Genomic DNA, 72,089 nt, shown 5'->3' with positions numbered 1-72,089 from the left:
GAAGCCTTCATCCAAGAACAAATAAGAGTCAAGAAGGTGCTTCAAGTGTGGAAGCAAAGATCATCTTATTGCTCAATGCCCATACAATAGCGACAATGATGATGACAACAAGAAGAACAAGAAGAAGGACAAGAAGGAAAGGAAAGAGAAGAAGGACAAGATGGCATTCAAGAAGAAGAAGGGTGGTTCATATGTAGTCACTTAGGATAGTGATGCTTCCTCAAGTGATAATGATGATGATAGTGATGATAACAAGATCACCAAGAAGAAGGTCCTTGCAAGCATTGCTATTAATGAGAAGCCTTCTCTCTTTGAATCTTCATCATGCTTCATGGCTAAGGCCACTAAGGTACAATCTTGTGATGATGAAAGTGATGAAGAACATGATGTTGAAAATGAACATGAAAATGAAAATGATAGTGATAGTGATAATGATGAATCTACTAAAGATGAATTATTTGACATGCTAGAGGATGCTAGAGAACACTTTGACATCAAAAAAAGGGAATGCAAAAGTTTGTGTAAGGAACTAAAAGACCTTAAGCAAGCCTTTGATTAGCTCAATGCATCTCATGAGAGGCTAGAGGAAGCCCATGAGAAGCTTGGCAAAGCTCACAAAAAGCTTGAAAAGGCTCATTCATCTTTGCTTGATGACCAAAATAAAAAGAAGCATGTTGAAACTTACAATGTAGGTTTAACTTGTGATATAATTGATGAATCACTATCTATGCCTATCATTGTTGCTCCCACTAACCCTTCTTGTAGCACTTCCACTTCTACCTCATCTAGTAGTGTTGGTCTCACTTGTGACACCTCACTAGTGGTTGAGAATGAGAACCTCAAGAAGGAGGTCAATAAGCTCACTCACACCTTAGCTAAAGCTTATGGTGGTGAGGACAGCTTGCTTATGTGCTTGGGTAGCCAAAGAGCCTCTCTCTATAAAGAGAGATTGGGCTATATCCCCAAGAAAGGCAAAGCGGCCTTTGCTCCTCACAAGACTAGTTTTGCAAAGAACAATGGTCGGTTTTACAATAGTTGCAAGCAAGTGGGTCATAAAGAGCAAGAATGCAAAAACAAGAGTAAAAATGCTAATGTATCCTCCATTAAGTTTGATTCATACTATATGCTTACTAAGGGTATAAATAGTGTGAAGGCTAAGTTCATTGGTAAACCATAGATGGGCTCAAAGAAGAAAGCCATTTGGGTACCAAAGAGCTTAGTGACTAACCTTCAAGGACCCAAGCAAGTTTGGGTACCTAAAAAGAATTGATTTTCTTTTGTAGGTCAATTACAAAGCCAGAGAAAGGCATTGGGTTCTTGATAGTGGGTGCACTCAACACATGACCGGTGATGCAAGAATGTTCAACTCAATCAACATCAATGGCAATGATGGTTATGATAGTATTACATTTGGTGATAATGGCAAAGGCAAGGTCAAAGGGCTTGGTAAGATCGCAATATCCAATGACATAAGCATATCCAATGTATTGCTAGTTAAGAGCTTGAATTTCAATTTGCTATCCGTGGCTCAATTATGTGATCTTGGATTCAAATGCATATTTGGGGAAGATGATGTAGAAATCATAAGTGTAGATGGCTCTAACTTGATCTTCAAAGGCTTTAGATATGAGAATCTATATTTGGTTGATTTCAATGCTAGTGAAGCTAAATTATCTACATGCTTGTTCACTAAGTCTAGCATGGGTTGGTTATGGCATAGAAGGCTTGGTCATGTTGGAATGAAACAATTGAATAGATTGGTTAAGCATGACTTAGTTAGAGGCTTGAAAGATGTTGTGTTTGAAAAAGATAAGCTTTGTAGCTCTTGTTAAGCCGACAAACAAGTTGGAAACACCCATCCTAAGAAAAGTATGATGAGCACTAGTAAAGCATTTGAGTTATTGCACATGGATTTGTTCAGGCCAACTCAATACACTAGTATCGGTGGAAATAAATATGGATTTGTGATAGTGGATGACTACACTAGATATACATGGGTATTCTTTCTAGTGGACAAAAGTGATGTATTTGCAACATTCAAATCATTTGTCAAAGGCATTCACAATGAGTTTGAAACAACCATCAAGAGAGTTAGAAGTGACAATGGTAGTGAGTTCAAGAAGACTAGAATTGATGAGTTGTGTGATGAATTTGGAATTAGACATCAATTCTCGGCCAAGTACACTTCTCAATCAAATGGCCTTGTTGAGAGGAAGAATAGAACACTCATTGATATGGCAAGGTCTATGCTTAGTGAGTACAATGTGAGTCAATCCTTTTGGGCCGAAGCTATCAACACGGCTTGCTATTGTAGCAACCGCCTCTATTGTCACCGATTGAAAGAGAAGACACCATATGAGCTCTTGAATGGTAGAAAGCCCAACATTGCATATTTTCGGGTCTTTGGTTGCAAATGCTATATCTTGAAAAAAGGCACAAGATTGGGCAAGTTTGACAAGAAATGTGATGAAGGATTCCTACTTGGCTATTTCACTACAAGCAAAGCATATAGAGTTTGGAATTTGGATAGTGGTACTCTTGAGGAAGTTCATGATGTTGAATTTGATGAAACCAAGGGTTCACAAGTAGACAATGAGAACTTAGAAGATGTTAGAGGCACTCAACTTTCAAATGCCATGAAGAACATAGATATTGGTGAATTGAGGCCTAGGCAAGTGAATGATGATGAAGATGATCAAGTGCAAGTGCTCTCCAACTCAGATGTGCAAGATGATACAAATCAAGTTAGTGCAAGTGGATCTCATGACAATGAACAAGATCAAGTGGCAAGTACATCATCTCAACCCAATGATCAAGCAAGTACAAGCAATCAAGTTCCAATCCTCCAACCAACTAATGTTGCAAGAGATTATCCTTTGGACACTATCATTGGTGATATTTCTAGAGGTGTACAAACAAGATCAAGATTGACATCATTTTGTAAACACTTCTCATTTGTGTCATCCATTGAACCAAAGAAGATAGATGAAGCATTGAAGGATGTTGATTGGGTAAATGCTATGCATGAAGAGTTGAATAACTTCACAAGAAATCAAGTATGGTAGATGGTAGAAAGACCAAAGGGACACAATGTGATTGGAACCAAATGGGTCTTTAGAAACAAGCAAGATCAAGATGGGATAGTAGTAAGGAACAACGCAAAATTGGTAGCACAAGGCTATACACAAGTTGAAGGTCTTGACTTTGGAGAAACATATGCCCCAGTTGCTAGATTGGAAGCAATTAGAATCTTGCTAGCCTATGCTTGTGCCCACAACATCAAGCTCTATCAAATGGATGTCAAGAGTGCATTTCTCAATGGCTACATCAATGAAGAAGTATATGTTGAGCAATCTCCCGGTTTTGAAGATGACAAGAAGCCCAACCATGTGTACAAGTTGAAGAAGGCATTGTATGGCTTGAAGCAAGCACCTAGAGCATGGTGTGAGAGATTGAGGGACTTCCTACTCTCTAAAGGGTTCACAATGGGCAAGGTTGACACCACTCTTTTCATCAAGAAGATTGGAAAAATCTATTTGTATTGCAAATCTATGTTGATGATATCATATTTGGATCAACCAATCAAGACTTTTGTGATGAGTTTGGAAAGATGATGGCTAATGAGTTTGAGATGTCCATGATTGGAGAGTTGAGTTACTTCCTTGGTCTTCAAATCAAGCAATTGAAGAATGGTACATTTGTAAGTCAAGGCAAGTACATCAAGGACATGATCAAGAAGTTTAGAATGATTGATAGCAAAGTCATTAGCACACCAATGGGAACCAATAGCAACTTGGATAGTGATGCAAGTGAAAATATGGTGGATCGAAAATTGTATCGGTCTATGATTGGAAGCCTACTCTATGTGACCGCATCAAGGCCGGATGTCATGTTTAGTGTATGCATGTGTGCAAGATTTCAAGCCTCACCAAGAGAAAGTCATTTGAAGGCTACAAAGAGAATTTTGAGGTACTTGAAGCATACACCAAATGTTGGTTTGTGGTATCCCAAAGGAGCAAAGTTTGAGCTAGTTGGTTACTCCGACTCGAATTATGCAGGATGCAAGGTTGAAAGAAAGAGCACATCAGGCACATGTCAATTGTTGGGAAGATCACTTGTTTCATGGTCTTCAAAGAAGCAAAATAGTGTTGCATTATCAACCGCCGAAGCCAAATACATATCCGCCGGTAGTTGTTGTGCACAAGTACTTTGGATGAAGGCCACTTTGAGTGATTTTGAAATCAAGTTCAAGAAAGTGCCATTGCTATGTGACAATAAGAGTGCAATCAAGCTAACCAACAATCCGGTTCAACATGCAAGAACAAAGCATATAGATGTCCGCCACCATTTCATAAGAGATCACCAACAAAAAGGGGACATTTGCATTAAGAGTGTAGGCACCGAAGATCAACTTGCCGATATATTCACCAAGCCATTGGATGAGAAAAGGTTTTGCAAGCTAAGGAATGAGTTGAACATATTGGAATTCTCAAATATGTGTTGATGCACCCCCACTTATATGACATGCCTCTCCTTTGAGCTATCTAAGGTAAAAGTTGATTGGCATGACATACATCCTTGCTAAGGACATGGTTAGTGCATCTAGTCACATTTTCAATCTCATTAGGACCTTTCAAGTGGTTCTATTTTATTAGGCCCATTCATGAAAATCAAATAAAGTTGATGATTATATGGTACCACTATTGCTTCTATGTTTGACTTGATCTAGTGGTAACATATGACATGTTTGTGAGCTTGTAAACCTAGTGTTTAATCTAGAACATGAGCTATAAATGTTTAACTCAACATGGTACAAGATAACCCTTATTTGGAGGTGTGAAGAAGCTTGTCCTTGGATCAAACCGAGTTAAATATCTTTGGCATATATTCTAGTTTGAACCAAATTTGGAACTTTGATCCTCACCCCATTGATTGACATTGATAATCTTGACCCTACAAGTAATACTATCTATATTTCAAACCTTTGTGGTCATTGATGACAAAGGGGGAAAGAAACAAAGATATAGTGAAAAAGGGGGAGAAATATCATAAAGGGAGAGAAACATAAAAATATACTTGATATATGACATAGGGGGAGAGAAGTGAAAATAGAAAGGGATCAATTAAAATTTTGAGCACACAAGTAGGGAGAGCAAGCTCATGAACTTGGATGATGCATTTGAATGTGCATTTCATATGTTTGCTTGCATGGCATAAGTTTTTAAATTACAAAATCCATGCTTGTGTGATGTATGCTAGTTGGAAGATTGAATGATGAAATGAAATCATTAGATTACTTTCATTTCCAAGTATTTCCAAGTGGTATCTTTTCAAAGCGTGTGTACAAGTAGTAGCAAGCTAACCATGGTGCTAAGGAAGGTATAATGGTGCACTCCGATTGGTATCATGCTTCAAAGGTTCATCTTTTATACCTTAGCATCATTTGGTAGACATTGACTCCTATATTTCCTATCTAATCATATGTGCAAGCTACAATCCAAACTTTTAGCACATATGTAGGGGGAGAAATTGCTACCATATGGAGTTCATGAAACTTGTCCATATCCTTTTACACATGTAAATATGCTTGGACAAGCAACATGGATTCAATTGAATTTTAATTCATATCTTTGTGAAAGGGTTGTCATCAATTACCAAAAAGGGGGAGACTGAAAGCTTTAGTTTGGTTTTGGTGAATTGATGAAACCCTAAGTGCTAATCTAGTTTATCAAGTGATCATGAGATATGTAGCACACTCCAAGTTGCGAAGCAAACAAAGATCATAGCATGATGAAGATGATGCCATGGTGATGATCAAGTGCTTGGACTTGGATAGAAGAAAGAGAAAAACAAAAAGCTCAAGGCAAAGGTATAAACCATAGGAGCTATTTTGTTTTGGTGATCAAGACACTTAGAGAGTGTGATCACATTTAGATTTGATAGTCGTACTATTAAGAGGGGTGAAACTCGTATCGGAATGCAGTTATCAAAGTGCCACTGGATGCTCTAACTCATTGCATATGCATTTAGGATCTCGTGGAGAACTAACACCCTTGAAAATATTTGTAAAAATATGCTAACACATGTGCACAAGGTGATACACTTGGTGGTTGGCACATTTGAGCAAGGGTAAAGAAGTTAGAGGTGAAATAGAGTTGGTCGCAAAGATGCTGGCGTCGGTCAACTGACCGGACACTGGGTCGCTCAGCGACCGGACGCTGAAGAGCTACGTCTGGTTGTGTTGTCGGTCAGCACAGTAAGTAGTCACAGTGTGACCGGACGCTGGCAGGGTCTGGTCTAGCATGACAAGATGCGTCCGGTCAGCAAAAATCAGTTTTGGAACCTTACTGTAAACGACCGGACGCTGGGTGTTCAGCGTCCGGTCAACTCAAGCGCAGTGTCCGGTCAAGACTGATGACCGTTGAAGTTAGGACACATGGCTGACTACGAGCGACCGGACGCTGGGGGCTCAGCATCTGGTCAACTGACCAGAGCGTCCGGTCAGCCCGCGTTATGCCCAGTGAAGGCGTATAACGGCTCTATTTCGTGGAGGCTTCTATTTAAGCCCCATGGCCGGTTGAAGCTCACATCTTTGGCCATTTTCATTGACATAGCAACCTTGTGAGCTTAGCCAAAGTCCTCCCACTCATCTCCATCATTGATTCATCATCTTTGTGAGATTGGGAGAGAATCCAAGTGCATTGCGTGAGTGATTGCATCTAGAGGCACTTGGTGTTCATGTTTCACTGTGGATTTTGCTTGTTACTCTTGGTGGTTGCTGCCACCTAGATGGCTTGGAGCAGCGAGGATCGTCGAGCGGAGAGTCGTGATTGTCTCCGGCTCCAATCATGGTGATTGTGAGGGGTTCTTGACCTTTCTTCGGCGGAGAGCCAAAAGGTACTCTAGTGGATTGCTCGTGGCTTGTGTGATCCTCACCTTGTGTTGGTTGTGCGGCACCCTATTGAGGGTTTGGCGTGTGAAGCCAATTAGCGCATGAACCTCCAAGTGAGTGAATTGCCACAACGAGGACTAGCTTGTCGGCAAGCAAGTGAACCTCGGTAAAAATCATTGTGTTCATCTTTGATTCTGAGGTGATTGGTCTTCATTGTTATTCATCCTTGTGATTGATTGGTTCCTTCATCTACTCGGCGGTATAATCTTCTTGATCACTCTCATTACATTACCGCAAACTAGTTGTTAAGCTCTTTAGTATACCTAGTTGTGAGAGCTTGTTTGCTTGGTTGGTGTGGCTCTTTAGTTAGCTTTTGAGAGCACACTAACATAGAGTAGCATCATAGCTATTGTGTGTGTAGATACCATCCAACCTAGAATTGTGGTAGGTGGCTTGCTTTTTGAGTAGGCTAGCGCAACACTTGCTTCACCTCATAATTGTCTAACTACTTTGTTAAGTGTTGTTGTAGAAATTTTATTAGGCTATTCACCCCCCTCTAGCCATTAGGACCTTTCACCAGCCCAGCAAACCATTGATGGTGAGGGAATTACTTGCTCTATTTGTCCCTTTGCAACAAACATGAATTAAAAATCCTTCCTTGTTATTGCAGACATCAATGCTGGAAGCTCGGAGCCGATTCAACCAGATGTCGTCGGTGCATCATCAGCTGTTCCCCCTCTTCTGATAGAGACTATTATAGAGAAGGTACTATATCTTCTTTGCCATCTGCTTTTTGATAAACTGAGTCACACCTCCTAATCGTGCTTTCCCTTGTACACAGGCACTTAGTCTTCTAGCCCAGAGCCATTCTCTCAATTTTGAGGAATATTTTGATGAGGATGAAATCAGATTGTCGGCTACTTCTTTTAGCGAAGCCCTATCGAAAGAGACCAGAAATCGGCTAAGACACATATTGCCAATGCTTGAGAAGGACGTAGCCGATCTGATCCGAGACACTGACTCAATGCAGAGAGTCTTCTTAGCTATAAAGGGTGATCCATCTCCAACCCTCTCCAGAGTCTTTTTATATTTATCTTCTTTTGAAGATCAAGCTCTGAAGGTGAAAAAGATTCAGAGGAACCTGTCCAATCACGAAGCTTTGATGGCCCAGGATAACTCTAACAAGCAAGAGGCTAAAGAGTTGATGCGGCTGATTGATGATCTAAAAAATTCTTCCCCTAGGACCGATCCAGAGCTTTCCTAGCTAGAAATCAAACGTGCTGAACTTGAGAAGGAACTAGAAAACGTGAAAGCTAGAAATCAAACCGTCGCAAGTTTATTCTGGCCCAAATACCGGATGCCGTCAAATAGAAGAAACAGGAATTGCTGGCCAAAGTGAAAAGAAACAGAGCTATTCGTGGTAGTCTTGAGAACACTCCTGGAATAGCCAAAGAGTACGAGCAAAAGATTGCAGAAGTCAACGTCGTCCGGCTAGAACTATTGAAAATTATCTAGGATGTTTTAAACTTGTAATTCATAGGTTAATACATGTATCTTGCGTAAAACTGACGATGACCATACTTTCCTGTTGTCTCGTTGTATCTTTCATTTTGGCTAAAGAGCCAACTTAAAACAGCCGATCCCAGACTTCTGATCTCAATCCATTAAGTCTGAAAACACAGCTTTTATTAAGAGAACCCTTCGATTTTCTGCCTTCAGTTGCTCGATGTTGTACTTCCATCAGTATTAGTGAAGTGGTGCTTCACCTTCCATTAATTGCGGTTGCCTTTTATACGTCCTGAGGCGTCCGCTTCTCTGCTTCAGGTCTTCAAATACAAACCGGTGGTTTCAGCCTTGAACGCATCTCCACTAGCAACTATTCCTTTGCACTTCTCCGCTTCTAAAACCCTATAGCAGTTTCATTCCCTTCTCGTAGATCCAATCAAATCCATGGCCAGCGAGGATAACTACGGCAAGTGAGCGGCGGAGGAGATCCTGGAGGAGAACATGCCAGTGAGTCAGCGTCTTCGACGTATGAGGTGAGATTGATGGCTTTTACTCATGGTGATGGTCTGCAAATCTTCTATTCACAGCGATGAACTCTTCTACCTTATTCCTAGGTTTGTCGTGAATGACAGCCTTTGTTCTCTTCCCAGGGCCGACGATTCCTCTGATGTTGTGTCTTCTGCTCTGGCTTCGTCATCGGACTCCTCTGACTCGTACAATGGCGACGACACCCGGTGCTTTCTTTGGGAGTGGAGGGCGGCTCAAAACTACTATTCTGAGGTGACTCGAGAGAATGGCCAGCTCGAGATCCGCCTTGGGGTTTCTCAGGCCGCTCTTCATGCAGCCGAGGAGGAGGCCAGCGCCATCCGAGCGCGGCTGGCCAAATTCGATGCCATGGTGGCGGGTAAGATGAACTCCATGGAGGTTTTTCATTCCAACTTCCATTATCTTCATCTTGATAGTATTCTTTTTTTGTGATTATCAGCCCTGACAGCGTAGTTGGAATCTCTCCAACTGGCGGCGAACGCGGCCATAGACGCCGTCAATGCCTAGGGTTCCCCTATCGACGCTCGTCTCCAAGACATCCCGCCCCGCATTCAGGAGATCACCCTCCATGGCGTTCGTCATGGTGCGGTGGTGGCACTGATCGCGGCATAAGTCCAGATTGGGTACGAGCTCCACGCCATGGAGACTGGTTTCCCAATGGGCGATGGCCCTGATGAGCATGAGGACCTGCTCAAAGAATTTGTCATGGCAGCGGAGGCCATAGTAGACATCACATCCGCCCAAGATGTGGTGAACAAGATCTTTGGTTAGATTGTATCTAGGGTCATCCGATGAACAAAGACTCCTATTATTTCTGTGAATGTACCTTAGTACAATGCTCTCGCGTATGACTATTTTTATCTTTTGCTTTTGTTCTATATGCGATACATATCGTATTGGCTTTTACTGTCTTTGAAGATTTTTCATTTTTTGAACTAGAGGCGATACCCTTCTGATACCGGCTATTAGAGCCGAGAACAAATCAGCTATCAAATGTTGATCGGGTGTCAGGATAGCGTACCATAGAACTTTTCATATCAGAAGTTGAACGCTTAATGAACCTAGGTCGAACACCCTATTAAGCGAAATAGATTTTCTTTAAGAAATCCATTAACTCTGAATCGCACTTACACTTTGACTCAGCATTCACATACGTCGGCCTAAGCTTATCTCTAAGACTCAACGCTTATTTTCCTTTTAATCCAATGGCCGACATGAAGCCATGACTTTTCTATTAAAACAAACTCTCAGAGCCAATCGCTTGCATCGGCTGTTGGCTTTCATTGCTGATTTTAATGAAGCCTCCTTCCCATGACTTGCTAGAAAAACATTCAAAGTCTCCTAGTTCCCAAAAGACTGGATCAGTTGTTGCGATGCTCATGGACTCATCAGCGCGAACCAGTTCGACGTCATCTCCATGCCATTGGATCAAACACTGATGCATGGTTGATGGTATGCAGCAATTCACATGAATCCAATCATGACCAAGGAGCAAACTGTAAGACCCTTTCCCATCGATGACGAAGAATGTAGTGAGCAGAGTCTTGCTTCCAATTGTTAGTTCGACGTTTATTGTCCCCCGAGTCTTAGACGTATTACCTCCGAAATCCTTAAGCATCATATCAGTCTCCATCAGATCTTCTGGTCCTTTGCCAAGTTTACAAAAAGTAGTGTAAGGCATAAGGTTGACAGAACCACCTCCATCCACCAACATCTTGTTCATCGGCTTCCCATCGACAAGACCTTTCATATATAACGCCTTTAAGTGCCGATGTTTGACTGGTCTGTCAAATATTGCTTGCTGTACAACCGTCAACTTGGCAACTATCTCATCATACTCTGATTCATCGAAATCCGAATAAACTTCTTGATCTGCTGGAGCTCTGAATTTCGATGGCAATAGAAAAGCCATTTGGATATTAGCCGATGGTTGCTTTCTATCGGCTATTTGCTTGGTGCGCCACACTTGAGTCTTACTGGATGCCAGAGCCCGTTCCATCTCTTTATTCCTTAGGCGTTGCACCCTTTTCTTCTGGCTTCTTATTAAATCCCCTGGGCACCACTGGCCTTCCTGCCACATATATCTTCTTTTAGTGCCTTTCTCTCCATAATCAGCCCAGTCTTGATCAATGCCTCTTTTTCCAAGCCAATCATGAACACTTTTAATTTTTAAGCGCCGATCCATGTTATTATGATGATATGCATCTTGAGCATGGATAGATCGGCGGTTGGTTTGAGATTGCCTATACTCCCGATATTGATTGCTGCATTCTAGATAGTCATGTCTAGTAGGCAACTTCAAACCTTTATTCCAGCAATGTCTGAAGAAGGGACAATTCCAATGTAATTCGGCATGTTCCCTTTCATACCTCTCTCGTTTCAGTTGATGCTGGTATGCTTGATCTTTTAACCAACGCTGATAATCCTTTTCCTTCTGCCGCTGCCATTTATTCAATAGAATCTGAGAGGTGACCCGTGGCTTTGTCATCTCTGCTTCTGACGTCTTCCCCTGCTCGTATCGACTCTTTTGCTCGGCATGACGTCTTATAATCTCTCTGTACTCGTTAGCCGATATTTGCATCTTGGGATCGACTGCCCTAGCTTCTCTTGATTTGGTTGATGTTAGGACCTTAGTTTTTCCTTTGAATAACCCAGCATCAACCATGTTTTGATCTCCTGGGAAAGGATTATCATCGACCTTCATTTTCCAAGGCATATCAAATTTGAGCCTCCTCTACTGAATAGCTCTCTGTATATGCTGCCTGAAGATTCTGCATTCATTAGTAGAATGAGAAGTAGCATTATGGAATTTGCAGAATTTCTTATTCTTCAACTGATCAGGGGGCAACATAACATGACCATCGGGCAACTTGATCTGCCCTTTCTCAAGCAAGAAATCAAAGAGCTTATCTGATTTGGTGACATCGAAGTCATAGCTTTCTTCGACTCCTCTTCCTCAAGGATTTGGCACCATTACTATCTTCTTGCCCCAATTCCATTCAGCCGCAGCAACCTCTTCTTACTCATCTTCATAATCGTCATCAACTGAGTATGGATCATAAGCTTCGGCTACTATGGTACTCTTCTAGAACTGGGTATCTCTACGCATACTCTAAAATTGGCTATTAAGCGCTGCTACTCATTGAGCCAATTGTCCCAAGTTATCAAATTCTTGTCCCAGCAGCTTTTTTCCACATTGACAGCATTCCTTGAATAGCTAAAGCAGCTAGTTGATCATCGGCCAAGTTTAAGGGGAAGCACAAGTTCCTAGTCTCTCAAAACCTCTGAAGAAATTCAGTGCCCAATTCATTGGTCTTTTGTCTTATGGTTGTCAGATCGGTAATCTTCTTTTCTCCAGTCCTAGTATAAAAATATGTATGAAACTTCTTCTCTAGGTCAGCCCAATTGGTGATGGAATTGACTGGCAATGATGAAAAGCAAGTGAAGGCTGACCCTGATAAGGACAGAGAGAAGAAACGAACTCGATAGGCATCCTCAACTGACGCTTCGCCTAATTGTGTAAGATACCGACTAACATGTTCTATCGTGCTTGTACTATCTTGGCCAGTAAACTTAGCGAATTCTGGGAGCCTATAATTTGTTGAAAGAGCGACCAAATCATACAAGTTTGGATATGGGCGTTTATATGAAAAGGTCAGCCCTTTTGGCTTCAGACCAAACTAATTCTTCATCATCTCAGTCACCCTCAGCAACAATTCATGTAACACCCTCGGTGTTACATTACACTGTTTTGCTAAAACATTTCATGAGCATCATAATTATGTGCATATGTGTATAACATGAATTATAAGTCGATGTTCAGCACTTAAAACATTCATACGAAACATGAGACAAAGGTTATGTTTCATATAATATTGTTTAGTATTCCAATCGAATGGTTGTCGAAATAAAAGTGCTATAGAACGTTCGACTAACGGCGATGTAAATTGTGTGGTCGCGGACAAAGATAGCTAGTTAGTACATCAAGTAGGCCAGATTTGGGGTTCGACGCATAACCACTCGGAACGATGCCCGTTCACGTAGACTTGAAAGAAGGTCAACGAAGCTACCTTCGGCCAGTTTTGTAGAACGATCGGCTTAGGAAATAGCGCGATGTCACAACTTCAATTGATAGCTTGATGTACCCTTTTGCACATCGAACAATTGGTTTGGCGTTTAGAGCTACGCGAACAAGCTTTCCACCTGCTTTAAAAAGCGTGCACAACACTTGAGTTGGCGCTGGGCGCGGTCACCACTTGGCCTAGCACGTTGTTGGGCTTGCCAGCGCACTGCCGCGCCGACCGCGTTCCACTGCCACACTGGCCACATTCCAGTGCTATGCCTAGGCATGCGCGCACGCACGGTGCTTATGCTACGAGCCTTGGTCGCCTACCACCGCTGCTGCTCGCCTGCCACCACTGCTGCTCGCCTCCCGCCGTTGCGGGCTCGCTAGCACGCCAGAGCGCACGCCATGTTTTCAGGCCACCGTGGAAGCGACGCGCGCAGGGCATGGTGCTACTGCCTTGGCTGCCTGCTGCCACACGCTGGCGCGTGGGTTGCCTCGCCGTTCCTGCTGCGCTGTGTTCGGACCACCAACCGAGCTCTGCCACACCATACCGCGTACTGTGATGTTTTGGCCGGAGGCGCATGGGTCCCGCGCTACACGCCGCCAGCGGACATGCTGCTCCGCTGACTTCTCTTGGCCACTCGCGTGATGGACGATAGCCTGCTCCCCATCACCTTGGCGTCACATTTCGTTGGGCCCTTCGTCTGGCGTTGCCCGCTGCGACGTCACGCCCGCCTCATCGCCTTGCTGTAGCGGCCGTGCGGATAGCCGTCTGGGGCACATCCCGCATGTCCCACTCTCCCCCGACGTGTTGTGTGTTGGCTCATAGCGTTGATGCCACAGACGGACCGAGACAAGCCAGGCCAGGACTCCCTACCTCCGTTGTCTCCATGGTCACCGAGACGTTGCTTTTCTAATTCACCGTAGTAGCCGTCCATGGTTACAAATTGATCACGTCCTCATCTCCGCTAAGTATTCCGTAGCCCTATCGACCCCACAGCGCTGCCTGTTGCTCTGTACCGTGCTTCAATTTAGAAATGCCATGCTGTCGGGTCCTTAAGTCTAGGGTGCCCTGCGCCGTCGGCTAACCACGCGACCGCAGCATCCCAGTCCAATTCCTTGCTCCCCTAGCCCCTCCTCCAGCTGGTCATCACCGTGCTCACCACAGCCTAAGCCCTACCACCGTGGAGCAGCCCCTAGCACAGCCATGCCATCGCCGTGCACCGCCGCTCTGCATTGCGTGCACATGGCCAGCGCGGTTAGAGCCATCTCCGATCGAGTCGTCGCATCGTTCAGTTCCGTGGTGAGTCGCTGGTGCTCATTTGCTACTTGGTTTGCCCTGGCCTTGCTGACGTTCACCAGAATGGCACCGCCGTGACTGCAGGTTTGCCGCCGTCGTGGTCCGACCTCCCTACTGCGTCCCAGTTCGCGTTTCCTCGGCCAATCGCTTCACATTCGCTCCTAGGTTTGTGTCGACTTGGTTATTGGGGCGGGGAAGGCCTGCTGTGGCCGGCGTAGGTCGCTGGTGCCAGCGCGGCCGCGCTGGTGGCGTGCCTAGCCATAGGGGTGTCGCTGGTGAGAGGATGAGAGTTTCCAAGGGTGCAGGTGTAAAACTGTAGACTAGCGAAATAGTACTATAAAGCTTGTAGCAAATACCAAATAGTGCGGGGACGTTTTTGCATAATGTCGTCGTGTGCGGGCCTTTCTCCCATCATGGGCCGTTGTCCGGCTGGGACGCGCCCCCACGTGGGCTGCGCGGTGTTCTGCTAGCGCACGCGGGTGGGAAGGCGCGATGGGCCGTGCCAGCGTGAGTGGGCCGAACGAGGAGGATTTGGTTTTCATCATTTCCAGTAAATAAGAGAAGTTTATTTGTTTTAGTTATGAAGTGAACTTTGATAAATCATAGTAAATTGCATAGTTGTCCTAAAATAGTGGAACTAATTTTGTTAGTTTCACAAAAATACCGTCTACTGGATAGTACAGTTAGATTGCAGTTAGCTATGCCAAGTATTGGGTCATAAATTCAAAACTAGAGCACTGATATTAGGTAGAATAATACTTGTAGGAATATTCGTGGGTAATTGGGGATAGCTATAGACACAAAAACTTTGCAGTAGGCTTGTTAGGCTATTAAGTACTTGCTGTAAGTTTTGTAGTCTTAGAATGTGTTGTTAAATAAGAGTATATATTGCCCTTGTTTATTTGTATATAGCGTAAATCAGGGTTAGGAGTAAAGAAATACCGGTAGTGACTATAATGAAGATAAATGCTATACTTTATGTTGGTTGTCGATAACAATAACTTAGTAGTTAAATCGATGTACTTCTATTTTAAGAGCTGTTGTTGTTATATTATTAAACATTGCATCATCATTTCATGTAGATCACGAACTGGTAGATTTCGTGCCCGTCGGCGAGCCGGAGTACAACGAGGTGATCGAGGAGTACGAGGAGGAGATCTTCGCACAGGAGGACGCTCAGGAGCCTGTTGGTGCTGACCCTGCTGACCCCGCGCCTGCCCAAGGCAAGCTCCGGTGCATAACCCTATTTTTAAATGATCAATGAATATATATATGATATGCATTTATGTTACAGGCATTTTATGGAAACTACATGCATAAATATATTTACCCATGAGTCCTACTAGTACAGGTCGAGTAGCTGCTATGCTCAGGATATCGGTAGTGTGAGTAACCTGTCGTTACTCACAAATAGGTGATTAAATATGATCACTCATGATAAAATGTTGGAAAGGAAAATGGTGACCGGGCAAGGATATGGATTGGTTACTGGTGGGTGTGAGGGGTTGTGTCCTGCGGCCAACAGGGCATAGCTCGGTTACACTTTTTCCCTGTCTGTGTCAATTAAGGACCGGTCATTGCATATGACTCTAGGCAAGTCATAGATTATTATCCTGAGTGCATACTTGGGTATGGGCGTAGCGAAGGCTTGCTGCTCTCTTGTCGTGGATCCGGCTCTTTTTGGACCGACTGATGGGAAGAGGAGGTGGTGGAGGTCCTTGCGCCACACTGAGTCTGGGACTCAGGGGTGGGGGCTTGGAGTCCAAGTTTGAATGGGGACATAGACACCTGGGACAGGAGAGTGGTGGGTTAGTCCTGCTTATGCCTGGGGTACAAGCGGGACATGTGTTTTCGGGGCACCCAGCTGGGCACATTGATTCACGAATCGCCGGGCAATTCGGTATGGCTTGTATGCGGTTTAGCACCGTAGTAAGAACTGAAAGTGGAAAAGGAGAAGGAACAGAACCGATTGCTCAACCCTTGCTTGAAAGTAGAACATGTGCTTATATAGATTGACTAGATGAAACCTTAATACGGCTGATAATAATAATGCATCAATAAGGACTCACTATTAGTATTGTTTTCTGCTAAAGAAAACCAGCAAACCATAAAGCCTATCATATCCCTTGGAGTCGGAAAAGTATTCCCACTAGTCGGATAAGTCTTGCGAGTACATTGTGTACTCAGTGTTTATTTACCCCTATTGTAGGTAATGTTTGAAGAGTACCGTTGTGTGGAGGATCCTTCTGGTGGGCTCAGACAGAATCCTCACCCCTACCGCTAGATGTTATTTTTAAATTCTATTGTTTATCATTCCAAACTCTGGTATTTGGTATTGTAATAATGTACCTTTTAAGAAACTCTAATGTATGAAATGTACTTGTGTTGTAACTCGTTCTCATTATTGGATCCTTAGGAAAAATGTGGATCTTTCGGGTTCTCCCTCGGGGTGTGCCCGACGAACACCGCTCGCTGTAGCTTGCTCTCGGAGTGCTTAGTGTCTAGTGGAAGACGAGCGCTTTCGTAAGTATGCTACTTCGGGCGGTTCTGCCACAATTTATTAGCTTGCGAATTTGGATTCCTTTGTACCTGCTGACCCATCTGTGGATTGAAATCTCATATGCCTTGATATCCTGGATTTGGCATCATGTGGAGGGTGTTATAATCTATGTCATAGTAATACCCTTGTGGAATCTCAATCTACTGGGTCCTTTGCTGGCTTGCTGCTTGAAATATCTAATTATAGATATAAGGATCTATATCTCTCCGGATCCTTTGAACTGATGGTGCTATTTTTTTGAGCCGATGACGGTATGTGGCCTGATGTGCCAAAATTGGTCACCTAGTTCTGACTTTGCCTCGCCGGCTATTGCACATGCTGTACTGGTGGTCCAGGATGGTACTGTGTTTGATTTGCAGTAATTCCTTGAGTTTGTTCAGATAAACCCTGAACTGTCTGGACATCACCACTACCAGCTGGTGTTGCTTCTTGATGGCCGGTACTGACTTGATTGGTTCCTTAGGTCGACGGATCTGGAATGTTGTAGTAAGTTGGCCCGCCTTGACCAACTGGAAATCTATGAATCGCCTCTTTCAAGGCGTTATGGAATACATCCATGAAAGCTTCGTTATGGCTTGGTATGGCGTCACGAATAGATTTGTCTACAACTTCTTTAAAGAAATGCCTATCTTCAGCTTCAACTGTGTTCGTCTACCCATGTAACAGAACTCTTGGTAGTGGAAACTTTCTGAACAATTGTGTTGTCATGTGTTTTGGTGTAGGACAACAAACATTTGTTCTGAAACTCTTCTATAGCTTTGCTGATGATACCCTTATCTCTATCAGGTATATCTTCATAATGTAGCGTAAGGATATCGTCGTTGTTGTGAACCGCCATGACAACTATGGGGTCCCACCGGGCATGCCAAAAAAGTTTGTTGACATGGAATTTTTGTCTCATGTCGAGGACACACGCAGCAAGCCGAAAGGGTCCGCTCGATGGAGCAGATCCGCCTAGCTTCAGCGTAGGGATGGTCGATCCTGCACGTTCCTCCCGAGGCGTGCTAGTCAATTTGACCCTGCAATTGACAAGGAGAGAAAGTTCATCAGTAATTAAGGGTAGAACTTGCCGGTGTTGCCAGACAGTTCCGAATATGCGGCTATGAAAGCCGATATGAAAGGAGATCGACTAAATAGCTGATTTCAGCATATTTATGAGAATAAATCAGTTAAAGCTCATGGGAGTGTGTAAGAAGAATCGGTTATCATTCAGGATGAATATCGTTATTTGAGTAAATATGAATCAATGGCAATAAGATATCAACAATAATCGGTCCATGTTGAGCCAATGATTACAAATAACCGAACCCCTTTTATATAAAGAAACAATTCAACACCATTTAACCGTTTGATAAAGATAAATCTAATGAACATGTTAGATCTCATATATTGCTATGACTAGTGGGGCATGAGGCAGAATCATGCAGGCCATAGAAATAATAATAAACTTGACGACCCTAACTCATTACTAATATCAGTGGGGCATGAGGCAGAATTATGCAGGCCATAATACAATAATAAGATCATGGGACTAACATATCTTTCAACCTATCTTTACTTCAATGGTCTTGTGATGCGAACTGTTCGTGACAGCGCTCGATATCGGCTAAAACAGCCGATTCAGGCATAACGCACAGTTAAAGTCATGCCTTATCAGGAATAGATCTACCAGATAACGGTCCCCACTCTATGGTGCTAATAGTGGGGTGTGAGGCAGAATCACATAGGTCGTGATAACGGGTCATGAAATGGTTCTCACTAGCCAATAAACCTACTCAAGACGCAACACGCCTTAACCGCACGTTATGCACGATCAGGATTGACATAAAACAGCCGATAAAACATAACTCATCGTTTAAGGTGTAGATTAAATCAATTTGAGGTTAGCAAACGATGGGCTAAACAAGATATAAGGCCAATTTAGATCAATCCCAATCGGGCAGAGTGATATTGTTGTAATTAGATAAACAATAAAAGCAATAAGCAATATCAGTATCTTAATGAATCTACCAAAGACTGCCATTATAAGGTAGAGCCGATAACTTGGCATTGATTTAATTCAAGCAGTGGGATGTGAGGCAGAATCACACATGCCATACTTGAATTAGACATGAGTCGATAACTAGCTTATACTAGAGCCGCAGTGGGGGTCGACCGGATCGATGCAGCCATACGAACATAGGTATAAACTATGACGGTACTTACAACAAGCAGTGGAGGTCGATCGGATCGATGCAGCCGTACTTGCCGAAGAACTCGCTGAGACCTACTCTACTCCTACTCCTAAGGGGCGGCCGGAGCCAAAAAAGTAATTGACTTGTATTTGATTGATTGGTTGTTTTTCTACAATAGTCGGGGTCTGATATTTATATCCGGAGTCTAAACATGAATCCTACTCGAGCACGATTCATTACAATCCTTGGCATAAACGAAAATATTCTTAATTTAAGATAACTTGGACTCTAATCTTTCGCTTTTTGCAGAGTCCGATATGTAGTTCCCTGGCGCCAACCGTAGTTCATGGTCGCTATTTGCTGACGTCATCCCAAGAGACCCGATTCGAGAGTCGTATCTGAATCGGCTGACATCGATCCTTTTTTATTGGCACAATCTTGAAAGCCTACGAGTTCCCGCGTTCTTTCTCCAAAATTTTGGCGTAAACAAGATTAAAACAATATTTCATCACTATAAATAATAAATAAATAAAAGAGAAAGGGGCGTTTTTTTTAGCATCAAAGAGAAAGGGGCGTTTAGCGTGATGATTCCCCCGTCCTATTCTATCCTATCCAACGGTTGTGATCTTCAACCCACCATTGTAGCGCAGATCTCCAGCCCCGCAAAACCCTAGCCCCAACTTCTCCCGACTATAAATGCCTCCACCTCCCGCTTCCGGCCCTTTCCCTCACCATCCGTCCCCTCGCGCCGCCGCCACCGCAACCCTTGCAGCCACAATCCCCCACGGCGACCATGGCCGGCGCGCAGGAGTCCCTCTCCCTGGTGGGCACGATGCGCGGCCACAACGGCGAGGTGACGGCGATCGCCACCCCGATCGACAACTCGCCGTTCATCGTCTCCTCCTCCCGCGACAAGTCCGTGCTGGTGTGGGACCTGCAAAACCCGGTCCACTCCACCCCGGAATCCGGCGCCACCGCCGACTACGGCGTCCCCTTCCGCCGCCTCACCGGCCACTCCCACTTCGTCCAGGACGTCGTCCTCAGCTCCGACGGCCAGTTCGCCCTCTCCGGCTCCTGGGACGGCGAGCTTCGCCTCTGGGACCTCTCCACCGGCGTCACCACCCGCCGCTTCGTCGGCCACGAGAAGGACGTCATCTCCGTTGCCTTCTCCATCGACAACCGCCAGATCGTCTCCGCGTCCCGCGACAAGACCATCAAGCTCTGGAACACCCTCGGTGAGTGCAAGTACACCATCGGCGGCGACCTTGGCGGCGGCGAGGGCCACAACGGGTGGGTCTCCTGCGTCAGGTTCTCCCCCAACACCTTCCAGCCCACCATTGTCTCCGGATCCTGGGACCGCACCGTCAAGGTCTGGAACCTTACCAACTGCAAGCTGCGCTGCACTCTCGATGGCCACGGCGGCTATGTTAACGCCGTCGCCGTGAGCCCCGACGGGTCGCTGTGCGCCTCTGGCGGGAAGGACGGTGTTACTCTGCTGTGGGATTTGGCTGAGGGGAAGAGGCTGTACTCGCTGGACGCGGGCTCCATCATCCACTCCCTCTGCTTCTCGCCCAACCGCTACTGGCTCTGCGCTGCGACGCAGGACTCTGTCAAGATCTGGGACCTTGAGTCGAAGCACGTTGTGCAGGACCTCAAGCCCGACATCCAGATCTCCAAGAACCAGGTTTGTCTCTACCCTTACCTTCGCTTAGCATACTTATCTTTTGATGAGAGAAATCGTGTAGGTTAGGATCTGTAGTTACTTGTACATGAGTTACATTCTGCCTTCTTGATGAGTTAGTCCGTTAATACCACTTGTATATGTTATATCCAACAAATGTCCAGTGCTCTGCAGAATTATTGGTGCGCTGAATCTTTAGTTCTAATGCATATAGAAATATATTTTGGGTAAGATGATGTGTGTGCTGTGGCATAATTTTGTATCACTTCAATTCTGTTCTATCAATTTTCCATTTGTTTTACATGTGCTCTTGTTTTACAATATGTCGCATGAGCTATAGGCCTATAGACTGTAGTCTATTATTTCTACTCAGCATTACACCATGATAAAGCATATCCACTATTACCGAATTTTATATGTCGTCTTCATCCACTCTAATTGTTTGTTATCAGCATTGTACCTCACCTAGTATGTCGTTGCTCTAGATATGCTCGTGCTATATAATGTTGAACTCTGTTAATAGTCATTTTGTTCTATGTAAGACTCTGTGCCAACAGTGCACTAGTGTTGACTAATTTTAAGAGTAGTGTTTATTTTCAATTGTGCATATTTCTGCTATAATGTGTATCATGACCTACTATCATTTATACATGTACAAACGGTTTATATGCTCATGAATCCAGATACCAGCAGTTAGGTGTTACTTGGTGTAAATTGTCTTTCGATGTTGGACTATGAAATTGGTAGAAACTCCTGTTACAGGATGTATTATAGTTCAGTGTAATTATTTTTTTTGGATGGATGATTATCTACTATTTCTCTGATTGATATTTAACTGTTTTCTGGTGTATAGATCCTGTACTGCACAAGCTTGAGCTGGAGCGCAGATGGAAGCACCCTCTACACTGGCTACACCGATGGGTCTATCAGGGTTTGGAAGATCTCTGGGTATGGTTACGCAGGCTAGATGTTGAAAAGCCACTTGAAGGTCTAGGCAGTCTTATTTGGCAAAACATTGTAATGTTGTCAAGTTTTTGAAGTCGTGAGCTATATCGTCTGTTTGGTACTTTCCGGTCGCCCAACTATTTAAGCTTAGCTTTGTTAATGAGCTAATCGGTACTGAAGAATCTATTTTGCACCATGGTTCTGTTTTGCTTCTGCTTTATATTATATTATATATGCTTCAGTCATGCAACCAACTGATGCCTGTTACTGGGTTGATGTGCTGTGCTTTTGCGTTGCTATGTCTCCAGTAATGCGACTGTTGGTAAGAAATAAGCATGCATGCCTCGGTTCAGCATGGATGACCTTGCCCTCCTTAGTTCATCAGGCAGGCTAATCTCTGCCCTAAGTCAGGATGGATGACCTTGCCCACCTCAGTTCTTCAGGCAGGCTCATCTCTCCCCTAAACAAGATTTCATCCATGCTTCATGCTTGGTACTGATTGCTGAGTTGCAGCCGAGAACATGAACTGCTTCTGTAGATTTCATCCATGCTTGATACTGACTGCTGAGTTGCCATCGAGAACATGAACTGTTTCTGTGATGTGCTGAGTTGCAGGCGAGAACATGAATTGCTTCTGTGATGCAAGCATCGAAGCCATCATCCATTTCTGGTACTGACTGCTGAGTTGCAGCCGAGAACATGAACTGCTTCTGTGATGCGTATCGATGCCTGTTGCTGAGCAGTTGATTTGCTATGGGCATGATTGGTTTCTTGCCGAGATGACGCTGCCTTTGGCCCTGTTCGCTCCTGGCTTATTAGTCATGAAAGCGGGAATGGGAAATTCCCATACCGACCCACATCGAATACCGGAATTTCCGACCGGATATCATTTTCTCGGGAAAAAACGGATTCGGGAAGAAATCTGGGAAAATTCGGCGAATCCGGTATCAAAATCGGTTAGAGTGATTTCCCAATTGAATTAGCGGATCCGTATTTGTCCGGGAAACCTCCCGCGGGAAATTTCCCGTTTTTCCCATGGAGCAGCAAGGTTTGGCCAGGAAGAGAGGAGGCAAGGAGCGTGCGGCCCATCATTCCATGCTTGGCTCAGGAATTCACGCATGGAGCACAAGAGTAGCCAGGTTTGGCCCTTTGTTCATTTTTCTTTTCCATTTTCTTTTTTTGGTAGTTCTGTAGTTTTCTTTGCATAAATATTCTGACGAGCTCACTGTTTGCTATTGTTTGCATATGGATTATGCATGGTTGCTATTGTTGCATGGAGCTCACTGTTTCCAGTGGTTACATATATCGATGTTTCCGTTTTGTGTTACCGCTTCCCGATCGTAATCGACGCGTTCCCGTTCAAAATATTCCATTCCCGATATCCCGTAATACCGGATTCGTTTTCCCGTCCTGCCTTTCCGTTCCCGTTTCCGTTCCCGGCCAAAAAATACAGGAGCAGGAATGGTTAAGACATTTTTCCGACCGTTCCCGACCGTTTTCATCCCTAGTGTTTGGTGGTTCTCTTGTCCTGCAGTCATGTGGAGGGCCTAGTTAGTCTGAAACCATCCAATGTAATGCTTCTCCGATGCGTTGATCTGCTATATGCTTCTACGTTGGGTGTGTGATTTCAGTCATGCGACCAGAAAATTTGTTTGTGTTTGGTTTTATTTTCAAATCTGAAGCATTTCTGTGTTCAGGTTGCGTGCTAAATTCTTTCCTGACATGCTTATCCACCTTTTTAAGAATTTTGGACCTATCCTAGATTCCGTAAGCATGGTCCATAAGATGAACGTTGTGGTTTGACAAGGTTCCGCTGGCTTGGGTACCACTACCAATTGGTAGCCCTCGAGTCATTTGCCTGCTGCTCCCTTGTCCCTTGCACGGATCATGCATGGTCTTTGACCACCTCAGCAGTCTATCAGGCAGGCAGGCTCATTTCGATCATACCTTTGCCATTTAGAATTTCATCCATGCTAGTAATGCCTTGGCGTACAACTCTGAGTTGTATTCAAATCGTTGTCATTTGCAATTGTTAATAAATCTTATAATCAACTCGCCTCTGCAGTTTCCCATGCGACAGCTCACGCAACTGCTCCATCGGCCAATCAGAGAGCTCAGGGCCAACGGCCAAGTCCTCTGAACCGGCCAATCAGAGAGCTCAGGGCCAAGTCCTCTGAACCGGCCCAATTATTCAACTCAAATGACCTCATATTCCCAGCTTCGTCGCAACCGTGGCGCGCTGATTTGTTCTCTAAGCACGCGCCATTTCAGATTCATATCACCAGCTAATTGTTCCAATTGCTATCGGGTCAGCCATCGCCATGTCGTCGTTCCTGTACAAGCAGTTGGGCCTTTCTGGAGCCGGCTCCCCGCTCACCGGCCGCCACCTGGCCCTCCTCGTCCTCGGCGCCGTCTTCCTCGCGCTCACCGTCTTCGTCGTGCACCCCAACGAGTTCCGAATCCAATCCTTCTTCGCAGGCAGCAGCAGCTGCGGCGGCCGCCCCGGCACGGACGCACCTGCTGCCGCAGTCGCCAGTCCCCATGGTCACGGTGCCACCACCACGGAGAAGGAGGCCGCCGCAGCACGGGCGCCGGCGCCGGCTCCGGACGACGACGACGTGCGCGTCCTCATCGGCATCCTGACGCTGCCGAGCAAGCGCGCGCGGCGGCACCTGCTGCGGGACGTCTACGCGCTGCAGGCGCAGGAGCACCCGTCGGTCGCCGGCGGCGTGGACGTCCGGTTCGTGTTCTGCAACGTGACGTCCGCCGACGACGCAGTGCTCGTGGCGCTGGAGGCCATCCGCTACGGCGACATCATCGTGCTGGACTGCGCGGAGAACATGGACAACGGCAAGACGTACACCTTCTTCTCCACCGTGTCGCGCTTGTTCAACGGCAGCAGAGACGACCGGCGGCCGAGGAGGTACGACTACGTGATGAAGGCCGACGACGACACGTACCTGCGTCTGCCGGCGCTGGTGGCGTCGTTGCGCGGCGCGGCGAGGGAGGACGCCTACTACGGGCTGCAGATGCCGTGCGACACGGAGAACTTTCTACCCGTTCCCGCCCTTCATGTCCGGGATGGGGTACGCGCTGTCGTGGGACCTGGTGCAGTGGGTGGCGTCCTCGGACCTGGCCCGGCGCGAGCAGGACGGGCCCGAGGACATGTGTACGGGGCATTGGCTCAACCTCGCCGGCAAGGCCAAGAACCGGTACGATAACGCGCCGAGGATGTACAACTACAAGGGCGCGTCGCCGAACAGCTGCTTCCGGCACGGCTTCGTCCCGGACACCATCGCCGTGCACATGCTCAAGGACGACGCAAGGTGGGCCGAGACGCTCGCCTACTTCAACGCCACCGCCGGACTCCCGCGCTCCGGCGGCCTCTACCACCTGCCGGTGCCGGCGGCCAGCCCCTGATGACGAGCTCGCTCAAGTGTCGTTGAACCGTTCGTCAGCTCTCCTTGCCGGTTCGCTCTCGTCGGCCCCGGATGCGTGCGTTGAATATTGTGATCAAGGGTTGGTGGCGCTAGTTAGGTCAGAGGATAGGTAGCAGGTAGGATACGCGTTCGTTCGGAGTGGCCGTGTTGCTGAATAATACGCTGATACAATGACGTAATTGAATTTTTTGTTTTGAGATTTCGAGTCTCGAGTGATACCTAATCGATTTTGATGGTCTTGTTTGATGTCAGCCAAAGCCAAGTGACGCTGTTGCGATAAAAAAGCTGTCATTTCTTTTTTTCCCCCAAAAAAAAACCAACAACTTGACGCTTGATTGATGTGACGAGGGGAAAAAAAAGTAAAGCTAAGCCGGCATACGGCGCCACTGCCGGCTGCCGCTACACGAATCCACTTATCCACGCCACGATAGGGCCTCAGACTCTCAGAGAGCAAATGTGCCGATGGCGAATGAATTTGGGCCGTTAGGCAAATCAGCCATAGCGAGCGAAGGCCACGGGTGGGCTGTTAAGCACGAAGGCGGGCCAGCGAGAGCAGCGGAGCAGAAAGGGCCGAGGAAGATGTCAATCTAGCTAAACGGCCCAACCTGGAACATCCAGCATACAAAAGAAAACAGATAAAACACTTGAAACAAGCATCTAAAACACTTTGCGAAAATATCTAAAAAACACTTGAAACCATTACAAACATATGCAACATCCAGATGAAACACTTGCAAACATATGTATGAAACACCTGAAAACATTTGAAAACATATGCTTGCAACATGCATGTATATACGCAACATCCAGATAAAACTTACAACATTTGCTGCAACAGATGAAACATTTGGAACATACACTTAAAACATACATGTATAACTATTACAACATATGCAGCATCCTAATCTACTTTAGCAACATCCGTATAAAACACTTGAAACATACATCTGAAACAACTGAAACATAGGCTTGCAACATGTCTGAAAACGCCTGAAAACTCTTGAAAAACATAGCAGCATTGTCGGCGGCAACGGCCTACCTGGTGGGGAACTACGATGGCGCAGGCCTTCCCTTCCTGCGGACAACGCAAGGTGGATGGGGGCACAGGCCTCCCCTTCCGCGACATGCGAGGTTGATGGGGGCGCTGCGCTAGATGGTGGTGCGCCTCGGGTGCGCGGAGCAGCGAGGGAAGGGGCGGGTGCCTCGTGGGAAGGAGCAGCGCGGGAATGGCCGGCGACGAGGGAGAGGACGTTGGAGCAGGGGTTGCATGCTGGGGAGGGAGAGGGGAAGAGAGAGCGCCCTAGTGTACGGGACCTTGTGGACGGTGGACTCGGCCGGAGGTGTGGTGCGGTGAGGGGACTGACACCATAGCCCCACTTGGAAAAATTTTCTTTTCTCAGAGGCTGGTCCGCTGCATAGGAGGAAGACAAGATTGGGAGCCGCGCCGTGACCGAGCGTTTCCGAAAAAAAAAAAAGGTAAGCAGCCCAACCTTTGCCTACGAAAGCTAAATCAGCCCACACACTCTATTTTAGTAAAAAAAAAACGCATCAAATTCCCAGTCTACGAAAGCAGCAACACACGACACACCACATTTATTTGCTTTTTTTTTCCTATAAGAAGAAAGGCGCTGACCGCCGATTCCATTCATGCCACACGCGCATCCGCCACAGAAGCCACGCAAGCTATAAAGCAAACGGCAGCACTACACGGTACATGCGCTGCATGGAAGCCAGTCAGCCATACCCATACGCTCCGATCGCCGGCGGCCTGATACAGCCACACGCCCTCGGTACTGGCCCATTCCCTTCACGCGACAGCTACGGTGCGGCGGGCGGAATCCACGCACCCGTGGCCACCCCCTGGCCACGCCGAGCGGATCGGATCAGGACGACGAGGGAGAGCTCGGTCGAGGCACGGCAGACATGAAGGGTCGGCGACGGGGCGGACACGGCGCGGCGTGGCGGCTGCAGCGTCGCCACCTCGCGATGAATGCACAACAGCTGGGTGGGTAGGCCGCCGAGGCCTACTAGCGCCTAGCGCGGAAACCCACTCGGCGGCCTCGTGCAGACGTGCAGCAGACGCTCTCGGCGACCTGAGGATCGCGACGGCGCGCGCTGCGGCCACCGGCGCGAGACGTGGCCGGGCGGGCGGTCGATCGGGCCCGTCCGCGCACGAGGCGTGGGGGGCGCGTACTCATGTGCCGGTGCGCTTGGCCGGTACTGTAGCAACGATTCGTGTTTCTCCTCTCGATGGATGTCGACCCGTGTCGTGTAGCCGTGTAGGTAGCCTGATAATAAAGAGAGAACGTGAAAAGGCGAAACATTCCGTGGCGCTCGTTCTTGCCCATGTGTGGTGCCTGAGAATGAAGTGATCCTTTCGATCCAGTTGCTCTGAGTGGTTCGCACACTCAGGTCAATTGGGGACACAGAGATAGAGTAGGTCAAGGATCGGCATCAAAGAGCGTGTTTAGTTGTCCAAATTTGGGAATTTGGGCTACTGTAATATTTTCGTTTTTATTTGGCAAATAATGTTCAATCGTGGACTAATTAGGCTCAAAACGTTCGTCTCGCAATTTCCAATCAAACTGTGCAATTAGTTTTTTTTCGTCTACATTTAATGCTCCATGTATGTATCGCAAGATTCGATATGATGGTACTGTAGCACTTTTTTGGATTTTGGGTGGAAACCCAAACACCGTAAGGCTTTCAAGTAGTATGGGTAGGGATGTCAACAGATTGGGAAAGGTGTGGGCGAAGTAAAAACTCATGCGCAGGTGTGGCTGCCATCCCCAAGCATGGGTAAGGGACGGTTTCTAAAAGAGGTCACTGAGTGACTGTAGAGTGCTTATCTAAATTTAACTAATACTCCCTCTGCTCCCTCTATCCCTAAAAAATAGTCGCTATGTGAATCGTGCTGGTCAAACTTTCTCAACTTTAACTAGGTTTATAGAAAATACGTGCAAGCATTTATATCTTCAAATAAGTTTATTATGAAAGTATATTCAACGATCTACCTAATGATACTAATTATGTAGTATAAATATTAATAGTTTGTTAAATGTATTCAGGTCAAAGTTAAAAGTTGTTGATTATGTGGTATATATTTTTATGGGTCATATTAACTTTATCCATAAGTCAAATATTACTATATTTGACCGTCCACTTTAAAAAAATCCCTTAGTTTTCACAACATATGAGTTATATATTATGAAATAATTTCTCATAGTAGATCTAAAAATATAAATCTTATGTCACGAACCTATGTATTTTTTTGAAAGATGGTCCAAGATACGAATGTTTGACTCGATATAAAACTAACATGACATGTAAAAAGAGAAATGGAGGAGACAACACGAGATACTCAGAGTTGGAAAACCACTTTGTCGATGAAGATTATTATAAGTAGAAGGAGCTCTGTTAAACATTTAAGTCTGAATCCAAGATTGCAAGCAGGGGTGGATCTATGCAAGGATTAGTGGGTACGGGTGCACCCATGCAAAAAAAAAAAAAATAGTGATTATGACCAAATTTTCGCTATACCGTACCTACATCTTCATTGTAAAAATCTATACACCCATGAGACAAACACAACATCCTCTAGTTTGTTCTAGCTCTACCCCTTGTTGCAAGTTGTGACAGGTGTTTGCTTTACTTAGTTTTGTTTGAAAACTAGATCCCTTGTGAATTTCGAAATACATAAATGCACGTGTTCTACCATAAAGTCTACAGGCTTATAGGCTATTACTAGGAAGATAGTACTACGCGCAGCGGAGCGCGCGCGCGCGGAAGGAAAACAGAAAAAGAAAAGAAAAGGAAAAAAATTGGGAAAAATAAAAAATAAAACAAAAATGCCACGCAGCTACAGTGCCTAATAGTGGCCGAATCACTGAAGGGGAAAAATGGGAAAAAATAAAAAGAAAAGAAAAAAGCCACGTCAGCTACAGTGCTAACAGTGCGGAATCGTTGAGAGCCCTGGATTTCCTAGCGTGTTAAAGAAAGTAATTATGCCGCAACCAAATATTGTCCTTCACAAGACAAGCGTGGAGCCGTCGAGGCAGCTCGATCTGCCGCCCGTTCCACTATACGCGCGGGCAACAGGGGGGGACCCTTCCTAGTTCCCACGTCCGTCCCCTGAGATATTTTCCGTTCGCGATCGGCCGTACGCTCCCCATCCGACGCCTCCGCTGCCGCCACCGCGTCGCCGGCGCCAACCGACGGCTGCCTTTTGAGGACGTGGCCCAGGCCGCTTCGCTTTTCCCTGTTCTTTCCCTCCCTCCGTTCCCCCTCCCATCCCCGTCTCCTGGGCTGGCTGACCAGTGACCACCAGCCCTCTCCCACCTCGCACGCCTGTGGCTGTGGCTGTGGCTGTGGCTCCTGACCTTTCCACCACCGGAGTTAATGCCTCCGCCTCTCCGTCAGCGCCGCCTCGGCTCGCCGTCTCGCTGTGCGCGGCGTGGGTCGTGGTAGCAGTACCAGCGTGTGGTGGTTGGGGCTGGGGCTGGGGATGGGCGGAACTGGCGAGAGGAGGAGGTGTGGAGATTGAGGGGGGAGCTGTTGTGGCGCGTGTCTCCCTGTCGCCCACAGCTTCTTTTTATTCCTCCGCGCCCGGCTCCGTTCCGGGGAATGGATTCTAGGGAGGAGGGATTCTGAACCACGGGGGAGGGAGGGAGGAGACGCGGACGCCGGCGCGGCCGCGGCTGCGGCTGCTTTGATCCCTTGCCGCCTCGGCTCTCGTAGTACGTCCTCGTCGTCGTGGCGCGTGGCGGCGCAATTTGGGTGAGTCCATGCTTACCTGCTCCTGCCATTCCAGCCTTGGATTTTTTGTTTGGCTGTTCCTTCACGCGGTCTACGAGCGAGCGTTGCGAGGGAAACCTTGGCTCCTGGTTGCTCGTTCCTTTTTTTTTCCGTGCTTTTATGTGGTGGTAATTCTCACTTTCTCAGTGTTTGGCAGCGGCGTGCGTGTTCCTTGCCTAGATTGGCGTGATCCAATTCTGGTCCAACTGAGAGGCGTTGAGGTGCGCGCCGCAGAACACGATCGTGCGCTTGGTGCTTGCTAAGGTAACCTTTTGCTTGTTGATGAGTTGCTACTAGATCCATTCGATTGATGCAGTCATTTTTGGGGGGTTCTGTCTGAAAATGGGAAATCGGGTTTGCATCACGCTTCCTCTTTTTCTGAAGAGTTTGTATTGCAAGGTCATGCCATGCGCATGCACCAAGCAGGACTATCAACTCTTTGTGATGGAAAACTTCCTATTAGGTTCCACTCCTACCCATATACACCCCGAAATTTGCTAGTTCTAGTGAAATCTCCAGCGCGATTGATCAGCTAGATTTAAAAGTGCAGTTGTATCTAAACAAACTCTAATGGAGCTTCTGACCCTTTTATGTTTTCCTGATTTACCTGCTTCTGCATCGTTTCTTCTGACAGAACTTAAAAGATCTCGTTGTCTCTGATTATGTTATTGTTTGCGTCCTTGACAGAAGAATCTGCAGCCATATTTCCAGGCTCGCGAGGAAACTCAATTACTTGAATCATGTCGGACTTTGTCGGGAGTAGATATGATAAGCAAGAAGATTTTCAAGTTTTGCTGAGCAAGAAAGATCCTGGAGAACCACCTCAGCACAAGCATTACCTGTGGATGGCACACTGGACCAAAGCAAGCAGCAGTGCAGAACCACGAAACAACAAGGGACACTACTATGAAAGATAGTGAGGCCATGCCATATGAATTCATGAAATCTACAGTTGCTGAAAGGCTCATGGTAGGAGTAAGCCGTGGAAGTGCCTCCATGCAGCATGCTCGAAAGTTCAATTCTAGTATGTGGGGTATGGCACGCCATGTTTCCAATGAATTGGGACCAAAGAATAGTGAACAGGTTGATGAGTCTTTTGAAAAATCTATGAAGGATGCTGTGAACTTGCGAGCTAGGGCAGTTGTGATCAGAAACTTATTCTATTCACAAGCTTTCAGAGTTACCGTTGGATTTTCAGAACCTTGGGAGCTCAGATGATCCAAGTCCAGATTGGAGCCACTTTCCAATGTTCGAAATTAATCGAAAGATTGACAGTATTCTCAACCGTAAACGAAGATCTGCAGCACTTGGTCCAGCACCTCTGAATCTAAATGTGTCTGCATCCCATGTGATGGCCCTATCATCACAAGAATACATGATGCACTCACATCAAATAGCTGACGAGAACATGGATACATGCAAGCCTGCAGAAGGCTTTGCTTCTCGCATAGAAGATCCTGCTGGCCTCAACTCAGATCCTTCAGGGCCAAAGTTAAAAGGACAATTATTGGATACCATGTCATGTTCTTGCAGCAAGGACGACAATAACTCAGCAGATTGTCCAATAGATGAGCAGCATACAAGCCACTATTTTGCAAACTCAAAGCATGAACTACCCTCTGTATCTAACAAAAAGAAGTTTCAAGTTTGCAGGAAACAACCACAATCGAATTGTTGCAAGTGCGGCCCACAATCTGAAGACAAGAAGATCTGCTGTCCATAAACAACAAAGTGCTGCAGAGGCAATGTTCTGTGCACCAGTACTTGGTAGTGAGTTTCAGAATGAACCAATAACTATTTCCAATATCGGCAAGAAGGATGGTGAAAATTTTCATGAGATGTATAGATCTCATGGCAAGGCTGTTTCGTGTTCTTTGTTACCATATGAGCATCATTGTCATCTGAAAACACAGAGAACGGAATCTGCAGGAAATTTGAAAGTCTGCACATTACCTGATCAAACTGCAAATAAATTGACAGAAAAGAGTAATGGTGAGCTTCTGACATACTGGACCAAAGTCAAAGGAAATGTGTACAGATTCTTGTAACCGAAAGAAGGCCCTATTTATTCGAAAAGTTAACGATTCCTTCTAAATCACAAAGTGCACATCCTAAAAATTCTGCGTCTTCAGGAAAATCTAGCAGCTTTGGAGTTTGTATGTACTGGCACCAATATTGGCAGTCGGTTATTCGGAGCACAGAATCAATCTTCTAAGACTGAAACATTGCACAGCGATACTCTTATTGGGTCCAAATCCTCAGCAGGTGAGGTCTAGCATCTATAAAATACAGTATCCGCTAAGAGCGTGTTTTAGTATGGTGATTTGCGTTAAAAGGTGCTTCTTTTTTCCCCTTGAATGCACAGGAGAACTGAACATCTTTATATATTATATAGAGAATAAAAGGTGTAGTTATTCAAAAAACATATATTGCTAACAGAGACAGAGCAGCATCACTGGAATGTTTCATCTAATATATATCTTTTTTCTTTGGTTGCTGATGGTAGCAGTATCACTCTCAGACTCACACCTGTTTTCCTTTTTCTGGATCGTTGTAGGCATTGCTTCATTGCCGGCACAAAAGGTATCAGTGTTCCATAATCCAATAGCAATCTGATCTCCTGTTTTGCGCATGAAGACTGTTCCTGGACTACTTATATTGTTCGATACTATAAAAAACAACATATGGCCTGGAACTGTTTTTGTATTGTTTGGATGATTTCAGAAAAAAAAAACTATCCTGAAAAGGTTTATAAACTTTATTGTCAAAAATGCATTTTGATGTGTCATCAACTTTGTTTTCAGTGTTAGTCGATCTTGCCTGTTTATGCTCTTTAGTTAAAATCCTGGAATTTGAATATATTTAGGTTGGTTTGAATATATGCTCAACTACCTGTTGCTTGTTATTCCACATGATAATTATTTCAAGCTGTGCTCATTCATGGGCCCGTATCAGTTGATAGATCTATGTACTGATTCTTTCATTACCAATAAATGTACTACAGGACTATGGTTGCTCAGACGAAGCAAAAAGTGAGCAGCTGGCAGCTCCGTCCAAGAGAGGAGATTCAGGATACAGTAAAGAAGATGGAACCCATAATGTCAATGAAGGTCATGATGTTTCGTCCAAAGCAACCATTGGTAGTAAGCAATCGTGCATGCCTGGAACAGGAATCACGAACCTAGATCTCATACTTTCCCAAATGAGCAGAATGAGAAATCAAATTTCCAGTGGTATAATTCAACCACCAATAGGTGCCGAGCCAAGTGATAGATGGCTCAAGCGCCTACAGCTTGACATATCAGATCCTGACATGCCTGGTTCCAAGAGGCCAAAAGTTGGAGACAGTCCTCCACTCAGGCAAAGAGATCGTTCTTTTGATATGGCACTTCCTTGCAACAGGACTGACACTGGAGCAATCGATCGTGTTAAGGAGGACCAGAGCTTGGACTGAAGGGAAAAAATTGCAAGAAAAGCAAGAAAGAACCCCAATTCTAGAGAAGAGCGTGAATAGTTGGATAGGAAGATGGTGCCAGGGTGGCACTCCTGTTTACCATGAAGACCCAGGCCAGGGACGGCAAGCAACAAAGCCTGGCCAGGTTATCCGAAGAACTTGAAGGTCAGTTCCCAAGCATTGCAGCGATGGCGATGATGGGGCGAGCGCTAAACAAGCTTCGGCCATGCGAGCATCAGAAGAAGGGGCCGTTTGTGGTGTGGAAGACAGATTGACCTCGTGTATGTTTTTGGGTGTAATATACTGGTTTCTTTCAAAAAAAAAAAAATGTAAAGCAACTGGGAATTTTGCCTGGCAGTGGTTCATGGTTTATTTTTTTCTGAAGTGAAAGTAGCTAGGTGTAGTGGCTACTGATAGTGTAATGGTTTAATATATCAACAGTATAATACTATACTGTCTACTGTTTCGTTATGATGATGATGTGTTGAGGCCTCAGCTGAAGGGCATTGACAAGATGAATATGTGAATTATCTCACGCGCCAACATGTTGTAGAAGTAGAAGTAACTAGAACAACTAATGATGAAGCAAAAAAGAACACATGATGAAATCATAATCCGTGTAATTGGGAGCAATGAACAGCTGAATAGGCGGTTAAGCACTGAACTAGTTTCGGTTGTGGTTCTGTGTTATGGTAGGCACTACTGCACTAGGAGGGTTATCCTGTGATATAGATGGCCATAAGGCCCGTGGCCCATCAGCACGGCCCACGGACAGCTGTTTTGGCCCGGCCCAGGCGCGGCCCGGCACAGAGGAGAAAGGTAGTCAAGACCAGTGTGCTTCCTTCATAGTACTTGAGACCTTCTCATCCGGCGACACACCTGACCCACGCACGCCACACAGCCTCTCGAGCTGCTTCTTCAGGTCTTTGCTCAACACACTTCCCAACCTCTGTCCTCCCGGGATCCTCCCGCATAGGAGCCCCATCACCAATTCCTCCACCCTGGACACACGCCCCGATAGGCCGCCTTCTCCGTCTTCCATACCGGCCCGGGATTACACGATTCACCGCGGGAAGCAGGCTGACCCATGTGGCCTCCGGCGGTCACGTCGACAACCTAGCAACCGCATATCCGGCGCCCTTTCGGCTTGTATATCAACTGTGGAAGAGTGGCGGCCGGCGTTGACCAAGCTGCCGCGGCTGACACGCGGGATTGTGGGCTGAGTCTTTAATCCTGTTCGGATTCCTGAATCTCTGTTCACTATTTGTTCGTTTCGGACTCAGGGTCTGACCGATCTCTCTCTCGATGCCCCCTCTTTATAACAGTTGGGGAAAGGAGAGATTTTTGCATCTTTGGGGTCAATTTACTAATCATCCCGCCTTAACCAACACCTCGCGGACGCCTTTTACGCCGAGATTAGAATTCAGGGGGTGCGTTTTTCTCTTCACTCATACTCAGAAATTTCAGAATATATATTTAGTATCTGTTTACATTACATGGTATCTTAGATTGTCCTGATACCAATCTCGTGTTTATTTCAGTGCAGATTATCTCATAGTTGATCAATTTTGGGTGACATGATGATGGGGAATAAGAGAAGGGCAGTAGCATCTGGCGGTGCACATTTCCTGCCGGAGGAGATGATGACAGAGGTGTTCCTACGGCTGCCCGTCAAATCCATTCTTCGTTTTCGGGCCGTCTGCCGGTCCTGGAATGCAGTGCTTTCGTCCGATGAATTCTGCTGCCTCCACATGGCCAGGGCTGAGGCGTAGCCAGCGCCGCCTAATCTGTTCTTCACTTCACCAACAGCTGGTTTTGACGCCACCGCGGTGTACTTGAGCTCATCATCAGGCCCCGATGACGGCCTGCTGTTCACTCTTGATGATGTATGCGGCGGTGACTTCATCCACATGACACCTGCACCATGCCGTGGCCTCACCCTTCTACACGATCCTTTCGCACCAGCTTACTATGTCTTCAACGCATCCACAAGAGCAGTTACCTGGTTGCCCCCGTGCCAGAATGCGGATTTTGTGACTGCTGGACTTGGGTTTGATGCCCGGACAAAGAAGTACAAGGTGGTGAGGTTATTCTTCGGGGATTATTGTGATGAGCAGTATATCATGTGCGAGATATACACGCTGGGGGGTGATCATGGGGATGTTTGGAGGCCGCCTGCTGCAGGTGTACCCTTCAGATTCTGCAGGGCTGCTGCGGCAGCCATTGACCATGCTAGATGGGATAAACTGCTGCCAGTATTTGCGAATGGGTGTCTGCATTGGCTTCTCTGTCCCTCATTCGTCATTAAACGGCCACGAGCTGCCATCCTATCCTTTTCTGTCACAGATGAGACCTTTGCATGGGTCCGGTCGCCACCATTTGAGGCATCAGGTGTGCACTTGGTGGAGCTTGCTGGCCACCTGTGCATGGTCCGGGACCTTCGTCACGTCGGCATGCTAGAGATTTGGAAGCTGAATGACTGTAGCTTCTGATGGTTGGTCACTGGAACATCGCATTGATCTGTTGCAGCATGTTGGCAGAGATGATTTAATTGAACCTGAGATTGTTAGAGTTATTGGTTCTGTTGGCAGTTGTGGGTCCAAGAAGAGGATAGTCATTGCTGCATCCAAACGCAAGGTGGTTGTCTATGATCCCGTGTTTCAGACCCTAGAAGAAACTCTTATTGCAATCAGAGAGACCCATTTGTCTTACCAAGCCGAAAATCTTGCTCTTAGGCTTAGCTGCGTCTCCCTGTTTCAAGAGAGCCTGGTTCCAGTGCGTCAGACAAATGAAGAGAGGGCGCTGTCAGCTCCCCTGGCTAAAGCGACTAGGGAGATCTTGCTCCGACTCCCAGGTGATTGTACCATGCGATTCAAACTTGTCTGCAAGCAGTGGCTTAGCTTGATTGAGGGTAACAGCTTCATGCGCTCTTATCAGTCGCATAACAACATGGGCAAGAGGCCCAAGATCATGCTTGTGGGCAAGGGCATCACTAGGGATCGCATCACTAGAGGATCTGGCTTAAGTTTTACTCCCTGCTCAAAGTTGCTCCAACATGCTCGTGTTAGCATCGTTGTGAGTGTACCTCTGTGTAATCGTAGATCCGGATAGACCTCTCCTTTAGGGTTTCTCTTTTCGTCCTTAGACAGTAGCACCGTAGCAGCGTAGGACGCCGGTACCGCGGCGTTGTAGGCGTCGTGGTGGCGATGCCGCGAAGTCCAGTGGCGACCGTGCAGAGGCGACGGCGGTGGTGGGGCATCCCGTCGCTGGCAGCACGCTTTAGATCGGTTTAGGTTTACTGTAGGTGGGATGGCGGCTGCTCCGTTGAACCTCGTAGTGTGAGCCGTGATCCCCACCTCTCTTTTATATGTGCTGTGCGACAGGGGCCCACCAACCATATTAGGGTTGGGCTCCCCCGATCAGGGAGCAGAGATAAGGGCCCAATAGCCGTTGGGCCTATTGGTGGAGATCAACTAACATTCTCCCCTTGATCTCACTACCATCTTTCAATTTTATTTACTTTTGTTCATTCCATTACAGATTAGCGCATAGAGCATGTCTCATCGTCACGGTCCATTGCCGATAGACTTAACAGCTACAACACACTACTCTGTTTTGAAATAGATACTTATCTTTGGGTCTTCTTTTGTCCTGAATTTTAGGCTTTCCCTTAAACCCATACTAGCTACATGTTCTCTGAACACTATGTTCTCTGAACACATTGGGTAGTAAGTCTTTTGTAAGTGGATCCGCGAGTATCTTTTCTGTACTTATATGCTCAAGACTTATGACTTGATCCCAGACTTTATCTATCACAACATAATACTCTATGTCAATGTGTTTAGGCAGCACCACTTGACTTATGTTATGAGCATACTGTACTGCTAGATTATAATCGCAGTATAACTTAAGTGGTCTATAGATGTCGTCAACCACCTTCAAACCGGGTATGAACTTCTTTAGTCAGTTCACCTGCCCCGTTGTCTCATATCACGCTACAAACTGTCATACATTGTGGACGATGTAGTGACGGTTTGCATTTGAGCTTTTCCATGAAATAGCTCCCCTTTTCGAGCGTGAATACTATTTCCGTCGTGGATTTTCTATCATCTTTCGCATAATCAAAATCTGAATTTTCCACTATGTGGAGTGAATCAGATCTTCTATACGTCATCATGAGGCCTTTCGTTCCTTGCAAATAATGCAAGACTTTTTTTACTAATTTCATTGCTCTGTTTCAGAATTGCTCTGGAATCTACAAGTAACCTGGTAACAAATGTCAAGTCAGGGCGCGTACATACTTGAGCATATTATAAGCTTCCGACAGCTGAAGCATATGGAAACCACTTTCATTTGATTGAGCTCATATTGATTCCTGGGGCATTGAAAATCCCCATATCTGTCGCCCTTGACTATAGGAGCAGGTGAGGGACTACATTTGTGCATACTGAATTTCTTTAAATTCTTTCTATGTATGCCTTTTGTGACAGTCCTAATACCCCTTTCCTTCCATCTTGGTGAATCTCGATCCCTAGAACGAACGAGACTTCACCAAGATCTTTCATATCAAATTTTGAGGACAAAAACTTCTTTGTCTCCTATAGTAGACTGACATCACTACTAGCAAGTAAGATATCATCCACATACAGGACAAGGAAGATAAACTTCCCATTCTTAAACTTTGTATAGACACAATTGTCCTCTACATTCTCTTTAAAACCCAAAATTCTTTATTGTCTGATCAAACTTTAAGTACCACTGTCTTGAAGCCTTGTTTTAATCCATAAATGGATTTCTTTAGGCGGCATCCTATTCGTTCTTTTCCTTCCATGACAAGACCTTTCGGTTGTGCCACATAAACATTTTACTCCAAGTTTTCGTTGAGAAAATGCCGTCTTTACATCCATCTGATGTAATTCTAAATCGTAACGATGCCATTAATGCCATTATGATTCTGAAGGAAACTTTATATGAGACTGGAGAAAAGGTCTCATTGTAATCAACCCCTTCTCTTTGCATAAAGCATTTTACCACAAGTCATGCTTTATATCTCTCTATATTCCCTTGAGAGTCAAGTTTTGTTTTGTAGACCCATTTACAGTCTACTGTTTTGGCTTCTTTAGGAATTATATCCAAATCTCAAACTTTATTGGCATTCATTGATTTCATTTCATCTTCCATGGCCTCAAGCCACTTTGATGAATGATCACTACTCATGGCTTCTTCAAACGAGGTGGGATCATCCTCTATTTGAAATTCCTTAGTGTTGTACACTTCATAATCAGCAGGAATAGCTGATTTTCTAACTCTTTGAGACCTTCTAGGGGCCTTCATATTTGACACATCTTCTGTTTGAGGCTGCTGTTGCTCCCCCTCATGTGTAGCAATAGGTTCTATATGATCCTAAATAACAGGTTTCTCATCGTCATTCATTGTTGCCACAGGTGGGATAACAACAGGTGCTGACACCATAGTATCTTGCACCATCGGTGCAGCGACAGCTTGTAGCGAGAAAATTGGCTTATGAATCACTGGAGTGGGCGCATACACCCGCTTCACTTTAAGGTCAATTTCTTGAGCTACCATGCTCCCCCTCATCTTTTCATCCTTTAGTAAAACAGTGTGTCTTGTTTCCACAAACTTTGTATGTCTCTCTGGACAGTAGAAACAAAAACCTTTTGACTTTTCTGGGTAGCCAATGAAATGGCAACTTACTATTTAGGGATCTAGCTTCCCAATGTTTGGGTTAAATACTTTAGCCTCAGTAGGGCTCCCCCACACACACGCAAGTGGTTTAGTGAGGGTACTCTTCATGTCCACAACTCATACGGTGTTTTTGGCACCGACTTTCTTGATCCTCTATTGAGAATATGAATGATGGTTTTAACGCCTCCATTCATAGGCTTAACTGTAAGGTGGAGTAACTTATCATACTGCGCATCATATTCATTTATTTTATGATTACGTCTTTCAGCTACTCCATTCTGCTGAGGTTCGCCCGGTATAGAATACTGGGCTACTTTGCCATTCTCCTGTAAGAACCCTGCATAAGGTCCAGAAACTTGGCCATATGGGGTATGCCGACTGTAGTACTTCCCCACGGTCAGACCTGACTATCTTTATCTTTAAATTGCGTTGGATTTCAACTTTTGCCTTAAATATCTACATTTATCCAATGCTTCTGTTCTTTCTTTGATTGGATAAATGTAGACATAACGGGAGTAATCATCTGTGAATGTTATGAACAAATCATTACCATCCACACTCTTTACAGGAAACTGACCACAGATGTTTGTGTGAATAATCTATAAAATTCTTGCGCTTCATTTGTCATCTTTCTTACTTTTTTTATACACTTTTCTTTTATGCATTCTCTGCATTGTTTAAAATCTGAGAGCTCTAATGGAGGAAGAATATCATTCTTAACTTGTCTTTCTATTCTCCCCCTCGAAATATGGCCTAAACGACAGTGCCATAATTTCGACGACGCATCGTGAGCTCTCTTATGCCACCATTTCCAAAGTGACTCTCTATCACCAGCTGCTTTATCAGCTAGGTAGCAATGTCTTTGAAGAGCCAGTGAACTGACTCTTTATTCTATCTAGGTATTCGGTGACTGTGTCACACACTGGGATTTAGCCCACAATTACAGGCTCAATCATGTTCTTTATCACAGTCAAACATTTCTTGTTGACAGTGACCCACTTCCTATGCTCAAAGTCATAGGACATCTTTTGGGATTCAAAATCCCTTTCTTTAGTTGCCTAATCGGCATCATTCTATTTTGTCTCCCTCATCGGTGCCACAGAATCAATGGGACACGGTGAGGTGACTACCCAGTCCATCTTAGCCAAGATGAAAACCAGGTTAAACCTTTTCTTAACATATAAATAACACCATTTGCATGCCTTGATTCCAACATTGGTCAAAATCAAAACATACAACTATTCTTATACACTAATTCTACATCACCGTTGAGCAGAAATAGAATTAACGCATAAATCTTTAACTTTCACAACTTTCTTACACACTAATTCTACATCACCGTTGGGCAGAAATAGAATTAACGCATAAATCTTTAACTTTCACAACTTTCTTACACACTAATTCTACATCACCGTTGGGCAGAAATAGAATTAATGCATAAATCATTAAAATTTACAACTGTTCTTATACAATAATTTTACATCACCGTTGGGCAGAAGTAGAATTAATGCATAAACCATTAAAATTATGATATTGTTATTAACAACGTTGGTCAGAAAATAACATCATAATTATGCCAAAACACATTTTTCTCCAATTAAATATCACATTGGTTCAAAATAACTGGAGAATAAACAACTTCTTTAGCAACGGAAAAACTTTCTTTTTCTCCAATTAAATACCACGTTGGTACAAATTAACCGGAGAATAAACAACTTCTTTAGCAGCGGAAAAACTTTCACTCAATTTCTTGAATTTTACCCACTATGGAAAAATTACTTTTTCTATTTTCTTTGAGCTATTTATTCATTTTCCACGAAATAAAATCTTTACTGGAAAATGAAAAAACAAAAAAACATATTCAAAAATTCATTGTTCTTTGATCTTGGGCTGGAACTGGTACAGTGGCCCGGCCCATCTCTCCGTGCGCGCGCAGGCCGCACCCAGGCCGCAACCTGGGCCTAGGCCGGCAAAGTTGCGCTGCCGCGCGTGCCCGCCTGGGCCAACCGGCGGTCCAGTCGCGCTCCGCCGTCAGATCGAATCGGACGGCCGAGCGTTCGTTTCGGCCGATCAAAACCATCGCCGCGGCCGGTGCCCCGGAACCCTAGCTCATTCGCCCCCTGCCCTTTCTCTCTCTTCGCTCTCTCTTCTCAGCCGCAGCGATGACAGCAGCCACCGAGCACCCGCGAGCGAGGACGGCAGAGCGGGCAGCCATGGCGCCGTCGCTGGCCCCCTCGCCGACGCTCGTGCTCCCCAACAAGTGAGCACGCCGCCGTCGAGCGACCTGGCCGCGGCGCCCCCTTGGCCGAGCCCGGCGACCAGCTACCCCCGGCTCAGCCCTTCTTCTCCCGCGCCGGCGAAGGGCCATCCCGACGCACGGCGAGGTAGGTTTCTTCTCCCTTCCCTTTCTCCTTCCCCTAGTTCTTTTCGATTTGGATTGATCTTCTCTTTTCCGAACCGACTGTGGGGAATTAGGGTTTGTTCTAGGGTTCAATCCGAATGGGAATCTAGGGTTCCTTTTCTTCTTCCCCTTCGTATTTTCTTTTGTATCTTCTTTCTTTTTTTTCGCTTGTTCACCCGAAAAGGGGATCTAGGGTTAGGGTTCGGTTGAACCCGATTCGTGTTTTCTTTTGGTTTGATTCGAGATCTTTGAGATTATCCCCTTCCCCTCTTCCCCTTCTTTTCTTTTGAATCTGCGTCTTTCTACGGATTCAACCGATTGGGGTACTAGGGTTAGGGTTTCGTGATTTGCACTTTTCTTTTGATTTCTTTTCTTTTAGGATTTAGGGTTCGACTCTATTCATCTTAAGGCCGAAACCTTTTCTTTTCCTCCTTTCTTTAACCCTTCCTATTCTTTTTCCCCGAGTTGTTTGCGCGGGTTAGGTTCTTGAGATCATTTCCCCTTTCTCTTCTCTGATCCGAATACGGATGTTCTTCTCTTATTTTCTTGCCGCGCGCCGGTGAGGACGGCGGTGTGGCACTTTTCCCCTGCGCGGTGGCGGTGGTTACCGGTAGACAGTGACGTCCGCCACCCCGGTCTCTCTTTCTCTTTGCTTTTGCCCGGTTAGGGTTAGGGTTACACAGTGGCAACCTGGCTCTGGTACCAATGTTAGCATCGTTGTGAGTGTACCTCTGTGTAACCGTAGATCCGGGTAGACCTCTCCTTTAGGGTTTCTCTTCTCGCCCTTGAACAGTAGCACCGCAGCAGCGTAGGACGCCGGTACCGCGGTGTTGTAGGCGTCGTGGTGGCGATGCCGCGAAGTCCAGTGGCGACCGTGGTGACCCTGCAGAGGCGACGGCGGTGGTGGGGCATCCCGTCGCTGGCAGCACGCTTTAGATCGGTTTAGGTTTACTGTAGGTGGGATGGTGGCTGCTCCGTTGAACCTCGTAGTGCGAGCCGTGATCCCCACCTCTCTTTTATATGTGCTGTGCGACAGGGGCCCACCAACCATATTAGGGTTGGGCTCTCCCGATCAGGGAGCAGAGATAAGGGCCCAATAGGCTGGTGGAGATCAACTAACAGCTCGTAGACATGATATATGGCTTGACACAAAGGTGGTTTGCTCCAAGCCTTGCCATGGCATGAACCTGCTAAGCACTGAGCTGAAGGATTATCTCTACAACCCGTGTACAGGTTTCTGTCGTGTGTATCACACTCGAGGGATGGCATCCGTCCACGTACCCTGGAACATTCCTAGCTATGGTTGTATACCAGAATGCCTGCATGCTTTTGCAGTCGGCCGCAAGAATGTTGGCCTGGGGTTCAATCTGTCGACGCAGGATCACGTGATTGTTGAAATGTTTTACCACGTGAAGGACTTCGAATCCCGTCGATATTTCTTGACATGCATAGCGTCCGAGTGTAGAAGGGGCTCTGTGAGAGACTGCTTCCCGCCACCTCTGCCTGTGAGTGACATGCCGCCGGCGTATCTTGCAGGAGTGCTCTACTGGATGACTGATCCAAGGTTGGGCGAAAGTGACGCGAGGGCCGTTGTGTCGTTTGACATAACAAGAAGTGAATTTGGTGTCATCCCCTGTCCGCCAGGTATTGCTAGGTGGAACTACGGAAGTGCTTCCAGTGCTTTTGTGGTTGAGCTTGAGGGGACATTATGTGCTGTTCTTGCAGACCCTGATGCAGAAGAGCTAAGTATTTGGAAGCGAGAGAATGGTCAGTGGCATAGCGCATACACGGTGTATTTGGAAGGTTGGCCAGAGGCTATTCCCTTGGAGCAAATGTTGTGGTGCCATGGACTATCGATCCCAAGGACGGGAAGATCTTGCTAAACACGGGGAGGAAATTGGGATTCTATGATCCAGCAAGGCGTTTTATTGAGAATCTGTATGATCTTGAAGAGGTGCTGCATGTCAGGAGTACAGAGCAATACTCTCATATTGGAGTCCCTGAAAATCTTCGCATTGCCAAATGCAAACATGATGTTGAGAAGTTCTGTTCACAGAAATCACTTTTGGTGCAGCGCGAGGTTTCAGAGGATCCTTCGCCTGCTTTATCTGGAAATAGTTCTGCATGCTCCAGCGTAGAGCAATGTTTGGAGAGAAGAAATTCATTTGAAATAATGCCCTTGGTCCCTATATTATACGAGGAGAGCCTGGCAAGTTATCCCCGAAAGCGCAAATCAAGAGTTTTATTAGATATCGTGGCATCACAATTTATATAATACTAGTCCATCAATTTATGCTCTTGCATGGACTAGAATTTTATTTAGGAGATACAAGGATATGGACAGGGTGAACAAGTTCCTACGTTAGTATTATTAGGCTTGGTTTGTATTTATTCTTGCTTAATGTTTAGTGATACATGAATTTCATTGCTCAGTACACCTGTTGCCCATGGAATTGGCAAAATTATGAGCTACTTTGTCTTGTGTTCCTGGAATTGGCTGCTTATAAACCTTATACATTGATTCAAAATACTGGAAAATAGGAAAATCTAGACCAATTAATGTGTTCTTGTGCAAGCAGTAAAATGCGTTTGCAATGCATTCTTTCCTTAATGCTTGATGCTCTCTTCGGATCTTGATGTGTTTCCTGGACCAACAGATATTAGAAAATATTTGCGCTTTTTTCGTTTAGGTTGACAGTTGGAACAAGAAATGTCTGAAGAGATGGGCCTTGCCAGAAAAACAGGAACAAGACCAAGCAATATTTCAGGTACAGTTGGTATCTGCATTCTTCAATATGCCAGAAAAGGAATCTGGTTAATGGTCCTGATATGTAGAACAAGAAATGAAAATTGCAGAGGAAATTCACATATCAGCCGAGCAGGATACTACACTACTGCTCAAAGATACGATGTGGAATTTCCATTATCTATAAGAAAAAAAAAAAGATACGTTGCGCATATTCTACAGGCTGAGCAATGATTTAATCATATTTTTTTAACACCAGTTTTACTGTTTTGTATGCATATAAGCTATTTTCTTCTAAGCTAGGCCTGTTACACAGTGTAGCAATAGCAAAAGATATCTTTTATAGTGTTTCTAAGATATAAACATAGATTTATCATATGTGCATTGTGCTCTTAACCATACCATCCAATTTCCTGAGTTGCTGCTAGATCCATTTGTTTGATGTAGTCATTTTTGGGGTTCTGTCTGAAAATGGGAAATCGGGTTAGCATCACGCTTCCTGTTTTCCGAAGAGTTTGTATCGCAAGGTCATGCCATGCGCATGCACCAAGCAGAAGCAGGAGTATCAACTCTTTGTGATGGAAAACTGCATATGACAGAAGGGGCCGCGGCCCCTGCTGGCCCCCCTGGTTCCGCCACTGCATGGAGCAAGCCATTGAGGGGTTTTAGTGATCTCCACGGTTCATATGACAGAACGAGCGTTGCCGCAAGCTGTCACCTTTGTCAAGGATGTTGTTCCAATGGACGATGCATCTGATTATGAGGAAGTTGTCTCAAACAGTGCCGGAACCAGCAAATTAATTAGGCGGGGGGGGGGGGGGGGGGGGGTGATATAAATATTTATGTAATCTTTTTTTTTTTTGCTGTGACAGCACAAAAATAACTCTTTTTGAAAAGAGGACAAGAAAACTTAGTTTCTTCATTTGTGCCTCATTTTACGCATTTCATACCATATAAACCATTATTTCCTACCTGAGTTAACATATACAAGCCGAATTAAAAATTTGCATAGCAAATTATCAATTAAAAAAATTAGGAACCGATTGCACCTGCATACTTTGCTTCTGTTGTTGATCGTCCTATGGCATACTGCATCGACGACGCCAGCCGCACGATGGCGCGGCCTGACGGGACGGCGCGATGCCACGAGCCCTCGACCCTCGTCTCGCCCGCTTGTTGCCTCAGCCCTCCGCCGCTGACCACGCAGAGAACTAGAGAAGCCGTCCCTAAGGCCGTCTGTAGTGTGGGAGCGGTGCCCCAAAATAAATGGGCCCGTTGTACAGTAATAGGCACCGCTGCCCACTCAGCTGTAGTGTGGAAAATTTTTGGGAGCGATGCCGTCTGCTACGGTTGGGACCCAGTTCCAATAAAATACTCTCGTTGCCTTCTTCGTTCGCGCGATGGAAAATTCCCCTTTCTGACAGTGCTACAGTGAACAATTATTGTTTATGTTTTGGCACCGGGTGAATGAAGATTCACCGCTTCCAACTTTTCTGGCCCCAATCAAAACAAGCACCACTTGTTGCAGTGTTGGGAGTGATGCCCAAACACTCTCTCTCCTCTTTTGGGCATCACTCTCTGACCACACTGCAGAAGGCCTAAGGCCGTCTGTAGTGTGGGAGCGGTGCCCCAAAATAAATGGGCCCGTTGTACAGTAATAGGCACCGCTGCCCACTCAGCTGTAGTGTGGAAAATTTTTGGGAGCGATGCCGTCTGCTACGGTTGGGACCCAGTTCCAATAAAATACTCTCGTTGCCTTCTTCGTTCGCGCGATGGAAAATTCCCCTTTCTGACAGCGCTACAGTGAACAATTATTGTTTATGTTTTGGCACCGGGTGAATGAAGATTCACCGCTTCCAACTTTTCTGGCCCCAATCAAAACAAGCACCACTTGTTGCAGTGTTGGGAGTGATGCCCAAACACTCTCTCTCCTCTTTTGGGCATCACTCTCTGACCACACTGCAGAAGGCCTAAGGCTGCAGATGCTTTGCCACCGCGGCGTCATCTCATTCGTTGGCAGCTTTTGCGTTGTTGTAATTTTATTTGCAGGACCAATCGGTTGGGTTTGTGGCGGAGGGCTCTCCCCTTACCGCCATTCTTTCGTTTAGGTTGCTAACCACTACCTCTGTGGTTATGTAATCAGCGCTATTGGTTCTCCTGTAGTCGCGTCGTGCAGGCCGTTTTTTCGGCATCTATTTTCTCTTAGTGAAACACGCGTCAATGGATGTGTTCGCGAAAAAAATGCTGCAGATGCAACGCGAGTCGCACGAGGCTGTGAGGGAGTCTACGACGTTTCCTCTTCGTGATGTGATCGCGACCTTTCCTCTTCTATGCTGTGCTGGGCTGCTGACGCTAAGCTAGGCTGCGCTGCTAACGTTGAGCAGGGGTCCAAAATTTTTTGGCCGGTTAGGGGGGGCCACGGCCCCTGCTGGCCACCCCCAGTTCCCCCTCTGGTCTCAAATGAGAGACAACTAAGGATCCAATCTTTCTCACCGCCATCGAAAATAAACCAGGCTCATTCTATTGATGTCAAGGCAGAAGGGTCATGATCTATAGAGGATTCATCGACAACGACAGCGTCTTCTCCAGCTGCCACAGCTAGCAAGGGCGTGGACCTTGCTTGCCCCCTTATACATTCGTTCTCGTCTACCAATCACGACAACAAAGACACCGGCAGAAGTCCTATATGATAAGTCGTCGATTTGTCGAAGTGCGCGAATTGCACAATGCAGTATGTTAAAAGATTCGGGTGTCGTTGAGAATAATAGAATGTTCAACGATGGCACAGTTTAAAAGTATGTAGATTACCTGCAAGCAGCCTGTTCGCTTGCTCGTAAACGATCGTAAATTTCCAGCCAGGAACAGTATTTTTCTCTCATACCAAACCAGCCAGCAGTAAATAATCCACGATCGTTTACGGCCTCCCGAACAGGCTGAAGAACTATTGCTGTCATACCTTCTCAACTCATCGATAGGTTCAAAAGATCATACTGGTGGCAGAGAGTGCCTCTTCATTAAATGTTTTTTTGCTGTGGTGTTTGTGTTTATGGTTTTGCTCTTGTCGAGCGGTTTGTAGGTGTTAGAGTTGTCTTGACTAGTTGTTGTAAACTCCATATAAGGTTGTTTAAAAAAATAAAAAGAGAGAAAATACAAGAGTAAAATACACCAGAGGTCCATTAACTTTCGGTGAAGTGTCATCTAGGTCCATCAACTTTGAAACTGCATTTTTGGGTCCATTAACTTTTGTTTTGTATCATCTAGGTTCATCAGCTTTGACTCTTGCATTTTTGGTCATGAACTTTTAAAATAGTTCACTGCATGTCCACGCATGCATGCATGCGCGTCGGTTTTTTGCGTCGGTGGAGCCATGCCTGCACTCGCCGCCGTCGCTCGTCTGCCGGGCATGCATGTGTGTTTTCCTGCTCGAATCATGACAAGGTTAGTGCATTTCGGCCCGGCTAACCGGCTAAGCGGCCCTGTGGTGTCGCGCCACCCTGCTGCTGCTCCTGTCGCTGACTCTCCGCGGCACGGCGAGCGGAAGAACTTCATGGCCACGGAGGTCCCTCCCGTCCCTTCTGGCACCACCTACCATGCGAACGTTCCCGAGCTATTATATATACTACTCAAATCAAAGAGCAGATAATTAAAGAGGACCTAATAATTGATTTACATCCAGAGTGCTGCATGAGAAAACATGGGGGGTATTCTTATTAGTCCGTTGTTATATTTGCAAGTACAAACATGTACACGTTGCCACCCTCAGGCGGTCAGGCCCCAATAAGGAGATTAAAGAAATAGATGTCCTATACAGGTGTATATGTACGCATAACTATGCTACATTCGTTGTGACAAACATGCACATCAGTATCGTCGCTGAACGTCCGCATCCTGGACGTGAACCGGGGACCTTGAAGCAGCTGACCACCAGAACGCCTTGAGCTCCTCGGCAAAGTCCCTCTCCCTGCCCAGAACCACCGTCGACTGGTCACGCCTGTCCATGACACTGAGCTTGGCGCGCGGGAGCTTAGCCTTGAGATGGCGGCTGCACTCGACCGGAACCACCTAGTCGTCGGCGCCGTGGACCACCTGCACCGGGATGCCGGCCGCCACGACGGCCTCCAGGTTCGCGTCCAGCAGCCTCGTCCCGTGTCGACGAAATATGGTCGGCAGTCCACCGAGGGGGGTGCCCGTGGTGGTAGATTATCGGTAGGATGCGTGTGACCAGGAACCAGATGGTGACACAAGGCGCAGAGACAGCGATTTAGACAGGTTCGGGCCGTCTGATCGACGTAATACCCTACGTCCTGTGTCTTTGGTGTATTGTATTGAGATGTATACAGATTAACCTCTTTTGATCTATCTGCTAGGGGACCCCTGCCTCTCCTTATATACTGAGGAGGAGGAGGGTTACAAGTAAAGTATCCTATTTGGTACTATTACAATATCTAGTACAACTTGTAATCTTGCCATATACACCTTGATCTCACGGGCCGGGCCACCTCGGATGGTGCGGCCCATGTACCATCTTGTGGTACCCGGGGGTATATCCCCCACAGCTAGTCTCCGAGCGCCATGTATTCTGATGCGACACGCCATTTTAACCTTCTCCAAACAGTGAGGCTTGAGTTCTTGACATCTCCGACCACCATTGTCGCCGGAGAAATAGGTTGTCCGAAGAATGTATGGTGCTCTTAAAAAGAAAGAAAAAGATTTCTGTCATGGGAAGTGTGCCCACTTGTATTTCTGAAAAGAAATGTAAGTGCATCTTGAAGCATAGCGTCTTTGATCATCAGATCGAGCACATTCACCGTAAGGTGAAGTGTGCCCACTTAGTCCCCGAGCCTGGTAGTAGGTGACGTAGTCACGTGGTGCCGGGGTCTAAAAAGAATTCTTAGTTAAATTGAGAATCCAATCGTCATACAGGCGATACGAGATGCACCGGCAGGTGCATCGTACCGATGTAGTCCCCGAGCTTGCTGGAAGGCGAGGCATGAGCCTTGTAGCAAGGTCTAAGTGAGAAAAAATATCCCAACTGTATGTGAGTTGCCAGTCACATGTAGTCGAGACGCAAAGTCCCCGAGCCGTGGTCAGAGAGTGGTCGAAGCAGTCCCCGAGCATAGGTCGAGGAGCGAGCGACGAAGTCCCCGAGCTGTGGTCGGAGAATGGTCGAGGCAGTCCCCGAGCACAGGTCGAGGAGCGAGCGACGAAGTCCCTAAGCCATGGTCGGAGAGTGATCGAGGCAGTCCCCGAGCACAGGTCGAGGAGCGAGCGACGAAGTTCCCGAGCCGTGGTCGGAGAGTGATCGAGGCAGTCCCCGAGCGTAGGTCAAGAAGCGAGCGATGAAGTCCCCGAGCTGTGGTCGGAGAGTGATCGAGGCAGTCCCCGAGCATAGGTCGAGGATCGAGCGACGAAGTCCCCGAGCCGTGGTCGGAGAGTGATCGAGGCAGTCCCCGAGCATAGGTCGAGGAGCGAGCGACGAAGTCCCCGAGCCGTGGTCGGAGAGTGATCGAGGCAGTCCCCGAGCGTAGGTCAAGAAGCGAGCGACAAAGTCCCCGAGCATAGCTCGAAATTCCTACAATATAAATATGTAGAATGGTAGTACATGATGTATAAAGTTATAAATTATGGAGAAAATGACGCTCAGCAGACATTTGCAAATGAGCATGATGTGATAAAGCAGTTGGTGCTTTGTAAACATCAGTGTTAATGTGAAGTTTGTGTTTATACTTAATATAAACCGTCCGACCAGTTAGTATGTAGCTGAGTCTCCAGCCCTAGCTAGCCCGTTAACCATAATGCGGGGCGCGGAGCCCGTGCACGTGTAGGAAGAACAAAGCGTCGCTAAGGAGCCACTGCCGACCACCCATAACGCAAAGGGCAGACGCTCGTGCACGTGTAGGGAGGAGCCGGAGACAGGGCCGTCTCTGGAGGCGTCCGAGCGTCAACAGGACTGGTCGATGATTTGCATTAAGTATAGATGCATGTTATATTCAAGATGGAATACATGGACAAATGTTATTTGAAGAATAATCATGACGAGGACGTTGTGGAGAAATGTCGTAATGAAAATTATATTAAATATAAATATTAGAAGTGTACTTATCTTTGATAGAAATCTGGTCGGTGGCGATGAAGTTGTCCGGTCCTCGAGCTTTTCGGCCTGTTGTCATGACTGTGGTCGCGATTGTCGTAGCGCCGTTCTTCGCGGTGATCATCATTGCGACGTGGTCTGGTGGTCGGAGCTCGGCGGAGCCGCTCAGGACGTGGTCGACGTGGTCGGAGCTCGGCGGAGCCGTTCGGGACGTGGTCGACGTGGTTGGAGCTCGGCGAGCTGCTCGGGACGTGGTCGACGTGGTCGCAGTCGATGTGGTCGGAGCTCGGCGAAGCTGTTCGGGACGTGGTCGACGTGGTCGCGGTCGACGTGGCTCGCTTCTGCATCGTCGTGGCCCACTGGATGGCTTGAACAGCTTGATTGACAGTCGAGCGGAGTAATCGGCGTGTCGTAGAGGCGTAGTCGGACTGCGTTGGCCGTGCAAAGGCCGGCCCACGAACGTGCGAAGTTGTGACGTTGCCTGTCAGAGTCCACTGCGTCAAGGGACCAAGCACTCGTGCACGTCCCACCGAAGCGTAGTAGAGCCGTGCTAGTCGGACGAAGGTCGAAAGCCCCTGAGCTGAACGAATGCTCTTGCATGACCTTGTAAATTCGGTACGTGCTCTTAGTTTGCTTGGCTAGTCGGTCTGATGCAGCCAGAAGGCCTGCTTTGTGGCTTGCAGGGTGCCGCCGCGTATTCCTGTTGCCGAAGTCTGCGCGGCTCTATTTTTGGTATGTACCCGGACGGAGTTGATCTCGTGTAAGAACCGGGACAAAAACGTAGATGAATTCTAGTCGTCGGACATGGATGAGTACGAGCAAGTCCGGATATATCTTGATTATCTTTAGCTTGCTTGCATGTCCGATTGACAGACATGTGGGCACCTCCGTCTTTGTTTGCTTGTTGGTTGAGGATTTGGACGTAGTCATGTGCCGCCGGCGTGCCAGGATGCGCTCATCGTCGCATGCCAAGTTTGCCTGCTCATGATTCTGACTTTTTGAGAGATGCATCTGGTGTACGCGCGGCAGCTGTCGGCGTTGTCGGCCAGGGTAACGATGCCGTAAAAGACTTGGATAGTTTGAGACCGGGCCCAGATCAGGTCTGTATTCTTGCTGCCGAACGCCAGGGTCACCGCTTGATTCCACGCATCATCCTGCACTGCTTCATGTTTGCCTCGGCACGTGGAGTCCCGTCGCATGTTGATGAGGGATGCCGCCGCGATCAACCGAGTTGTCACGACTCGATGCTTGACCTTCGGAAAAAAGTCGTGGGGAGCCGCATCAAATTGATATGGTCGACGTGTAGTCGTCCCGCCGGACACCGACGATGATGGCCTAATAACTCCGTGTCGACATGCTGATGTTGTAAATCGCCTTAGGACGTGAAGTCCCATCATGAGTTACTGGAAACTACCATCGGAAGAAGGCGAGCTGCCGTAGACGACGCTTGAAGTTTGAACGTTGATCCCATCTGGTTCGCCGGAAGATCAGCACGCACAACCCCTAAAGGGGCCCCTACCTGGCGCGCCACTGTCGACAAAATATGGTCGGCAGTCTACCTATGGGTATGCCCAAGGTAGTAGATTATCGGCAGATAGATGCGCAAGCCCTAAACAAGACGGTGACGCAAGACAGACACGAGGTTTTATCCAGGTTCGGCCACCGAGAAGGCGTAATACCTACGTCCTGCGTCTGATTTGTATTGCTGTATGGTGTGCCACAGATGATGTTGTGCATGGTGTGCCACGCTGAGTGGTGGGTGTGCTTCGTCAGATACCTCACCCTAAAATCCACGTCCCTGCATTGCATTGCATGCAACTGTTTTTTCTAGAGAAAAGAGATAGTTTCAGCACTGTTCAGCGTGTCTGAAACTCTGAACCGTGCCTACGAAGTGTATGTACATACGTGTTTCCCATGAAGAGGCTGAAGAGCCACTCCCAGAGCAGGTGGTTCTTGCAGACGAGGAAGCAGATGGTCCTCCCGATGTGCTCGTACCACGACATCACCGCGGAGCCGAACAGCAGCGGCGGCCACAGCTTCTTCTCGGCCAGCCTGTTTAGCGCCACCTGGTTCGCCCTCTGCTCGCATGACAGGTAGTACGGCTGCATGTTGCAAGTGCAACCAACGAACACGGTCAGTCATCACTGACTGATGGTGAGCGCCAAAGAAGCTGCCTGCCTACTGGTGTGTGCGTGTACTCTACTCACCGGTGCAACCAGCGTGATGGATTTCATGGGGTCGGGTGCTTGGCAGCCAAGGCGAGGGCGATGATGCAGCCCATGGAGTGGCTGACCAGGTGGAAGGAAGCGTTGCCGCTCATCAGGCCATGCGGCTCGATGAGGCTCCTCTCGATCGCCTCCACGTGGTCTCTCACTCTGTACATGCAGTTCGCAGGCTTGGGGCTCCGGTCGAAGCCGAGGAGATCCACCGCGAACAGCCGGCAGTCATCGAGGATGAAGGAGGACTCCTGGAACACCGTCTCCGCCCAGAAGGACGACGATGACATGAAACCATGCACGAAGATGGCGTTCTCGCGTTCGGGCGTGCGTGCTTCTGCTACTTCATCTGCAAACCGGCCGCCGGCGGCAGCTTTCTGATCCAGCTCTTTGACGACGATGTGCAGCCGGCCGCAGGCTTCGCCCTTGCCGGCGCCTCGCCATGTGACGCACGACTTGCACGCGCAGTCAGACCACCTGGGGCTACGCCACTTGCAGGGCGGCATCGGCTCATCCAGCGGCGGCGCTCCCCTCCTCCCGACAATGAGTCGCAGGAGCCCCAGCAACGCGTCCCTAACGGCGCTCCTCCGACCGTGCGCGTACAGCATGTCGGAGACCTCCTCGTGGTCACCGCCGTCCACTGCTGCAGCGGTTGCCTCGCTGATGCCGTCGTCATCGTCGTAGCTCCTGTGGCAGTAGCAGTGCACGGGGCTGTCCTCGAGGACGCCGTCGAGGAGGGCGTACACGAAGCAGAGGATCACGTCGGCGATGTCCAGGACCGTGAAAACGGCGCTGGCCAGCGCCGTGGACGCCGCGCCGCTGGCCCTCCGTGGCCATGTGGTGGAGGTGGACCACCGGCCGGAGCTCGGGAATGTTCGCATGGTAGGTGGTGCCAGAAGGGACGGGAGGGACCTCCGTGGCCACGAAGTTCTTCCGCTCGCCGCGCCGCGGAGAGCCAGCGATAGGAGCAGCAGCAGGGTGGCGCGACACCACAGGGCCGCTTAGCCGGGGCAAAATGCACTAACGCTGTCATGATTCGAGCAGGAAAACACACATGCATGCCTGGCAGACGAGCAACGGCAGCGAGTGCAGGCATGACTCCACCGACACAAAAAGCCGACGTGCGTGCATGCATGCATGGACCTGCAGTGAACCATTTTAAAGGTTCATGGACCAAAAATGCAAGAGTCAAAGCTGATGGACCTAGATGACACAAAACGAAAGTTAATGGACCAAAAAATGCAGTTTCAAAGTTGATGGACCTAGATGACACTTTACCGAAAGTTAATGGACCTCCGGTGTATTTTACTCAAAATACAATTGTATGTCATTTTCGACGCAGCGGGAGACAGTCTTGAGCTTGGTCCCACTGCCACTGGCACACTACCACCCTATTGATGCATGCATGATGCATGAACCGTTTCCACCGCAACCAACTCTCACAAATGGCAAAAGTTTGCTTTTGGGCCTTCACGGCTCCCTCTTCTAGTTCTTGTCATTTTTCTCTACTATACTACTACTAACTCCGCAGATGAATGCCGTTTTCGGCGCAGAAGGATGAACGTTGAGGTTGGAAGTGGTGGATATGGATCATGCATGGTCATTTTTTTTGTCAAACGTAGCTCAGACATATAATTCATTAAGCAGAAGCAGAATTTTATGGTCACAAAGGATTGACAGGTAATCCTAGAATTACCAGCGCAATCCCACAAACACAAATGAAACCACAAGAAAGCATGATGAGGACATGACACCCATGCATATGACCATGTTTGGTGCATGAGATGGAGGGGAAGGAGGCCAGCAAGGGTGTCCAAGTCAAGAAGTAGGCCCGAGGCTAATTCGGTTCGAGTCCCCGAGGTGGAGGCCCAAAGCAACTCAAGTTCGAGTCTGCCTCAGAATCTAGGACTAGTCTGCCTTAAACTGGTCACCCAGGACGCATCCGGACTCCGTTTTTGATCATCCACATATGGATGGAAAGATAATTTGATAAGGAAACCAATCCAAGTGGATTCACATCAAAATCTCTTCGGAATCAACAGGAATCGTCGAAACAAGTCAGCGTCCAGAATCTGCCAGGGTGCTGCGACACCTTCTTTTGGTCCGTTGGACCGTGTATCGTGTTTGGGCCCATTAGGGGGCGCGTCCAGGGTAGGCGACGACCCTAAGACCTTTATAATCATACGCCACCGCCGTCATTATGTTTTGGGTTTTGCTTAGATTATTCTGTCAAGAATAGTTTCGCCGTTCATCGGTTTGTCAGACCCCAACTTCGTAAGATAATCTCTCATCTGTAATTTGGTTATGTTCTTTCTTGTTCTTGCTTATGTTCTTCGTTGTGCAGATAAGGATTAGCCTTCTTGGTGAGGTCAACCTGGTCTGTGACTTGGTTGATAACCAGAGGAGCTGTGGTGCTAATATTGCAGGGTTCGATCTTTCGATCTGAAGCCGGATCGGTGTGTCATTCTCCGCCACAACGATAGTTACCATCACCTGACGGAACGCCGGCAGTCCTCCAAGGGGTATCCCACGAAGGTAGATTGATCGGCAGGGGAGCGCGAGATCAAGAACAAGAAGGCAATAGAGACACATGAGTTAGACAGGTTCAGGCCGTCGGTATGACGTAATACCTTACTCCTGTGGTCTGTTGGTTTGTATTAACTATCGTATGATATGCCATGATTTTAGAGGGGGGCCCTGCCCGCCTTATATAGTCTAGGAGGTAGGGTTACAAGTCAGTTAGATCTAAGAGATAACTGAAAAGTAATAACTGATTACAGGAATCTTGGGATCATACATATCCTAACAGATCTCGTAGTATCTTTAGGATATCTTCCCGATGTCTTACGGAAGGTGCCGAGCATAGTCGTGCCCCGCAAGGCTTCTTCTTGTGGGCTGGGCCACCCCTAGGGGCGCAGCCCATGTGGTCGGCCATGGGTATCCGAGGTCGTACACCCCACAGCTAGTCCCCGAGCGCCTTGTACCCGTTGTGCAACGTCGTCTTTTACTCGTCCGAGCAGGTGCGAACAACGCCGAGCAGTCAAGCTCATGGTCCAACCACCATGCTGAACTGCCAAGCTGTGTGAGCTACCGCTGAGCAGTGTGAACCATTGCTGAGCAGACTAACCCATCGCCGAGCAACGTGAACCATCGCCGAGCAGAGTAACCAAAATACGGCTTGCCATAAGGGTGTAAGGAGCTCAGTTCAGAATAAAAAAATTCTCCTCGGTGGACCAAGTGTGCCCACTTAGAGTCCGAACAAAGTTGTAGGAGTCAATCTTCCACTATAGGCATCTAGTCTTATAGAAAAAATCCCGCACACTCACCGCGAGGTGAAGTGTGCCCACTTAGTCCCCGAGCCTGACAGCAGATGATGTAGTCATGTGGTGCCAGGGTCAGAAACTTGAAGAATAGTAGAAAACTAGCCGAGCAGGCAGCCAGTCCCCAGGCGTGTCTCAGAAAGAGGCAAAGCACATTCACAGCAAGGTGAAGTGTGCCCACTTAGTCCCCGAGCCTAACAGTAGGTGATGTAGTCATGTGGTGATAGGGTCAGAAATAGAAGAACAAATAAAGACCAACGGAGTAGGCCGCCAGTCCCCATGCTACAGGCAGAGTTATTGGAGAAATCAAATCGTGAAGAAAAAACCGTAGTAAAGGTTGTATAGTGTTAGTTAATTAGCCTTAATAAATGGTGGAGGAGTCGACGAAATTTAGGCGAGGAGCAACTGACGGTAGCAACAAACGAGCGACGTGGGCTGCGGTTGTGCGAAAATCCTGGTAACGGCCTATTTAGCCGCATCGGAGAATTCATAGCGGCGCAGATCACGGGAACGGTTTCCCAAAAACCCTTGAGTCATAAAAGTGGGGAAAGTGCTTTATAACAGTACCACCGCCTCCCATTCCCCCACCTTTGCCACTTTGCCATTTCATCTTCAACCTCAGCCACCACTCCTCTAGATTCACAGACACACACGTTGCCAATGCCAGACCGCATCCTGATCTGAGTGATGGCATCGAAGAGGAGAGCCGTGAACCCGAAGAAAACAAGCCCAAAGAAGGCAGGCAGCGGAGCCAGTTGCAATAAAGAGTGGACGCCGTCGCGCACTGGAGAAGCGGAGCTCGAAAGAATGGTGACGGCGGGTGTGCTTCCTGACCGCGTCACCGCCGGATGGCGGCCAGCCAGTGGTGAGCCCTTTCCAATGCCTAACACCGATAAAGTTGTAGTCTTTGAAGATTATTTCTGGCGTGGATTGCGGTTCCCTGTTCATCCCTTCCTACGAGATCTGTTGGTATTTTGGTCGATTAGTCTGTGCAATCTCCACCCCAACACTATACTGCACATCTCGATCTTTATTCACTTTTGTGAGGCGTTTCTTGGGATTATGCCGCACTTCAACCTCTTTAGACACTTATTTTGGTTAAAGAAGAAAGGCGGCGGCAGCTCCAAGGTGGTCGGCGGCGTATATCTACAGCTCCAGGATGGAATGGCCAGCGATTATATCAGCGTACCTCTGAACACTTCCTTGAAAGGGTGGAATTCCAAGTGGTTTTACATGAAACAGAACCACCCGACCGTCCGCTGCGACGTCCACCATATCTCGGAGAACCAAAGAAGCTGGTCGGAGAGACCAAGAAGTATCGACATGGAGCAAATGAAGGAACTCCTTGACTTGATTCAAAGTGTGGAGTTGAGAGGTGAACTTATGGCAGCAAGCTTCATAGTACGTCGTGTCCAGCCTTGCAAGGAGAGGGCCTACCCTGCTTTTGACTACAAGGGCGACGACAACGGAACCCGGGAGAGACCTGAACGGCTGTCAAGGAAAAAAGTAATAGGCCACGCCACAGAACTATTCTCCTCTAGTGCCTCATTTAGCTGGCCGAAAGAAACAAAGGCCTTCAACTGTACGAACCTGCCTCCTCAGGTAATCATCTTACCCTGCATTTTTCAAATGTCGATTTGCCGAGCAGGGAACTAACTTACTTATGCAAAGATCCATTCGCAGGATAGAGCAGTATATTTTTCTGACGTGCCTAGAGTTGAATGGCTGCCAGCGGTGGACGTCCGACCAACAGAACACCCTGAAGAAAGTTCCGTCGGTATCTCATCAGAATCCAGAGATTCAGATGTTGATCACACGGCGCGTCCCCCCCGTTATCAGAGAAATCTCGGGGGAAATGGGCAGCGGCAGACGAGCTTGCCCGGAAGAAGAGGAAAACGGCGACGGCTGCTCCCCGCAAACCGGGTGGTATATCACTAGGTGGCGACCAGACCACTCATCCGCGAAGGGCCGTGGTGATGGAGTGGTCTGATGACGACAAAAATATAGTTCCCCTCCCCCGAGCGTGCAAACATCTTCACGTAGCACACGTGTGGAGGAGCAACCAAGGGGAAGTGATGAAATCCCCAAGCAGCAGGCGACAAAAATCCCCACGGAGCAAGCGGCGGGAGTCCCCGAGCATCAGGCGGAGTTAAACCCGGTGGTACAGGTGGAGCAAACACTGGGACAACAGATGGAACAGAGGCCGACTATAGAGGAGGACAAACCTCCACCAGAGAGTGTGGGGGTCAACCCTACGGCCGCACCTGGGGGCTCGAACAAGCCTCGTCGATTCAAAAAAGCACATCAGCAGACCAAACGGTAAGTATCCTCGCGTTGGTGTTGTTTTGCTATTTGATCATAGCTGTTTGGGTGATCGACCAAATGTTCTGATGCAGCGTAAGGCATATGGAGGATCCAAAATCAACCGCCCAGACTGATGAGCAGCCTCGAGCTGACCCTGAGGTGGAGGTAACGCCTGTCGCCCCTGTGTCAGGGTCCCCTAGTGCTCGGTAGCTAGCGAAAAAAATCAACAACCGCTACAGGTGGAGCTAGAGACGGCGAGGTGCCGGCATCAGCAGAGGCCGGCTCGGCGATGATGCTCGAAGCAACGACGGGTAGCGCCGGACCATTGGGAGTTAAAACTGGAGTTGCCAGTGAAGCAATAGAATCTAGGTCGGCGAGACCAGGGGTGGCCGAGGAGCTAACGGTGCCCCCTAAGGGGTCGCAGGTCATGCTTGGACCCACTGTCCGGCCACAGAGCCCCCCCTGCGGTGACCCCTACTACTGCGGAAGAGGAGGACGAGGTGGAGGAGATCGTTCATGATGAGCCTCAAACCCAATCCGTCCAAATCCTTCGCAAGCGCGGTGACGAAGTGGTAGTTGTCGAGGAAGAAGACACCCCTAGAGAAATGAGGAGGCTGAAATCCGCCCTCGGTGGAGTAGTAAAACAAATTGAGGTTAATACTGAATCCCGAATATTCTTCGTTGACATTGGTGGTGTCCTTCTATCATTGTCATTGTGCATTTTTAGGGTATAACTCGAACTACCGAGCACCATTACCAGCTGATTAAGAGGATGGAGCCCCTCACGGAGGAGAACAAAAAACTCAAGGAGGCGATGAACCGTTCGAAGAAAAACATCCAAAGGGCCTAGCGCGAGCGAGACCTTGCTGAGTCCAACGCGCGGGACCTAGAATACCAGAAGGCGGTCTTGTCTGAGCACCTGGCGACTGCGAAAGAACAACTGCGGAGCAAGTCCGAGCAGCTGACCACTACCTCTACACAACTTAAAGATGCCTTCGAGCAGTTGGAAAAGCTGCAGAAAATCTTCGAGGAGAAGAAAGGTTCGTACGATTCACAAAAATGCCTCGCATAGTTAGATATGATTACGTTTGGTGATGAATGATGTACTTGTAGAACAAGACGCAGTGCTCGGCCAACTGCGCCAGGCCCTCGAGCAACTCCGAGAGGAGAAAGCGAAAGAGATAGGACGAGCGAACAAACTGACCGAGGAGCTGAACAGTAAGTACCTCCTGGTCGGGTTTTCTGCTATAGCGATTGTCTTGCCTGATGGAACTTCAAAATGCATGTAGACTATCGTCAGAGGGTCAAGGCACAGTTCGATATGCTGGAGCAAGAAGTCCGGTCCTAGAGGAACAAATTTGACATCGTAGTTGCCAGAATCAACCCAGTGCTCGCCTGTGTCGAACCGAAAACTGCTCCTCAGCCCGACGGTAGGCCGCCGTGCCCTGCAAGACGGCGTGGGAAAGCTTCAAGAGCTTCAGCCGCGACGCCGTTGTTACCGCCGCTACCCACACCCTTGCTGTTGTTCGGTCCCACTATCCAGCCACTGACCTTGAGGCGATAGGGGGTAGGTACGCCGAGGGGCTAAGCGAAGCAAAGACCCAGCGGCTGGAGGATGAGGTGGAAGACACGGCGAAAAAGTTGGCCGGCGATATAGACCTGTTCGGAGAGACTGACGGCAGTGGTGAAGCACAATGATCTCCTTGGTAGATATCATCTATAATTTCTGGACAGTATAGTTAGAATGCGCGAAAGCATGGAAAATACTTATACAGATGATAACTGTTATAAAATGCATGTGTATGTAGTAAGATTGTATTTCGGTGAAAAAATCTTTGTAATTATGACCATAAGGTATTTATACAGAGTATAAATGGAGTTCGAGCAGTTAGTTCGCTACTAACCCCCATGGCCTTAGCTAGCCCATAGTCCATGACATCGAGCGTGGAGCCCGTGCATGTGTAGAAAGAATAGGCGTGACCAAGGAACCGCAGCCGACCACCCATGACACAGAGCGTGGAGCCCGTAGCATGTGTAGGGAGAGATCAGAGACTAGGTCTTCTCCATAGAAAGGAAAAAAGCAGAACGTGTACTGCTCGGCGGTTATCGAAATAACTTGGAGATATAGATCATATAGGTGGAGTACGAGCAAGTAGTCCTGTGTTGAACTCTCGGCCTTGGCTGACCCATAGTCCATAACGTCGAGCGCGGAGCCCGTAGACATGTAGAAAAAATAGGTATGACCAAGGGACCGCAGCCGACCACCCATAACGCAGAGCGCGGAGCCTATAGCACGTGTTGGGAGAAATCGGAGACTGGGTCGTCTCCAAAGAGATCAAAAAAAAGAAAGCATGTTGCTCTTCGATCAAAAAATGTTTGGCGATTTGGGGAAATCGCTTTCGGCGTTTTGTAAGCGTGCCCGGCTTCCTCGCATTCAACGACGATAGCTATGCTCATGACGTGAGAAGTGGCGGCAATGTATACTAGCAGTGTCTCATCTAGCCTTGGCGCTGTCATGATCGGCGGCTTTGTTAAAAACAACTTGAGCTGCTCGAAAGCTGAGTCTGCCTCCTCCGACCAGGAAAAGTGCTTGGAGGCCTTGAGGAGCTTGAAGAAAGGTAGCCCTTTTTCGCCGAGGCGTGATATGAAGCGGCTTAAAGCAGTCATGCAGCCTGTAAGCTTTTGTATATCCTTGACATATGTTGGCCGTTTTATATTGGTGATGGCAGAGACCTTGTTAGGATTAGGCTCGATGCCTCGAGCACTGACGATGTAGCCCAGTAATATACCGGATGGAACTCCAAAGATGCACTTTGAAGGGTTCAGCTTCCATCGATACTTGTTCATATTAGCGAAGGTTTCTTCGAGGTCGGCGATAAGGTTGTCGGTTGTCTTGGTTTTGACGACCACATCATCGATGTAGGCTTCGATGTTGCGGCCAATCTGCTGGTCGAGGCACATCTGAATGGCCCTTTGGTAGGTAGCCTTGGTGTTCTTGAGTCTGAAGGACATAGTTTTATAGCAGTATGCACCAAAAGGTGTAATGAACGATGTTTTTATCTGGTCTTCTTCCTTGAGGGAGATCTGATGATAGCTGGAGTAACAGTCAAGGAAAGAGAGTAGTTCGCAGCCGGTGGTAGAGTCTACAACCTTGTCTATCCGAGGCAAGCCAAAGGGGTCCTTAGGGCAGTGTTTATTAAGATCAGTATAATCAACGCACATTCTCCATTCTTTATTCTTTTTTCAAACGAGAACAGGGTTTGCTAACCAATCTGGATGATACACTTCTTTAATAAATCCGGCAGCTAAGAGCTATTTTATTTCTACCCTAATAGCCTCCTTCTTGTCTAGCGCGAATCGGCGGAGTTTCTGCTTGATCGGTTTGGCGATCGGCGAGACATTCAAGGAGTGCTCGATCTTCTCCCGTGGTACCCCTGGCATGTCTGCAGGTTTCCAAGCAAACACATCGGCATTGACACATAGGAAGGAGATGAGCGCGCCTTCCTATTTGGGGTCAAGGTGAGCCCCGATCTTCATGGTCTTGGAGGCATCGTCGAGGCCGAGGCCGACCTCCTTGATTTCCTTGGACTTGGCGGAGGCGCGGGGAAGCTCTAGCTCTAGAATCTCCATGTCATCAGCGGGTACTGTCTTGGCTTCGGCGACCACGCTAGCCATCTGGATGGAGAGGTCGGTGGCTTCGGCGAGAGCGAGACTCTCTGTCTCGCAGGCGTAGGCAACAGAGAGGTTGGCCCACAGAGCCAGGACTCCTGTAGGCGAAGGCATCTTCAACACCAGATACGCGTAGTGTGGTACGGCCATGAATTTGGCCAGAGCTGGCCAGCCAAGTATGGCGTGGTAGGCGGTGTCGAAGTCGGCGATGTTGAAGTTGATATGCTCGACGCGGTAGTTGCTTGCCATGCCAAACTGTACTGGCAGGGTGATCTCTCCAAGTGGTCTGGATGCCCTTCCAGGTACCATACCCCAGAAGGAGGAGTCTGAGGGTGTGAGATCTGATATCGCGAGGCCCAATTCCCTTAGGGCTCTGGCGAAGAGTAGGTTCAGAGCACTGCCACCATCAACAAGGACTTTTCTGAAGAGAACCTTCTAGACGGTTGCTTCGAGAATGAGGGGGGACGCCATGTATATGGTATGTCTACCCACTGGTCGGCCCTACTGAAGGTGATGGGGACCTCGGACCATGGGCGATAGCTGGGGTCGATGGTAGTTTCTTCTGAAGCGACGGTGAGCACTCGTCGAGCGGCAAGCTTCCATTCCCTTTGACTCTCAGTGGAGGCAAGGCCCCCGAAGATGGTGGTGACCACCTTATCATGGTCCTAAAAGGCATTGTTGTTGTTCCTAGGCGGTCAGCGACCTTCGGCTCCATCGTTTGCGTCATCATCGAGCCTCTTGTCCTTGAACTCCCTGGCCAGACTAATGCAGTCCTTCATCTTGTGTTTGGCGGTCTTGTGAAGAGGGCACGGGCTGTCGAGGATCTTTTGGTACTGCTCATCTTAGTTACGCTTGGCGTGAGGTTGACTAACGGCGGCGAAGATGTGTTCTGGCCGGCGGCGGTGATTTTGGCCAGGCCTATGTCCTCCTATTCGCTCACGGCCGCTATCGCAATGATAGCCGCGGTCGTCGGGACGACGGTCGCTGTGACGTCGGTCGTCAGGGCGATCATCGTATCGGCGAGGTGGTCGCTGAGTGCCTGCATCCTCGTTGAAGCGCACCTCGGCTTCCTCTGCATCGGCATACTAGTTGGCGGTGGTTATCATTTCGCCGATACCGGTTGGCAGCTTACGGTTGAATTTAGAGCGAAGCTCGTGGTGGTGGAGTCCTCGGATAAAGGCGGTGATGACTTCAGCTTCCGTGATGTTGGGGATAGAGTTCCTCATCTCGAAGAAACACCGGATGTAGCTACAGAGGAGCTCCGATGGCTTCTGGTTGATGCGGCTAAGATCATGCTTCGTGCCGGGTCGAGTACACATGGCCATATAGTTGTTGGCGAAGACTTTATTCAATTCTTCCCATGAGCCGATGGAGTCCGGCGCAAGGCTGGTGAACCAGCTGATGGCGGGCGGCGTGAGCATAACGGGGAGATAATTTGCCACGACGCTTGTGTCTCCTCCCGCGACGCAGACGGCGGTGGCGTAAGCCTACAGCTACTGAGTTAGGTTCATTCTTCCTTCGTAGGGCTCGACCCCGGTGATCTTAAAACCACGGGGCCATCAAAGCATTCGGAGTGCCCTTGTGAAAGCCGGAGGCCCCTTAGTGTTGTCGACACCATAGTCTGTGGCGTTGTGGTCGGGGATAGGCTCGAGGGCTGAGTCCGGGTTGCCGTACTCCTTTTCGTAATCCTGGCGGCGACGTACTTCATCTTCATGGCGACCAAAGCGACGTTGCTCGATACGCTACCACGCATCCCAGAGGTTGCTAAGATGTACTCTAGCATCCTGTTCGACCTCCTAGTCATGCTGGCGATGGTGTTCGGTGTGATGCCCCCCGGGTCCCCCTGGAGAGGTAGCGATTGGTCGGCGAAATGGCTTTGACTTGGGTGATGATTTGACCTCGACGATTGGTCGGTGAAGCTGGACGACGACCTGGTCAGCGAGTTTGCCCCTTAGGGTGTGTTGGTAAGCGGCGGCGGCGTTGGTGAATCCAAAGGGTAGGGCCGTAGCCCCTGCGGTTTCCCGAGCAGCCTCCGATAGATCTGGATCGAAGGGTGGTCGGCGCTGAACCAGAGTGTCCAGTGCCGATTCAGTGATGGAGAGACAATCGACGAGCTTCAGTCCGACCCGATCGATGGATTCGATCAGATCATCGTTGTTGATCGGCCTCCTCTGGTAGCGAGAAAGTGGTCAGTGAGTAGTTGTCGAAGGAGACCTCAGAATTGGCTCCGATGTAACACCTCGGGTGTTAGCCTTGCATAACTTGACTTGCATAACATGAGCATGAGCATCAAGCATTCATAAACAAGCATTTACAATTGAAACATTGGATTGAAACATCTGCAACATTTGCTTGTTATCGCATGTTTCCTTGAACATATGCAACTTTCTCATTATTTCATGTCTCCATGTGTATATACATATGATCATGAGTGTACACATGTACTTGGTGGATGTGAGTCACACAAACATGTAGCAACACCTAGGTTAGCAAATAGGACATTGTTCATGGTCACCTTTCATGAACCAACACTTAAGCTTTCATGTGATTAAAGTAAATAGCACTATGAGTGACTAATACATGAAATGATTGAATGACCTTGCAAATTGCTTAAACATGTTTAGAGTATCATTATGAACAACTTTGATATTCATGCTTAGGGGTAGTTAGGTCATTAAGCCATAGTTTGAAGCATACCATTCTTTAAATGTGACATGTTTGACCAAGTTTGAACTAGGTGTTAGAGACCTTGCATGGAGGTGGTCACTAAAGCAAAGTTGTAGTATTTGCTATAAGGAACAACTTTTATTTTTGGGTCATTAATTGATTCAGCTCCTAACATGTTTGAAATTGGATCACAAGAATCATCAAAACAAACATTTCAACACTTAAGTCATTGTTCGTTGATAGACTGACAAGCTGACATTGGGGATGACATTACTCAGTGTTGGTTGCGAATTAGAGCATGATCCCTTAGCAAAAGTTGTAGCTGGTACATAGGACTACACAAGTCGTGTAGATCGTTTGCACTTTGGAGCTTCGGTTTAGCAGATAATTCGCCGTCAAAACACGTCGTCAGGCACTGCATCGCATCACTGACGAAATGAACGGGCGATTCAGTGGCCGACCATCGGCAGGCTTCGCGCGCCGCGTGGAGTCAGTGGCCGGCCGCGCGTCACCGGCGCCTCGCCGCGTGTGGCCAAGGCAGGCAGCGCGCGCCTTAACCTCTCCCGCACCCGCCCGCACTCAGCCGCGCCTCCATTTTTGCATTTCGCCTCCTCCTTCGTCGCTCGCAGCGCCCGCAGCAGCAGCGCCGCTCGCCGCCATCGCCGTTGCCAGTCACCGGCTGGCCTAGCCGCTTCTCCATCACCGCAACAGCACCACCGCCTCGCCAGCAACCCACAGCTTCTCCCAGTGCCCGCTGATAAAGCTCGGTAAGCCGCAGCGCCACGCGCAAGCTCACCAGAGCTCCGCCGTCACCTCCATCGCCGTGGTCAGACCTAACCCGACCACTGCAGGCCACGATAGAGCGCTAGATAGGTTCACCGTAGCTCAGTTATGCTCGTCCGAGCTCTATGTCGAGTCACCGTGGCTTCCACCGACGTAACGCCGTCGACCCGCACCTTCGCCCCGCCATTGGCGCCACCGTAGTCGCTAGCTCCGACGAGAGGTCCCACCAAGTAGTGCAACGTGTGCGCGAGGTCGAGTAGATCACCTCATAATGATGTCACCGCCAGCAAGTTCGCCGTCGGCGAGCTCTGGCCGCGCCAGTAGAGTAGCGCCGCCTGCTCTGTTCTTGTCTCAATGACGTGTGGGGTCCCCTGTCAGTGGGTCCCACCGGTCAGCGACAGCAGTATTGAAAGCTAGTTCATTTTGAATTCAGATTTCATGTGTTTTGTGATTTTTAGATCTCCAGTTTGGTAGCTTCAAAAATTGTGCAATAAATTTGGTAGTGTGCCATAGGAAGTGTAGTATTTAGGAAAAATATAGTCTTGACACTTACAGTAGAAATTTTGGAAGATTTAAATGGAGATTTGAAATGTGTTTTTGAATGCATGCAAATTTGTTTATTTTATATCTAGAGTTCCTGTGCTCCAAAAATTATGAAATTTTTGTGGTAAGCTATTCTTGTCATGCATGAGCTCTGGGAAAAATTTGAGGATCAGTGCATGTGTAGATTTATAGTTATAGATTTTTCTTTTATAAATAGTTAATCCTTGTATGATTTTTTATAAATTATTTATGAATCCAAAATTCATGAAATTTGTTGGGGGTAATCCTAGTACGATAGGGATGCTAAGAAAAATAGGAAATATATTGCTTGACACTTTTCACTAGGGTTTTCTATTTATGCTATTTTAAGCATTTTTGCTTTGTCTTTTTTGTATAGAGTGTTTTACTGAATAAAATAGCATGAAACTTTTACAGTAGTCTTTTGGTAGCATTAGTAAGGCACTGTAAATTTTTAAGAATTTTTGATGCACATTTGATATATATTTGTTATTTAACCTATGTATCTAAATAAAATAATAAAGGCATATAAAGAAATAGTTTGGGCTTCACCATTATATTTTCTTGGATGTATTTTGTATGCTTAAACTGTTGGTAGACTTTGTGTTGTCAAACTTTGAATGATTACATAAAGTAGAAGTATTGTTACTTTGTAATGCAAATTGGAAGGATTCCGGACAGATTCTGGAGTTGGATAAGTTGCATGTTAAAAATGATGTTTGCTGTAAAAATGGTTAATAACAAAGTTGTAGGTAATTTTATAAGCTTTCCAGAAAGTCTAGGATCACTATATTTGGATAATTAGAACTCCAGTTATGAGTAAAATAAGTAGCTGTTGTTTGCGAAATAGTTGATGAATTGTTAAAGTAGTTAATTGCTTAATCAAGAAGAGATATGCACCTACTCAGTAAACGCGATGCACTTGTTGTTACTTAAACCACATGCTGATAGGAATAATTGCAAGAATACATTCTTCATGTATCATCACACTACCCTTGTTAACATATATGCATTCGCAATATCTTATACCATATTCATGCATCTAGGATCGGAGGAAGAAATAACGTTGCTGGAATTCGACGAGGTAGAGGAAGGGGACCAGCAGGAGAATTCTCAAGTCGCAGCTCCCGAAGGCATGGAGCAGAATCCTGAAGAGCTTCCAGAGTGTCCTGACCACCGCCCCACTTCCTTTCTGCGAGGCAAGCCCCGGAGCATTCTAAGTCTCCCAGTATTTTACAAATGATTACTTAAGTATTTGTGATTGATGCATTAGGTTATAAGAGTTGAATGGAACCACTTGATGCATATAAATTCCTTGTCCAGATATTACACCTTTAACCGATATAGGTCCAGGATCGAATATATGCTTAGCCATGTTTAGACCGGTAGAAGTCGGGTGATGTCCTGTCACCTACGAGATATAGGTGGATACCAGAGCACGGTTGGCTATATTTGCTATCGTGGAACAGAACCATGGGGTAAAAGAAAATCGAGACCAGGCGGGATGTCGATAGAGAAGCAACAAGACATGGAGGTCTTGGGTATGGATCTATCCCCGTCTGTGTCGATTAAGGACCGTACCGTTGTTGGCGTTTCTGGCAAGATTGAACGCATGCCTCTCACTTAGCTGGCCAGATAACTCGTTCCGACCGCGAAGCCGAGTAGCTCAACTTAGGCCGGGACCCATTCTGTTGTGCGCTCCTTCCAGGGGACGATCAGACTGAGCCCAAGGGCAGGCTAGGCCTGAACGTCCTGGCATCTGGTGTCCCAGATTGTGCGGCGCGGTACGAACCCACGAAATGTGGACCTGAGTTGCACCAAAGGTGACCTAAGGCTGCCTTCACGCGGTATGCCTGGGTTTGTGTTAGGAATAAATTCCCAGCTGGTTGAAATCGATTCAAATCGCCGTCTCTCCCGGATAGTGAGAAACTTGGCTAGTCCCAACATCGTAGTAACTGTGTTATGGAATATGATGGTTCAAATGAATATAGAATTACAATACCTGCTATGGTTACTATTGTATGCTTTTAAATTGATATACCACATGTTTGGCGCAGAATAGTTGCTAATCTAGAGATGGATAGTTATAAATAATTGATAAAGGAATCCTAATTGTAAAACTAAGTCAATTGCTTTTATGCAAAATGTTGTCGAGTCATCTTCACTTATACAACCTTGCATAATCCTTGGAGTCATTTTATTTCTGATTTATGACGGGTAAGCCTAGCTGAGTACCTTCTCGCACTCAGGGTTTTATTTCCCATTGCTGCAGATGGCACTGTGTATCATGGTTATTGCAAGAGTTGCTTCTATCCCGCCGTGGATGAGGAGTAAGCCTTGGGCAGGCTTCTTTATTAATCCATATCTTTGCTTTTCTGGACCGTGATCCTACTTGGCACTGTATCAAACTATGTTGGAAACTTTATTTTTGAACTTAATTGCTTCCGCTTTATCTATCAAACTCGGTTTGTAATAACTTTTATTCGTACTCTGATGACGAAATGTATCTGTTAACTTTATGTAATATGTGGCATGTGCGTTGAATCATCTACGATCTTGGTTGTTGTAAATCGTTTATCGAGACCCGTCGTGGTACTCGACGGACTACCGGGTTTATATGGGTTCAAGTATGACAGTGCGACCGCTTGCGGGCTGCCATCGTACTTGTACTCTTATAAATTGGTCGGTTCTGCGACATCCGAGATCGGATCTGCAGTTGCAGGTGCGGGGGTGATCGGCGTAGAACCAATCTGCCCCGGCTCGAGGAGCTCTCCAACTCCGTCAGCGTTGATGACCCACGAGATGGATCCGACCGTGAAGATTTGGCCGGGCTGCGGAAGGGGCGAAGAGCCTGCGGAAAAAGCCATCTTGTTCGACAAGGAAACAGCACGCACACCCCTACCTAGCGCGCCAACTGTCGATAGGATATCGTCGGTAGTCCTCCGAGGGGTATCCCATGAAGGTAGATTGATCGGCAGGGGAGCGCGAGATCAAGAACAAGAAGGCAACAGAGACACACGAGTTAGACAGGTTCAGGCCGTCAGTATGACGTAATACCTTACTCCTGTGGTCTGTTGGTTTGTATTAGCTATCGTATGATATGCCGTGATTTTAGAGGGGGGCCCTGCCCGCCTTATATAGTCCGGGAGGCAGGGTTACAAGTCGGTTAGATATGAGAGATAATCGAAAAGTAATAACTGATTACAGGAATCTTGGGATCATACATATCCTAACAGATCTCGTAGTATCTTCATGATATCTTCTCGATATCTTGTGGAAGGCGCCGAGCAGAGTCGTGCCCCATAAGGCTTCTTCTTGTGGGCTGGGCCACCTCTAGGGGCGCAGCCCATGTGGTCGGCCGTGGGTATCCGGGGTCATACACCCCACAGGGCCTCCACCACCAAACCCTTACAGACTGAGCCTATTACAAGAAGACAACAACACGCCGGTAGCCTATGTTGTAGTGTAGCCGCGATAGCCACGAGGCGAGCTTCCGGCAGCATCCACCAAGGAAGCCAAGGGAGCCGGCACGACAACAGCGGCAAAGCATCCGCTCGAGAAACGACCACGACGGCCAAGCATCCACCGGAAAAGGACCATTACGGCAAAGCATCCGTAATGAGGGCCATCACATGCTCTGCAGCTGAATGAGCATGGAGACCGAAGCGACGAGGTGGCCAAGCATCCACCCAAGCAGCAACGGCGGCAAAACATCCGCCAAAAGAACTGAACAACAGCGGCAACACCAAACACTGAAGGACAGACCAATGCGAAGATAGAGTTGAAGCACACGTAGCCACAGCAGAGCAGGCAGCAACACTGACGAACGACGCGGGCGGAGGAGAGTTGTGGCAACTGGAGTGCCCCAAACGAAGCCTTCAAGAAGGGGATGACATCCGCGGATGCCAACAACGTTCGGAGAAGCACATGAGGGATTTTCATCCTTAGGATGAACAGAGCTTCGGCGACACCTTCAAGAAGATAGGTGACGCGTGCTGCGCCAACGCCGCCGGCCTAGATGAACCGGGCAGGGTTTTCACCCAGAGATGAACCCCCATAGGCCATAGCAGCAGAGCCGATGGCACCCGCCCAAGGCCGCGGGCCGGCCAGCCGGCAGCAGGCCACTGTTGCCTAGCTATTGAGCCAGCCGCGGCCAGCCCGATCCGACCGCCACAAGCCTCGGACGGACAGCTGGCTGCCGGTCGCCGCGACGTAGGAAGCCAGGCCACAAGACCGCCCGTCCCATGCCGCAGCGGCACTGGAGAAGCAGCAGCATTCGGCGTCCACCGCCCTGACCCCGAGGAGCCCAGCACGCGCTGGCGCAGATCCGGGGAGGAGAAGGCCAGATCCGGCCCCGAGGAGCCCGGATCTGACCCGCCGGTCGGCGAGCTCACCGGAGAACCACCGGGAAAAGGGTATGGAGGTGGAGGAGTGGGAGAGAGGGCGGGGGGGAGGAAGTGGCTGCGGCGGGCACCACTTTTCAGGCCGCCGCAGGCCGCCGCCGCCACACACCGGAGGGCAGCGACGGCGGCCGGAGGGAAGACGGGGAGGCCCTAGGGGCACCGAGGTGGCCGCCCCCGAGTCGCCCTTGGGGAGCGCTCGGGGGAAGAAGCAGTCACTTTGACATGAGAATCAACAATGGAGAGCAAGAAGATGATGATCATGCATGGTCATGGATGGAGTAGATCCCACTACCTCCTCGCCTGCTGCATAACGCGTTGGCACCGCGACCAATCCTCACGAATGCCAAAGCAGCGCTTTTTGGGCATAGTTCCTGCCTGCCGTTAAAAAGGAAAATATTCTGTTCGGAGGACTTCCGACCTCTTGATGTTTACGTCCGCGCCGGCCGAAGTTTCTGCCCGACCACGACCAAGGGGAATACGCCGATCAAGTGCTAACTGCAACCGTCCAACGGCCCAAGCCTACAAGGCTACATACAGGGTGAGCCAGCAGCACGGAACGGAATCCTTGGTGCCACTATGGCACTGTTGGCTTGTTCGTACTTTTTAGCTTGTTTTTTTTTCAGTTGAAATAGTATTTTTCTCTCACAACGAATCAGCCGGAACAATATTTCGGTTTATTTTTGCAGCGAAGCCAACATGGCTTATAAATCCACATGATCCTTGCTTGACACTATCCAACAAGCCTATCTGGTGTGAGCCATAAACATTTCGAATCCACAAGCACTGGTTTCCAGTAGTATATTCTGTATATTCCTCTCTCGACTCTCGAGGAAGGAATCGACGGGAGTACCGGAACTTCCTCTCCAACTTCCGCGCCGCGAGGGCTCGTGCCATCATTTCCTCGCGCTGCTCGATCGGCGCGTCCGTGGTGGGGGTGTTCTCCGTCGTCGGCAACGGCAACTCGGCAAGCCGTCCGTCCACCCTGGGTCAGGTACGCGCTCACCGGCTTCGTACTCTGCCTCCTGGGGGTTGCGCCCTGCTGCTGCTGCTCGATGGGTAAGACGATGCTGCGCCCGCTGTTCCGGGGAGCGCTCTCGGCAGCAGCTGCGTATCTCGCCGCGGAGAAGCTGGATCATTTTCTTCTTCGGCCGCCAAGATCCGGAGCCGGCACCGACGTCACACTCACTGAAATGCAGCGCCCTGGATCCTCCTCACCTGCATGACTGCAATGACAGAATATCACCATACCATTTCATCATTGTAATGTAAAATGTAATAGCTGTTGCTACTGATACTGTAGTTTGTCGTCGTCTGGCCGGTCGGTGTGCATGTGATGTCATGCTGCTACTTGTGAGTCGCGACGTCTGAGCTAGGGCGGGGCGTCGATCGCTGTCGTTTCACTGCGAGTCGGTCTCGGTTGCTTGCTATACGCGTTTTGATTCCACGAGTTTGCCTATTTCAGATACCACTCCTAGCTATGTTGTTATCTTATATGCATATGACTGTATATGAGTGTGGAATATGTTGGATATAAGTTCTTGCTGCACCTTTGGCATCAGTCACACGGATCGCGGGTCGCAACGGCGATCCGCGTCCCTGGAACGGACGTCCCGGAACGCGGTTCGGGGACGATGCAGTACGTACGACGGGTCGCTGCATGGGACGGGCGCTAGTTGCGGCTCTGCGCAGTGCTGGGGCCAGGCGTTGGAGGCAAGTCGGCGACGCGGTGCTGGGGCCGGCCGGCCGGGCGCTGGCGGCGGCGCGGCGCCGGAAACCTCGGATTACCATTTCCCGCGCTGGAGGCTGGTGGCGGTGCGTGCCCCTGAATATCTGATGTCCATCGATGAGAGTTGGTCCGTTGGAG

General features: G+C 47.8%; 2 protein-coding genes and 3 pseudogenes across 2 annotated transcripts; 4 read left to right on the top strand and 1 right to left on the bottom strand.

Annotated features, from left to right (window-relative positions):
• The first annotated feature begins 19,763 nt into the window (after positions 1–19,763).
• On the top strand, positions 19,764–21,866 carry LOC136516701 (small ribosomal subunit protein RACK1z-like). Its single transcript, XM_066510184.1, has 2 exons — positions 19,764–20,728; positions 21,579–21,866. Exons 1-2 carry the CDS (start codon positions 19,838–19,840, stop codon positions 21,690–21,692), a joined length of 1,005 nt encoding a protein of 334 aa, XP_066366281.1. The 5' UTR covers positions 19,764–19,837; the 3' UTR covers positions 21,693–21,866.
• A 1,856-nt stretch (positions 21,867–23,722) lies between these two features.
• On the top strand, positions 23,723–25,309 carry LOC136518109 (beta-1,3-galactosyltransferase pvg3-like). Its single transcript, XM_066511771.1, is given in 2 exon segments — positions 23,723–24,720; positions 24,722–25,309. Coding segments are annotated over 2 exon segments (1,098 nt in total). The 5' UTR covers positions 23,723–23,991; the 3' UTR covers positions 25,091–25,309.
• Positions 25,310–29,168: 3,859 nt separating this feature from the next.
• LOC136518563 (uncharacterized) lies at positions 29,169–33,830 on the top strand (annotated as a pseudogene).
• A 193-nt stretch (positions 33,831–34,023) lies between these two features.
• Positions 34,024–43,978, top strand: LOC136518561 (uncharacterized; annotated as a pseudogene).
• Positions 43,979–47,910: 3,932 nt separating this feature from the next.
• Positions 47,911–53,399, bottom strand: LOC136514874 (probable lysophospholipase BODYGUARD 4; annotated as a pseudogene).
• Between the last annotated feature and the right edge of the window lie 18,690 nt (positions 53,400–72,089).

The sequence above is a fragment of the Miscanthus floridulus genome, chromosome 17, assembly GCF_019320115.1.
Source record: "Miscanthus floridulus cultivar M001 chromosome 17, ASM1932011v1, whole genome shotgun sequence".
In the NCBI taxonomy this organism is placed as follows: domain Eukaryota; kingdom Viridiplantae; phylum Streptophyta; class Magnoliopsida; order Poales; family Poaceae; genus Miscanthus; species Miscanthus floridulus.
The sequence above is the reverse complement of the archived record's forward strand: the minus strand, read 5'-3'. Positions and strand labels throughout refer to the sequence as shown.

Bases quoted from the DNA above. Each gene is read 5' to 3' on its own strand.
- LOC136516701 (XM_066510184.1), top strand. From the start codon at position 19,838: ATGGCCGGCGCGCAGGAGTCCCTCTCCCTGGTGGGCACGATGCGCGGC. The intron at 20,729-21,578 runs GTTTGTCTCTAC...TCTGGTGTATAG, and splicing joins TCCAGATCTCCAAGAACCAG to ATCCTGTACTGCACAAGCTT.